The 72,089-nt window shown below is 43.3% G+C and overlaps 1 protein-coding gene and 1 non-coding gene across 6 annotated transcripts; both read left to right on the top strand.

Moving 5' to 3' along the window:
• The first annotated feature begins 18,280 nt into the window (after positions 1-18,280).
• On the top strand, positions 18,281-18,355 carry trnap-ugg. Its single transcript has one exon. It is a non-coding gene; the product is annotated as a tRNA-Pro (tRNA).
• A 4,515-nt stretch (positions 18,356-22,870) lies between these two features.
• On the top strand, positions 22,871-47,706 carry tbx15 (T-box transcription factor 15). Of its 5 annotated transcripts, none has more exons than XM_041844492.2 (8): positions 22,871-23,347; positions 29,850-30,057; positions 33,547-33,648; positions 40,511-40,694; positions 42,233-42,400; positions 42,697-42,761; positions 44,080-44,201; positions 45,645-47,706. In XM_041844492.2, exons 1-8 carry the CDS (start codon positions 23,152-23,154, stop codon positions 46,469-46,471), a joined length of 1,872 nt encoding a protein of 623 aa, XP_041700426.1. In that variant the 5' UTR covers positions 22,871-23,151; the 3' UTR covers positions 46,472-47,706. The 5 variants fall into 5 exon arrangements, with proteins under 5 accessions (XP_041700426.1, XP_041700428.1, XP_041700427.1 ...); XM_041844494.2 differs by having other exon boundaries at positions 44,104-44,201; XM_041844493.2 differs by having other exon boundaries at positions 40,511-40,682.
• Positions 47,707-72,089: the final 24,383 nt, after the last annotated feature.

Consider the following 72,089-nt stretch of genomic DNA (forward strand, 5'->3'; position numbering starts at 1 on the left):
CCTTGGACGACGCTGGACCAATTGTGCGCCGCCCATGGGTCTCCCGGTCGCGGCCGGCTGCGACAGAGCCTGGACTCGAACCAGGATCTCTAGTGGCACAGCTAGCACTGCGATGCAGTGCCTTAGACCACTGCGCCACTCGGGAGTACCTTGTTTAGAGAAAGGGATATCTCCATTTCAAGGTCTCAGCTTAGAGAGAAGAAGCCTTGTGAGGTATTGGTCTGTCACATGCATGACCCAGTATTGGTCGTCTCATGAATGAAGCAAACATTAATTATGAATGATGCAAATACGGGACTGCCCCGTTAGAGCTCACTTCAGACTGGTACTTTATGCATCTAAGTTTGACTGTGACCTCTCCAGCTTGCTGACAATAAAGAGTGATTCATTTAATATTGACTTTGAGTGTCCCTGTGTAAGGATTTCCACGACAATTTGGCGTCAACAAACAGGATGACTGATTCTGCCTGCGGAGCTTTCCAGTGGGGGTCTGCGAGGAAACCGGTGGCGCTTTTTAAAAAGTGTGAGGGAAATTCCCGTCTGACCAAAAGACGACGAGACCCGCCCAGACCAGACCCTTACTGTGAGCTGCCCAGGGGGAGACACATCATCCGTGAACAATTGAGGGACGGCAACTGATAAAACAATTAATACAAAATATTATAAAACAATAAAACTAAACATAAAGATGTAGAAGGAGGGTACCACTAGTTCAAGATGTTATTCTATATGAATGGGAAGTGTGTTTGGGAATAGTACTAAGTGAATGTGGGTGTGATTATGAGTTATGACATATTAAGTTGATTTAAATTTGGATAATAAATTGATTGAAATTATTAATATTAAGATTTAAATTTGGATAATAAGATTGATTTAAATTAGGATAATAAGAGATTGAAATGTAGCTATAACGTACTGAGTGAATGAGAGCTGTCAGGGGACTAGCTCCGGTGTGAATGTGAGCTGAGTTTTCCAGTTCTGTGTGAGAGAGTTTTTCCATCTATAACGTTATCTAGGGGTTCCGTCCACCACCACCCATCGTAGTCTGGGACTACTAATAATAGCACAGGGTGTTGTTTTATATGTATAGGTAGCGGTCTATAGTCATTTCTGAATTGTCTATGTGGTCTGGGACCACTGTCTCTGGGAGGCTAGAACCGTTGAAGATACATATGGTGCATAGATGCACATGGAGTGGTGTGGGTGTGAATACCTAAGTATAGTTATATAGGGAAAATAATGAATACCCCAACCAGTTCTGTGTGAGCTGAGCTTTTCGATCTATAACAATATCTAGGGGTTCTGTCCACCACCGCCCATCGATCAAATCAAATCAAATTGTATTGGCCACATGCGCCGAATACAACAGGTGCAGACATTACAGTGAAATGCTTACTTACAGCCCTTAACCAACAGTGCATTTATTTTTAATAAAAAATAAAAATAAAACAACAACAAAAAAAGTGTTGAGAAAAAAAGAGCAGAAGTAAAATAAAATAACAGTAGGGAGGCTATATATACAGGGGGGTACCGGTGCAGAGTCAATGTGCGGGGGCACCGGCTAGTTGAGGTAGTTGAAGTAATACAGTGGGGGAAAAAAGTTTTTAAAAACCTGCAAAATCGTCAGTGTATCAAATACTTGTTCTCCCCACTGTACATACATACATACACATACATATACAGTGGGGGGAAAAAGTATTTAGTCAGCCACCAATTGTGCAAGTTCTCCCACTTAAAAAGATTAGAGAGGCCTGTAATTTTCATCATAGGTACACGTCAACTATGACAGACAAAATGAGGAAAAAAAATCCAGAAAATCACATTGTAGGATTTTTAATGAATTTATTTGCAAATTATGGTGGAAAATAAGTATTTGGTCAATAACAAAAGTTTCTCAATACTTTGTTATATACCCTTTGTTGGCAATGACACAGGTCAAACGTTTTCTGTAAGTCTTCACAAGGTTTTCACACACTGTTGCTACTATTTTGGCTCATTCCTCCATGCAGATCTCCTCTAGAGCAGTGATGTTTTGGGGCTGTCGCTGGGCAACACGGACTTTCAACTCCCTCCAAAGATTTTCTATGGGGTTGAGATCTGGAGACTGGCTAGGCCACTCCAGGACCTTGAAATGCTTCTTACGAAGCCACTCCTTCATTGCCCGGGCGGTGTGTTTGGGATCATTGTCATGCTGAAAGACCCAGCCACGTTTCATCTTCAATGCCCTTGCTGATGGAAGGAGGTTTTCACTCAAAATCTCACGATACATGGCCCCATTCATTCTTTCCTTTACACGGATCAGTCGTCCTGGTCCCTTTGCAGAAAAACAGCCCCAAAGCATGATGTTTCCACCCCCATGCTTCACAGTAGGTATGGTGTTCTTTGGATGCAACTCCAAACACGACGAGTTGAGTTTTTACCAAAAAGTTATATTTTGGTTTCATCTGACCATATGACATTCTCCCAATCCTCTTCTGGATCATCCAAATGCACTCTAGCAAACTTCAGACGGGCCTGGACATGTACTGGCTTAAGCAGGGGGACACGTCTGGCACTGCAGGATTTGAGTCCCTGGCGGCATAGTGTGTTACTGATGGTAGGCTTTGTTACTTTGGTCCCAGCTCTCTGCAGGTCATTCACTAGGTCCCCCGTGTGGTTCTGGGATTTTTGCTCACCGTTCTTGTGATCATTTTGACCCCACGGGGTGAGATCTTGCGTGGAGCCCCAGATCGAGGGAGATTATCAGTGGTCTTGTATGTCTTCCATTTCCTAATAATTGCTCCTACAGTTGATTTCTTCAAACCAAGCTGCTTACCTATTGCAGATTCAGTCTTCCCAGCCTGGTGCAGGTCTACAATTTTGTTTCTGGTGTCCTTTGACAGCTCTTTGGTCTTGGCCATAGTGGAGTTTGGAGTGTGACTGTTTGAGGTTGTGGACAGGTGTCTTTTATACTGATAACAAGATCAAACAGGTGCCATTAATACAGGTAACGAGTGGAGGACAGAGGAGCCTCTTAAAGAAGAAGTTACAGGTCTGTGAGAGCCAGAAATCTTGCTTGTTTGTAGGTGACCAAATACTTATTTTCCACCCTAATTTGCAAATAAATTCATTAAAAATCCTACAATGTGTCTGTCATAGTTGACGTGTACCTATGATGAAAATTACAGGCCTCTCTCATCTTTTTAAGTGGGAGAACTTGCACAATTGGTGGCTGACTAAATACTTTATTTCCCCACTGTATGTACATGTGGGTAGAGTTAAAGTGACTATGCATAAATAATTAACAGAGTAGCAGCAGCGTAAAAAGTTGGGGTGGGGGGGGCAGTGCAAATAGTCCGGGTAGCCATGATTAGCTGTTCAGGAGTCTTATGGCTTGGGGGTAGAAGCTGTTGAGAAGTCTTTTGGACCTAGACTTGGCACTCCGGTACCGCTTGCCGTGCGGTAGCAGAGAGAACAGTCTATGACTAGGGTGGCTGGAGTCTTTGACAATTTTGAGGGCCTTCCTCTGACACCGCCTGGTATAGAGGTCCTGGATGGCAGGAAGCTTGGCCCCAGTGATGTACTGGGCCGTACGCACTACCCTCTGTAGTGCCTTACGGTCGGAGGCCAAGCAGTTGCCATACCAGGCGGTGATGCAACCAGTCAGGATGCTCTCGATGGTGCAGCTGTAGAATTTTCTGAGGATCTGAGGACCCATGCCGAATCTTTTCAGTCTCCTGAGGGGGAATAGGCTTTGTCGTGCCCTCTTCACGACTGTCTTGGTGTGTTTGGACCATGATAGTTCGTTGGTGATGTGGACACCAAAGAATTTGAAGCTCTCAACCTGTTCCACTACAGCCCCGTCGATGAGAATGGGGGCGTGCTCAGCCCTCTTTTTTTTCCTGTAGTCCACAATCATCTCCTTTGTCTTGGTCACGTTGAGGGAGAGGTTGTTATCCTGGCACCACACGGCCAGGTCTCTGACCTCCTCCCTATAGGCTGTCTCATCGTTGTCGGTGATCAGGCCTACCACTGTTGTGTCGTCGGCAAACGTAATGATGGTGTTGGAGTCGGGCCTGGCCATGTAGTCATGGGTGAACAGGGAGTACAGGAGGGGACTGAGCACGCAGCCCTGAGGGGCCCCCGTGTTGAGGATCAGTGTGGCAGATGTGTTGTTACCTACCCTTACCACCTGGGGGCGGCCCGTCAGGAAGTCCAGGATCCAGTTGCAGAGGGAAGTGTTTAGTCCTAGGATCCTTAGCTTAGTGATGAGCTTTGAGGGCACTGACAGGAGAAGCCATTGAAATATTTGAGTGTAAAAGCCCCCGGACACTGATTTCCTCGATATGAAAGAGATGTGTACCTCTCGGGCTGCTGCGCTGTGATCGTTGCTGCGGTGTGGAGGTGAAAACCTAAAGATTTATAACATTATAAAAGGATTCTATATGGAGATATGAAAGAAGATAGTATTATTCCCGGAATATGCTGTTAAATAGGACACTAGAGTGAATATTTAAACCCCTATATTAATAGAATGCTGGTGTAGAGGAGGAATTTGTTATGTAACACAAATGTATAATGGGTTACTAGAGATAAAGTCACATAATATTGAGTATAATGTGTTACTAGAGATCTGATGAAGTAACAATAGAAAAAATAATAATAATATACAAGTTGCACACCCACACTTAGACGTACGTAAGGGGTGTAAAAAGTATTCTGAGGATACTCAAATGATCCTTTATGGATCATTTGAGAAAGATAAGGTTAAAGCATTGTACGGGACTTGACTTACCCCTAATCAATAAAACTATAAATGCTTTCTTCCACCCTGGTAATACATTTTGAAGTAAACCCCATACCCTGTTAAACAGAACCAATGATTTTCTGTATTCACCTACTCAACCGTTTAACTTGCAAGGTAAAGACTTATTATGGACAGAGCACCATACCATCTACAGGGGACTGATAGACAGTGCCAACCCAGTTAATCCATATTGATCCCTCCAAAGCATTACATGTTAATCTTAAAATAATATACATTTAATAAGTGGAAGCAGAAAGTGAATATCCAACAGAAATGTGTAATAAATATTAAGAGTAACATTGCTAGGGTAGACTAAAATGAAAACAATGCCTTCCAAAATTGAGAAAGTGATCATTTTTGTTTTGTTTTAAACCTTGCAATAGGGGGAAAAGCAGAACATTGTTTGAGAGTGATCCGTGTGTATTAGTAGTAGTGATTGAGAAGGTCTTCCTATTGGGAAGAAGGGAGTCCTAGTTGAAGGAAACAGATATGGAGACTAGTGAAAGTAACAAAGTGAATGGTAATTGGTTTTCAGATAGTACACCAATAATGCAATATCTTAGTAATTTGAAGAAGTAAGACAGAGGGATTGAGCATTTTGGGACTGATATTAAATTAGAGGCCGCTCACTCTTCAAGGCCTGGTCCACTGCTCTCGTGTTTAAGGAATCTTTTGTTTGGGTTAGAGATAAGCTTCCTGTGGAACAACAGATAGCTGCCAGTACTCACTGAACTCAAACAGGCTGTAAGAGAGACAGTGGGGAAATTTTGGACAGAAGTATGAATAATTGAATAAGACAAGTTTTTGACAATTTATTTCTCAATTCTATAGTTTGGGTAGCACCAGTGATTTAAGTAAGAAGGTAATGTCATCTAAAACAATCATTTGTTTCTATTACGTGGAACTGTGTCCAGTAATTTAAGTAAGTAATGTCATCTAAAACAATAATATTTTTTCCATTACATGGAACTGTGTCCAGAATGAAGTAGATCCAAGTAAATGTTTTAAGTACCGAATATTGAGCTGATAAGCCAGCACCAACTTTTTGAAGGTCCTAGCAGAGATGTTAAACAACAGGTTTCATATTTTGACTAGTTTTATGTCCCAGGGACAGTTTGTACAGAATTGTATGTCAATGCAACAGGTCAAAATGACAATGATTACAAGAGAGGGGCTCTGGGATTGTTTACTTTAGAAGGTGCCTATTCAGCTAGACGGGACACTGTATCATCTGATGTGTCTGAAGTATAATTCTGTATACGACTGATGGAATGTCCGCTACCAAGTTTTTTTTCATGTTTATCAATGATTCTGTATCTCTCCCTTTGAAAGGCTCCCTAAGGCAAGTGCCTTAGGAGAGCAGTTAAAGGTACCCGGATCCAGCTGTTAAGGGAGCTCCCATAAGGGAGCTCCCAAATTAACTAAGGCCTGGCCATTTTGTTTGTTTTTACCCTACAATTTTTACTATATACACACCAGCACCCACACACAACCCACCTGTTAATGAATATTTGTTAGTGATTAATATTCTTTTTATTTTGGTTTTAGGATGCTATACACAAATGAAATTTTCTGAAGTTTCTATTGTCAGAGTTTTGGGTGCACACACATAAATTCTCTTGATTTGAAGAAATGTACTGAAAACCCCAATGTAAACCTGATACACAAAATGTTTGAAATGTTTGTAATATCTTTAAAGAATGTCTGAGGTACAGGAAAACAAACACTCACTTAATAGGGCTGACTGACCTCTGACCTCTGTTCTGACTTCCTGGTGAGGCCTTATCACCCTCACTAGAAAGACTGGAGACATTGGGTGAGATTTAAATGGGCTATGTAATAATTTATAATTTATCAACAGTCCCATGTGTGATTCGGACCACGAGAAGGACAGAGAGAGAGAGTGTTGCCCCTGAATGAGGGACACCTGTCTAGTCTATTTCACCATTACCTCATGGGATACAATTATTTCCTTATGGAGTTATCAAGAGTTTTAATTCTAATTTGATTTGTTATTCTAATTTGTTTATTTTTTATTTAACAGGCAGTCTTGTTGTTTTTTTGGACGCATGAATCAAGATGTGAGGCATGTGTCCAAAGGGGGAATTATTACCAGTCCCCTGGGGGCCTTTGGTAAATATGCAAAGATTTTCTTCAACATGCCTGCCAGTAAAAGGAAAAATTGGTTGGTAATGGTTGAAAGTTACTCCAAATGGATTGAAGTTTTCCCCACCTCGAGTGATATGTGTATTGCTGTTGTTTAATTTTCTTTGATTTTGTCTTGCTTCAATAACAAATCTCACGAGATTGGGTCTGCTGGATGGTTGGGATTTCTCACTAAGGATTAGCCCTCTTACTCCATAGATCAGCAATATGATAGGGGAGTAAAGCCAATTTGGAGAAATAAAATGGTTTCAACTGTGTGTTGTTATTCTCTTTGACATTTGTTTTAGAAATCTGTATTAAGAATATTGGTAGTAGTAATAATTTGTCATACAGTGAATAATTTGTCTGGATTTCCTGAATTTCCTGAAGAACAGTGTGAACCTGTCAGCTTCCTGCCTCCTGTTTGTCTCCGGGCCTCTAGAGGTCATCTGTGTTCCCCTCTGCCTTAGTTCTTCCTCGTGTGTGTCAGCTTCCTGCCTCCTGTTTGTCTCCGGGCCTCTAGAGGTCATCTGTGTTCCCCTCTGCCTTAGTTCTTCCTCATGTGTCCTAATTAGCTTGATCCAGGTCACCTGTGCCTTGTTTCCCCTTGTGTATTTTAGCTGTGTGTTTTCCCCTTGTTTCTCACTTGGTTATTGCGTCCTGACTATGTGTCTCCTGCTTTGTCCCACCGTGTCTGTCCTAGTAAGTTGTTCAAAGTTATCTTTAGTTTGTTTTTCTCCCCTCGTGGAGTTGTTTTGTTTTGCCTCCTGTTTTGGAACATTAAATCTACTTGCCTGGAGTATTGCCTGGGTGTTTCATTTGGGTCCTACAACACCTCCTCTGTGGCTAAGGGGTAGTACCCCCAGCTCTCCACATCTGAGACCGGAGTTTCTAGCCCGGCTTGTGACAGAATAACCAAGTCAATCATGGACCCAGAAACACTCAGTTCCCCAGACCTGTTGGCGGTGATCACTCGACATGAGGCTTCTTTCCAGCGCCATGAAGCCGTTCTCAGCCGACAAGAGGAGCTGATGGCTAGTCATTCTCAACTCCTGGCCGAAATGATGAGTTCCCTCCGCCAGCTCTTTGAACGCCTCCCTGGTCCTCTCCCTTCCCCCAGGTCACCCCCAGTGACGACAGGTCGTCTCGGTTGGCGGAGCCCCGACTACCACCTCCCAAGCCCTTTTCTGGGGATCCAAGCTCTTGCCAGGGTTTCCTCACCCAATGCTCCCTCACCTTCGAGCTCCAACCCTCAAGTTTTCCCACAGACCGTTCCAAGATTGCCTACATCATTACCCTTCTTTCAGACAAGGCGCTCGCCTGGGCTTCTGCGGTGTGGCAGTCCCAGGAGGCCTGTTGTGACTCCCACGCTGCATTTGTAGAAGAGTTCAAGCGGGTGTTCGATCATCCTGTCAGTGGGCGGGGAGGCTTCCAAGCGCCTACTGTCTCTCCGTCAGGGGCCCCGAAGCACGGCAGATTTTGCCATTGATTTCCGGGACCATAGCAGCAAGGAGCGGATGGAATGATGAAGCGCTGAGGGTCTGCTTTCAGGGAGGGTTATCTGAGCCCCTTCAAGATGAGTTAGCCACCCGAGAACCAGCTGGTGATCTCGAGTCCCTCATAGCCTTGGCCATCCGCCTGGACAATCGTCTAAGAGAGCGGAGAACGGCTCGCCGTCAGGTGTCTCATTCCCAAGTTCCTCTGAGCAGCTCTGTTTCTCCTGTTTGGACTCCGTCATTCAGAGCTTCCCGGCTCCTGAACTGCTCCAGGATTCCCCGGAGAGCATGCAGTTAGGCCGTTCCAGGCTTTCTCCCAACGAAGGGAACGTCGCATGAGGGAACGTCGGTGCCTCTACTGCGGGGTTGCCGGCCACTTCGCTCCGCTTTCCCGAGCTTTCGGGAAACGCCTGTCCCGCCCCAGCTACAGGAGGGCTGTGATGGGGAGAGTTAGAGCGCCTCCTACTAACGCTGTCCTGGCTATTCCAGCCACTCTGTCCTGGGGGGCTACCAGCATCGGGTCCAGGCTATGATCGATTCCGGTGCCGCAGGTGATTTCCTGGATGTAACCTTGGCTAAGGAACTTAAGATCCCTACCCAACTACTTCCTCAACCCCAGGCAGTTACAGCCTTAGATGGCAGACCTCTGGAACCAGGAAAGGTTACCGAGGCGACTCAGTCCCAGCGACTTACCATCTCTCAACACCAGCAGGAGGAGACCTTCTATCTCATTGACTCTCCCGAGTATCCTATTATCCTGGGTCACCCTTGGCTATGCAGACATAATCCCCAGATCGACTGGCCTACGGGCACCATTCTAAGCTGGGGTCCCGCCTGCCAACTCACCTGCATGCTACAGAGTCCCTCAGCCCCTAGTACCCAGTTTCAAGAGTCTGTTGACGTCTCCCGAGTCCCCAGTGTTTACCATCGGTTCAAGGCAGTGTTCAGCAAGGCCCGGGCTACTTCCTTACCGCCTCATCGCACGTATGACTGTGCCATTGATCTACTCCTGGGTGCTGCCCTCCTAGAGGTCGGATCTTTCCTTGTCCTCCCCGAGCACGCAGCTATGGACACCTACATTAAGGAGTCCTTGGCAGCCGGCCTCATCTATGCCTCTACTTCCCCGGCTGGGGCGGGCCTCTTTTTGTTGAAAAGAAAGACGGGGGTCTTAGGCCTTGTATTGATTACCGGGGACTCAACAAGATCACGGTTCGGAATCGATACCCCCTTCCTCTCATGGCCACTGCTTTTGAGCTGCTTCAAGGGGCTTCCATTTTTACTAAGCTGGATCTCCGCAATGCTTACCATCTCGTGCGGATCCGGCAAGGAGACGAATGGAAGACGGCGTTTCAACACGCCCACGGGGCACTATGAATATCGGGTGATGCCGTTCGGGCTCACCAATGCCCCCGCAGTATTCCAAGCCCTGATTAATGATGTTCTCCGGGATATGCTTAATCTGTTCGTCTTCGGTACCTGGACGATATCCTCATCTTCTCGAGGTCACTGAAGGAGCATGAGGGGCATGTTAGCAGGGTTCTCCAGAGGCTCCTTGACAATCACCTCTACGTTAAGCCTGAGAAGTGTGAATTTCATGTTTCTCAGACTCAGTTTCTCGGGTTTATTGTCACTCCCGGGCACCTAGAGATGGATCCCAAGAAGGTCAAGGCGGTCCACGATTGGCCCACACCTGCCACGGTCAAGGAGGTTCAACGGTTCATTGGCTTTTCTAACTTCTATCGGAAGTTCATTAAGAATTTCAGCTCGGTGGTAGCCCCCTTGACGACGCTTACCAAGGAGGAGGGACCAAGATTCACTGGGGTCCGAAGCAGCAGGGGCCTTCGAGGATCTCAAGCGCCGCTTCACGTCTGCTCCGATTCTGGTGACCCCTGACCCAGAGAGACCTTTCGTGGTGGAGGTGGACGCCTCAGAGGTGGGGGGTGGGAGCCGTCCTGTCACAGAGGGGTGCGGATGGGAGATTACACCCTTGTGCCTTCATGTCTCGCCGCCTGTCTGAGGCCGAGCGCAACTACCACGTGGGGGATCTAGAGTTGCTTGCGGTAAAACTGGCATTGGAAGAGTGGCGCCATTGGCTTGAGGGGGCTCAGCACCCTTTCCAGGTTCTCACAGACCACAAGAACCTGGAATATCTCCAACAGGCTAAGCGGATGAACCCTCGGCAAGCACGATGGTCCCTTTTCTTTAATCGATTCCAGTTCCTCCTGACTTACCGACCTGGCACCAAGAACGTCAAGCCGGATGCTCTGTCTCGAGTCTATTCTCCTGAGTTACAAGAGAAGCCCTTGGCATCGATTATTCCGAGGTCTAGGATCGTCGCACCTCTTCAGTGGGAACTAGAAAGAGGGGTACGAGAAGCTCTTGTCCAGGAGCCCGATCCAGGCGGTGGTCCTGCCGGTCGCCTGTACGTTCCTCTCTCTGTTCGGGGCCGCGTCTTGCAGTGGGGTCATGAGTCGCCCTTGACATGCCATCCAGGCAGTGCTCGCACACTGGAGTTCCTCCGACGGCGGTTTTGGTGGCCGTCCATCAAGAAGGACGTGCAGGTCTATGTTGAGGCCTGCCCTGTGTGCAACCAGGGAAAGTTGACACGCCAGCGACCCCAGGGACTGCTCCATCCCTTACCTGTTCCTCGAAGGCCATGGTCACACCTTTCTCTGGACTTTGTTACGGGACTTCCTCTATCCCAGGGCAACACCGTCATCCTAGTGGTGGTAGACCGGTTCTCTAAGGCTGCCCGGTTTATTCCCCTGCCCAAGCTGCCCTCGGCCAAGGAGACTGCTGAGCTCCTCATGAACCATGTCTTCCGGATATTTGGTATTCCCCTGGACGTGGTCTCTGACCGAGGTCCCCACTCTCGTCCCGGTTTTGGGGGCCTTCTGCAGGCTTGTTGGGGCCACAGCCAGCCTATCGTCGGGGTTCCATCCAGAGTCTAATGGCCAAACGGAACGGATTAATCAGGATCTGGAGACCACCCTGCGGTGTATGGCGGCCAGTAATCCCACGTCTTGGGCCACCTATATCATTTGGGCTGAATATGCCCACAACACCCTCCAGTCCTCAGCCACCGGATTGTCCCCCTTCGAATGCCAGTTCGGTTACAACCCTCCATTGTTTCCAGAGGAGGAGGCGCAAGTTGGTGTTCCCTCGGCCCAGCGCTTTGTCCAACGCTGTAGGCGGACCTGGAAGAAGGCCAGGCGTGCCCTCCTTCGGACCTCCCAGAGATACCAAAGTCAGGCTAATCGCCACCGCCGGACGGCCCCTAGTTTCCGAGCTGGTCAGAGAGTTTGGTTGGCCACTAAGAACCTGCCCCTCCGGGTCGAATCCAGGAAGCTTTCCCAGAGATACATCGGGCCTTTCCGCATTGCTAGAAAGGTTAACCCTGTGTCGTATCGTTTGGTTCTCCCTCGCTCCCTTAGAGTTAACCCCACTTTCCATGTTTCACTCCTTAAACCTGTCTTGTCTTCTCCCTTTGCCCCCCACGCAGACCCCCGCCACCTCCCAGGATCATTGATGGCCAGCCAGCCTACACAGTCCGCCGGATACTGGACTCCCGGAGGGTCCAGAACTCTCTGCAGTATCTGGTGGACTGGGAGGGCTACGGGCCGGAGGAGCGCTCCTGGGTTCCAGCCAGGGACATCCTGGACCCAGGTTTGATCCGAGATTTTCGCACCCTGGGGCCAGGGTGTTCTGGAAGGAACGTCAGGAGTCGTTCCTAGAGGAGGGGGTCCTGTCAGCTTCCTGCCTCCTGTTTGTCTCCGGGCCTCTAGAGGTCATCTGTGTTCCCCTCTGCCTTAGTTCTTCCTCGTGTGTGTCAGCTTCCTGCCTCCTGTTTGTCTCCGGGCCTCTAGAGGTCATCTGTGTTCCCCTCTGCCTTAGTTCTTCCTCATGTGTCCTAATTAGCTTGATCCAGGTCACCTGTGCCTTGTTTCCCCTTGTGTATTTTAGCTGTGTGTTTTCCCCTTGTTTCTCACTTGGTTATTGCGTCCTGACTATGTGTCTCCTGCTTTGTCCCACCGTGTCTGTCCTAGTAAGTTGTTCAAAGTTATCTTTAGTTTGTTTTTCTCCCCTCGTGGAGTTGTTTTGTTTTGCCTCCTGTTTTGGAACATTAAATCTACTTGCCTGGAGTATTGCCTTGGGTGTTTCATTTGGGTCCTACAACACCTCCTCTGTGGCTAAGGGGTAGTACCCCCAGCTCTCCACATCTGAGACCGGAGTTTCTAGCCCGGCTTGTGACAGAACCTCTACCCCCCACCCCCCACCCACTCCCCCCCCCTAACAGGCTGAAGCAATGGCGACAATGGTGTTCAGTATGGTCCTTCACCACTTCTACCGTGAGACCTGAGTCCGAGCCAGCAACCTGTACACAGCATCCAGTCGAAGCTATCAACTACCTTTCCTCTCATGCCTTTCCTCTCATGCCTTTCCTCTCAGGAGTGCGACATGAGTCCACGTGGAGGGAGCATGGAGAGAGATCCCGTCCAAACTTGCTGGTTTACTGGTAGGAAAATGGACAAGACATAATGGACTGTAAAGGACAGTGGCGGCTCAGGTGAGAGACATTATCAAGGTCCATCCACTTTGAACATGTGCCATTGGGAGGACGAACTGAAACACTACCTGAAGAAAAACATGAAGAAATGCCAGAAGGATGAGTGCCGGGAGGGAGGGGGATGGTCAACCGTGCCCGTAATTGATTTAGCTTATCCAAAATTGTTTATTTGGGGTATCAGGTTGATTGTGGAGGTCTGCACACTGTGAAATGTATAGTAATTTAGACATAAAATGCATTGAGATGCCAGATTGGTATTACCACAAGTGATAAGAATAGTTAATGCTAGAAATATAAGATGTGTGATTAAAGTGATAGAACCAACGTGAAGCACTAAGGACTGTCATTCTAAATTTGGGTTGGATAATTTATCAATAGTTAAAATTATGATTTGAAAAGGCGAGCTTCTAGAGACAAAGCTATTCCCCTAAATTTGGAGGAGAGCCACTAGATTGTAGCTTGGGATAACCTTGCACCAATCTCATTCTTATCAAGGTTGGTGTGAAACTGTTATAACCCAATCTCTTCCCTGTGAAAGTCAATATGCATGTGCCCTAGACTAAATTCAGGAGATCTCTAGAGACTAAAATAATAATTGCGTAAATTGACTCTGCAAAACAGAGAGGCTCTTGACTATCTTTTGGCAGGTCAAGGGGGCACTTGTGCAATCATTGGCGATGAATGTTGTCCCAGATCATTCTTCTAATATGCCTGATCTTGCCGAATACATTGCCACTGTTGCTAAGAATAATTCCCCTCAACGCCTGCAACTTGGTTGGAATCCCTGTTTGGAAGTTGTGGATCCCAAGTTGCCAAATTGGCTGCAGCGTGTGTTTTTTTTCTTTGTTTGTCTAAATTGTGTTATTTAACATGCTATTCATGTGTGTGTATTTTTTATCAATTCAGTCCCATTAATAGAAGTATAACCTTTATTATGATAATAGTATTACCATACTAATTAGATTGTATAACCCAGAATGAAGGGTTTGAAAAGTGTCTGGTTTTATGTGTTGATTTCCCTTACCTTAATAGAAATATGGTAGAAGCAAAAATCTAAATGCTTACATTAAAATGTAATGATTATTATCACACACGTGATAAGAGGATGGAATGTGATGGAATATTTTATGTTGGTGCTTTTCTATTTACCAATTTCTGTGTTCTATGTTTGTGCTTTTCTTAAAAACAATTTCTGTGTTCATGCAAGTGACTGATTGAACGAATCCTCACTATTAGTATCTGCAATTTGGCAGTACGCCCAGAACCTTGGTTAGAGAAAGGGATATCTCAGGGCAATACCGACTTTCAGCTCCCTCCAAAGATGTTCTATTGGGTTCAGGTCTAGAGACTGGCTAGGCCACTCCAGGACCTTGAGATGCTTCTTACGGAGCCACTCCTTAGTTGCCCTGGCTGTGTGTTTCGGGTCGTTGTCATGCTGGAAGACCCAGCCACGACCCATCTTCAATGCTCTTACTGAGGGAAGGAGTTTGTTGGCCAAGATCTCGCGATACATGGCCCCATCCATCCTCCCCTCAATACGGTGCAGTCGTCCTGTCCCCTTTGCAGAAAAGCATCCCCAAAGAATTATGTTTCAACCTCCATGCTTCACCGTTGGGATGGTGTTCTTGGGGTTGTACTCATCCTTCTTCTTCCTCCAAACACGGCGAGTGGAGTTTAGACCAAAAAGCTCTATTTTTGTCTCATCAGACCACATGACCTTCTCCCATTCCTCCTCTGGATCATCCAGATGGTCATTGGCAAACTTCAGACGGGCCTGGACATGCACTGGCTTGAGCAGGGGGACCTTGCGTGCGTTGCAGGATTTTAATCCATGACGGCGTAGTGTGTTACTAATGGTTTTCTTTGAGACTGTGGTCCCAGCTCTCTTCAGGTCATTGACCAGGTCCTGCCATGTAGTTCTGGGCTGATCCCTCACCTTCCTCATGATCATTGATGCCCCACAAGGTGAGATCTTGCATGGAGCCCCAGACCGAGGGTGATTGACCGTCATCTTGAACTTCTTCCATTTTCTAATAATTGCGCCAACAGTTGTTGCCTTCTCACCAAGCTGCTTGCCTATTGTCCTGTAGCCCATCCCAGCCGTGTGCAGGTCTACAATTTCATCCCTGATGTCCTTACACAGCTCTCTGGTCTTGGCCATTGTGGAGAGGTTGGAGTCTGTTTGATTGAGTGTGTGGACAGGTGTCTTTTATACAGGTAACGAGTTCAAACAGGTGCAGTTAATACAGGTAATGAGTGGAGAACAGGAGGGCTTCTTAAAGAAAAACTAACAGGTCTGTGAGAGCCGGAATTCTTACTGGTTGGTAGGTGATCAAATACTTATGTCATGCAATAAAATGCAAATGAATTACTTAAAATTCATACAATGTGATTTTCTGGATTTTTGTTTTAGATTCCGTCTCTCACAGTTGAAGTGTACCTATGATAAAAATTACAGACCTCTACATGCTTTGTAAGTAGGAAAACCTGCAAAATCGGCAGTGTATCAAATACTTGTTCTCCCCACTGTACTTTGATAGGAACGCACACATGTCCAAAGTCCAATTTATAAAGAAAACAACCATGAAGGCAATACGGGCGCCAGCCAGAAAATGTGCTTGGGGAAGAAGTTCGTGCAAGGCCTGTTCTGACTAGAGATGCGCAATGTCTTCATACTTGATCTGGGGAAACACTGGGGAAGTGCTTGGGCTCTCATTGAAGACAGAAGTTTGTCTGGCTCAGTAAAGCCTGAAACATAAATTGTCCGCAACACTGAAATGGGCTACATCTTATGTGGATTAATGAGGAGGCGGAACACACCTCAATTCAAACTTGTTAAAAAATAAAACTTGTTAGAAAATAATTTGAAATTGACAAGTTGAAATTAGCCTATAGATAATTAGCAGGCAGTGTGCCTTGGTTTGAGGGCTGCACGGGTAACTGTCCTGTTGCGTAACAATCACATTTTGGAACAGTGAGTGCATTCTGACATCACACGCATAAAAAACCTCACACTGGAGCGACCGTTAGTGATATTTGGAACTCACACGTGAAAAGGTTAACTGCATGGATATTATCATAGTCCATACTCGTTATAGTTGCAAATACCATGCAGTTGCACCAGGAGAATTTAAACCAAACAGATATTTTTTTTCAGGTCTTCTGCTTCCCTACATTTATTGATGAATACATTTCCCATCATGAAAATGTATTCCCATTTTCCAATCAAATACCTTCATCGATACCACAAAATAAACAGACAAATACCGATTTTTACTCCAATCTGGCAACCCTCATAAAATCTGACATAGCACCACTATCCCAAAGTATTAAGCGAAAACAAGCATAGAAAACAGCATTGGCATTAATAAAAAATAAAAAGAACATACAGTTATTCTAGTGTCAAAATTGACTACAAAGTGTAAATAGGATAGTGTAAATACTATTATATTATAAGTATTTTCGGCGACAACCTGGTTGATTAACAATATTGGGTTGTTAACAGGTTTGTTTTTTCATATAAATAAATGTGGGACACAAAGAAAAAGCAGTGTAGAACACCATTGCCCAAAATGCATTGCTCCAATAACTTTTAAAAGATTGTTCTGAAGTTTGCAACCCAAAAAAACATTTTCCTATGAATAAAGCCACACATAAATGTGTGTATTTCCTACGAATTAAGTCGCACAAAAATGTGTGTATTTTCACACCAATTAAGCCACACAAAAGCGCACAAAATCCGCTGAAATACTTTTTGTACATATTTGCACGAATTGAGTGTGAGATTGTGTTGCAACACGGAATCCACAAAATAGATTTTCACCACGCATCAATCAATGCATGATTTTTGCGCAAATATCAGGATTTGGCCCCTTTAATTCAGAACTTTGCATTCAGTTTATGGAAAGACCTGGGCCGCTTTCCCAAAAGCATCTTAAAGAGCTACTGAACACGCTGATTGGCACTTGTGTTTTTCTGTTGCTCATTAGAAAAACGAGATTTCAGTCTTGGAGGTGTTTTCTGCCGATTCTGCGTTTGGTTAATGATGTTTGTCCGCCATGAGAAACTGTAGACATTGATTAAAATAACCAGAATGAATCTAAGAACTAAAGAAATCTGTAATTTTGACGTTTTTGCCAAGGATGTTTTAGTTGCGCAATTGTACACCTAACTAAGGTGTTTGGTGCAGTATTTCTGAAGTAAAGAAATGCGCAATGTGTTGTCTTATGTAAACAAAGTCCGAGCTGCTGGGCAGGTCTGTCTCACTGTCTATGCTATTGGATAGAGCGCATCACCGCTGCTGTTCACCCCATGTTAGTGGGTAAATGGACATCACAAATCAAAACTCAACCTTCATTTACCCGTTGTGATGCACGGATGTTCCAAACTTCGTTTTAAACGAGACTGACTTTATGACAAATTATCCTATTTACATTTTGTAGTCAATTTTGACACTAGAATAACTGTTTCTGACTCGAATCGATGCCACAGGCCGGTTTCATACATGCATACGTTGCTTTTTAAAGGCAGTCGCTCTTCAAGGCTAAGTTCATCGTTAGAACCTTCATAGGATCATCTTAAATCTCTGAGCTCTTTCCCAAAACAATCGTTATTAATGTTGCACTTGAAAACGTTTGTAATCTAACGCCTGCCTCAGAGCAGTCGTAGAACAGCTAGGCCTAAGTGCGTCCTTATATGTTTTTTTTCCACTGCTGCATCAATTTATACACAAACATATTTTCTAAACATAGAATCACATGGTTTTCAGTCTCTGTGTTACTGCGGATAACTTCAGAACAAAGTTGACTACAAATACAAAGTTGCCAATGTCTTTGCAATTGATACAAACAAGCAATGTGTAAAAATATGTTTCAAATGAACCGAGATGACTGCATTAAAATATAAACAGTAGGCTATGCATATTTGAAACATATTGAAATACATGTAATGTTCAATCAATTGAGTTCTATATTTATCTCAATATATTTCATGATGTGCATCCTAACATTTACGCAATGATGTGCCAAATCTGCGATTTGGGGAATTTTTATTGGGTAAGCATTAAAATAAGCCGCCTCAATATTTAGTGGTAATAGGAGCCGCCCACTGGGCACAGACGTCAGTTCAATGTCTGGTCTGGATTTACATTTGGTTGAGTTGTCAACTAACGTGAAATCAACAAAACATTTCACCATGTCATTGGATTTAGGTTAAAAGTTTGGCGGCAAAAAGACGAAATGCCCATACTTGCAGGGAGATCCTTGAAGATTGATGTCATGGCATACTGACCCCGTGTAGCTCAGTTGGTAGAGCATTGCGCTTGGAACGCCAGGGTTGTGGGTTCGATTCCCACTGGGGCCAGTATAAAAAATTTATGCACTCAATAACTGTAAGTCGCTATGGATAAGAGCGTCTGCTAAATGACTAAAATGTTAAATGAAATTGGACTTCTATCCAGAGGACATCGGAAAATGCCCTCAAAACCGGCCACTAGGGGCAAAAGTGAGCGCTGTTACCATCAAGTAGACTAGGCTTGGGTTTTGCTAGGGTGGTGGATGGGTGTGAACCCATGACTCGGGATCACTGGTTTTAAATTTTTTGTTTTAACCCTATCCCAAACTCTTACCTTCTCCATTCGGAATGAGTGCGTGAACTTAACCATTAACTTCAAAATTTGACATTCGGAGCAACTTCGAAATTTGACGTTTAGAGAATGTGGATGAATGTATAATTCTGCACTGACTGTGAGAGTTTGTTGCTGGATGAGGTTTTGCAAATCCAATCAGTTTTCTATGTTGTTTCAACGTAATCATATTTATTTTTTTTGGTTGAAATGACATGATTCAACCAGTTTTTGCCCAGTGGGTGATCCGTCGCCAGTATTGTGAAATAATTATAATGTTAAGGTAAGATTTGAATGGAGAAAGCTGATCTGAGAGCAGAGCTCGCTTACTTTCAATACTCAGTATAGACACATGCTCCAACGACGCACTTAGCGACCGTTCACTCTGTGTGGTGTTTTAGGAAACTCTCCTAAACCTAAATTCCATCGCTATCGGGAAACCGGGCCCTGGGCCTCGTTTCCCAGTTGTGATGTAATTTAACCTGATGATCGTACCAGATAGATCATTATTTATGAGCCAACTTTTTAAGTGTTTCCCAAACAAGCACATAGAGAGAACGTTCGCTAAGTGCGTCGTTAGACTGTCCGTACTGATAGGATCGAAAGAAAATCAGCGCTGCTCTCAGATCAGCTTTCGCCATTGAAATCTTACCTTAACATTATAATGATTCCACAATACTGACGACGTATCAGCTCCTATAGAGAAATGACCACCTATGGCTGCAAATGGGCTATTGAGGCGGCTTATTATGCTTAAATTTGATTTACCCAATAATAATGCACTAAATCACAGATTGGGCACATCATTGCGTACATGTCACACATGAAACACATTGAGGGAAAAATGACAGACCGTAGCCTAGTAGGAAATTAGAACTCAATTGATTGAACATGAAATGTATTTGAATATGATTGAAATTAAGAGCCATGTTACTAACGAGGGCTCGGGGAAACACCTCGGCTACTAAAGATACATCGTAACAAGGTTCTAATGATGATCTTAATGCTACTAAGGCTCTGGGAAACGAGGCCCTGAGCTGTCAGTTGATGTAAAGAGGACCGGGTCGCCTATAGCCTAAACTGTCAGTTCATTTGTAAGTGTTATAACAGCCGATGTGTTGTCATTTTGGATGGTTTAGCCTACTGCGCCCCGACCTGTTTCCTCTGTTGCATGGTTTATTTCCCCGGGGTCACGGGGTCAAACGACTTATTGCACTAATTGAATGTGAACGGTGGGTGTTGAAGTCTTTAACCCCTTCATAATCAACAAAATGATATCCGGCTAGATAGTGGAAACTAAGAAGTAACCTATATCTTATTCCACAGATGAGCTAATAAGGCTGTTATGAAAAACCCTCATGATGATAATCTGAAATGGACAACCCTAATTGGGTAAATTAGTGACGAGATGTTACATTTTCCAGTAATATAAATTGGGATCTAAATGCTTTTGAGAATCGTCAACAGTGCTCGAGTATTTTAATATTATATCCTCAATTCTTCCCTGAGGCTATGAGGGAGTGCTTGACTTGGCAGGAGCTCACCAGAGCTGAGTACCGGCACCTCACATGTTCTACTGCTTGAGCTCCTATTCCTCTTATATAATAGTAGCTCAAAAGTATTGTGGAGCTCCTGCACCTAAATGTAAACAATACCGGCTACCAAAATGAGTACAGGCACCTATTTTAGTCCAAGTCAAGCACTGCTCTGAGGGATTCACACTCTTTGTCCTGGAATATTGGATATTATGTGCACATTTTGCCTTGCGCCATTTTAGGGCTACGTGGCCACGGCAGGGGGCACTCAAAAAATCCAGGCATGCTTAATACATTTTAAGTGTTAGCGTTTGCACATTGCATAATGTTGTTCATAACCCTATATCAAAGTTTGTTTGATGCATCACTACAATATTGTTACATGGTTACCATATTCATCACAATTGATGCTCGGTTATATCCGCCATCGGTTCGTTATACTCCATAACAAACCCATTCCTTGCAAATATTAGCTTTTATTACATTTACATTACATTACATTTTACATTTTTTATTCACCCAACCTCAACCTCCTTCCCGTTTTACGTTTTAATAATGGTTGACAAGTATTTTAATTTAACATGTAGCCCAATAGGACTGTAACCTATGTGATAGGTTCATCTTTGGACGAGAAAGTGCCACAACAATTGACTGTTTTTGTGTTTTTTTTTCTTCACATTTGTATTTAAATATTTTCAACATTTATGGATTATGAATTTCAAGTTCTACATTGATAGGCCTTCAGCGATCACATCTTGAATTAAAGTAATCTTCGTTTACTTCTCCTATATTTTCTAAAGAATTTCTGGATTAATGAACATGTTTCAACCTTGTTGTCCTTAATGATAATTTAGACCGCTATTTAATTATTATTTACTCTGAATTAATAGCCTATATTCATGCATCATTAACGAGTAATTCTCAGCTGGTGATTGATCGGCAGTTTATTTATCCAGGACCCAGGGAGTCCAGTTAGTTTCGTTGCTGCACCAGGTTTGCATTTAGACTGTAGGATAATTTCATCATCAAATGATAGACTAATATGCAACCAAAAGTTTGTAATTTTGTAGGTCTATGAAATTATAGTTTTACCATAACTCCAAGACTATTGTTTACATTTTGATATTAATTTTAGAATAATTATTTTATTATTAATTTAATTTGTTATACAGCGCTTTTAATTAGAGTATCCTCAAATCTTTAGGCAGAAACATACAACAATACGTAGCCTACATTAATTATAATAATAAAATAAATGTCATGCTTGTTTGAAATGAATGGTTTACCAAGCGACTTTTTATTTTCTATACGTGGTGTGTCTTCGCCCATGGAAACCTCGTTTGATTCGAGTCAAGGGGTCTCAAACTAAAAACTTTCCTAATAAAAAAAGTGATCTACAAGTAAGTTTATTCATGGTATGTCTTGTGCACTGTTGTTTTATCTCTGATACTAAATGTTTGCACAAATGCTTTATAGCGGGCCCACATAACTAGATAACACTGCTTAGTTCAACATTAACCCACCATATATAGGACATATTTCATACGTGTTTGTACCGTCTCTTTTTTTCTAGTGGCACACTCACGTTTTCTGAAAAATCCTGTAATGTATTGATTAGGCTATAGTCAAATAGTAAATATGATTAGGTCTACCATAAAAACCTTGTAATAACTCAATAATTACAATTCTATTCCGTTTGTCAAATCTTCTCCACTTTGAAAGATATGATAAGAAAACATTGCCAACCCCTTTTTTAAATGTTTGAGTGTGTAAACGTTATGCATTAGATAGGCTATTTAGATGGCTTTGCTAAACAGTTTTCTATATTTGGCCTCCCAATTGCGCCCTGACTCTACCAGCAACATGCGGGAAAAGAATAGATGAAAATAAAACGAATCTTAAGCCTTGTTATCAGTGTCTTCTAGTACACCGTATACAGCTATAGATACAACGTTTCAATAAGTTGGTAAAGATCAATATTCTCTTCTATATTTTCCCCTCAAACAAATAATCATGCTTCTGACCAGGCCACCTGTCATGGTCCTCGAGCTCACTCTGATTTTCAGCTGTTCATGAAGCTCTAATATAACTTAATTAAATATGCTAATTTTGTAATCAAATAAAGCCCTACTCGTGCAGTAGGTTATGATACGTGATAAGAAGACAGTGAGAGGTCCTATATTGGACCCTTATCAAAATGAGGAAGCCAACCTTTATATACCGACGCATTAGAAAATGTGATTAGTTGGAAAAAATAACTTGTTCCCGGCACTTTACGCATAACGTCTTGGCACATCCAGTAGCTGTGTATGGAGGCTTTCAGTGACAGTTTATCATTGCACAACTATACATAGATAAATATGTAATTTTAATCAATTTTAGTAACATATTTGTAGGTCATGTTTAATTATTGGAATGGGAATATTAGCTATTTCACTCTCGGGAACAATTTTTATTATATTTATCAAATAAATGTAGTCCTATTTTTTCCATAAACCCCTGACGATGTCAATTTAGTGCTGGATGGTCAGTTACGAGGGTCCAGTTTCGGATTCCACTTCCAGGAGTTGTTATTTCTCTCATCTGCAATTGGTTGACACATTTTGGCTCTCTCTCTTTCCAGGCCTCTCATTGGACGCGCGGGATTTGACAGTGAGCGAGAGGGTTGCACTTAACGCTTCGGAAAAAAACGTTCTCCAGAAGTGAGTATCAATCAGAGAGGGGGTAGAAGGACAGAAAGAGAAAAAGGAAGTGGCAGGAAAGCTGGACGGAGAGACAAAAGCGATAGATAGCATTACTTTCGAGCAATCAAATGCGACGTAGGGATGGCATATCATATCGTTAGAGGTTTGAAACACCATTTATAGACATAGTTTTTGGATTACTTTCGTTATTGGTGACTTTTTGCACCGTTGTAAACATTGACGTTCGCATTTTCCTTGCGCTCACTGAGTGGACTGAGTTTTTGTTTTCCCTCTTGTGGATTTGCCTTGGGAGAAATGAGTGACAGGAGGCGATCTGCCGCTGCTCTGAGCTCAAGAGCGCACGCCTTTTCGGTGGAAGCCCTGATTGGGTCAAACAAGAAGAGAAAGCTCCGCGGCTGGGAGGAAAAGGAGCTGGAGTTGTCTATGGAGAGCCTCGCCACCAACGGACAATTAGGAGACGGCGACGACCCTTGTCTAGATATCGACCCTGGTCAGTGCGTAACCACCATTACTTCATATTTTGGGGTTGTTGAATATTGTTATGCTTACATCACAAAACTACGGATTATATCTCATGGAATAGAGGAATACAGAAAATGCAACTATTTCATCACCATCTATAGTCCCGTGTAGCTCAGTTGGTAGAGCATGGCGCTTGCAACGCCAGGGTTGTGGGTTCGATTCCCACGGGGGACCAGTATGAAAAAAAAGATGTATGCATTCACTAACTGTAAGTCCCTCTGGATAAGAGCGTTTGCTAAATGACTATAATGTAATATCAAAGATAACGAGTCCTTTGACTTTTTCCTCAGATAACTAATGTGGAATAATATAGTAGCCTACTTCTGTAGGCTAATAGTGTACATAAATAATATATGTTTGTAGTTTAACATAACTATATACCGTTGGCCTAATAGTGGTGTATTAACATTGTGTAAATTATCAAAGAAGTTAACCCCAAAATATTGATTTTGTACAATAACCATTGCTTTAACAAATTAATTGGCCTGTCAGTAGACCATGAAGCACGCAGAAAAATGTAGTAGCCTCTCGCGGAAGGTCACGGTTCATTTTCTTATTGCACAACTATATTCATTCATATCATAAATGGTTACCTTAAAAGTTGTATTACCATTGTTTTACAAATTACTACATATTGGTAAAAAATACAGGTCGCATGTGAGGCCAGTGTCCCCTCTCCACTAGGCCTAGCTGCGTAAAATCTATTTCACTTGTGCCTCCCCACTGGGCAAAGACGTAAATTCAACGTCTATTACACGTTGGTTCAATGTCATTTCATTGAAATGACGTGGAAACAACGTTGATTCAACCAGTGTGTGCCCAGTGGGTCTCTATTGATACAATACAATTGGCCATATCGGTGACCCCAGTGGAGACATGGTCAATTGTAATTAATATTTACATATTAAGATGGTCTTCAATTGAGAGAGATATTTGGCAGAGATGAGGTAGGCCTACATTGGCAGCAAAGTTGCACGATTTAGTGTAGTTTCTGGGATTCAATGCAAATCATTCATTTTTGCAGCGTGCCACATACAAGATATCATAGAAATAGGCCATCAAAGGCCAAATCTGGGTTTCTTATATATATATATCAAAATTGTGAGTCCAAGTATAATATAAAACAATGCGTGTGTGCGTGTGTGAAGAGAGTGTGTGTGTTGTTTGCACTTGGTTAGCCTGTGTGCCCTGTATTTTCTATTCTAATTTCGTGCAGCATATGTAGACCTAGTCTAACGCCATCATTTTTCCTATTTGGGAAACAATAGGCCAATAAAACGTACGTTTAAATTATTTGTATTATAAAGTTTTATTGGTTTATTTTTCCAATAATATAAACTATTTCGCTATATGAAGTTAAGGACACGCAACCCCCGTCTGTGTTTGGCCTATAGGCCTACTCAAAATGTGTTCAGTGGATTACTTTAAGTCGAAGGAAAACACCAACACAGCTTTCAGTCAATTATTGAGTCTTAATATGATTTTGTTATGTTTAAAATAAAATAAAATGCAGTGTATTCGCTATAGGAAAAACGTCGATTGGGTAGAGACTCGGGCCTCAATCTCCAAGTGGCACTCACCTATATGAGCAATGGTGCGTCTAAAGAATAGCTTTTATAAAGAATAAAGCAGAATTGGGACATCAATGTATATTTCATTCAAATTGATAATATGAATTGTGTATGCCACAATCCCAAAATCGAAATGCTCAGGCTAATTTGAATGGCCTGCTATGATTCACGCAGGCTTTCTATTATTGTCAAAACATTTCATATCCATAAATCGGAAATATCCAACTATTTTTACATCTTTCTATCGCTTTTAATTTGTTGGACATGTTGTAACAAGCCAAAGAAAGTAGCCTAGACTATCAGGATTTTCAATAAGTCGAAGTTATTGCATTCCTAGCAAGTCACATTATATTCAAGATAGGATAGGCCTATCTCTCATTTTATATGCTAGAATTTTCTAATTTATTTACAAAGACGGCAAAATATGTATGCAAACCTAAAACTAACGCTTCTGGGATTTATATGTCACAAATGTCTCGTCTTTTCTACGTTTTGAGGGATTTGGAGCAGGTTTGAATTGAAGAACATTGCATTGAACTTATCGAAGAGAGACTGATGTCAAAAGCAGACATCAATGACTCAATCTTGAGGCTTCGAGCTTGAATAACCTTACTTTATTAACTAAATCACGATGGAGATATTCCACACCCTGGCCTATTCCAACCATCTCAGGCCTCAAATATGAATTCTAGGCCTAATATGAATGGATATATCTCCTCTCAGGTCCTTATAGACTACATTGAATTTCAACAGACACGTAAGCCAACAATCCCCATTACAATTGGATTCACAATAGGCCTTGTAGCCTATAGACCATACGCGAAGTCCCTCCTGCTTTTTATCAAATATATAGGCCTGAATTAATGATCTAAAAGGGTCTAAAACTAGCCCTGCTATTTGGCATTATAGGCTATGTGCCTAAATATATATGTATCTTATTTGGTTAATTTAGCGTCACGTGCATGGCTTTATGATCTACATATTTATTTATAATTTTACAATTCATTGTAGAGGCCGGGTCAAGCTGCATGGTTGAGAAGCCTTCAGCAAAATGACGGACCCTCGAGCACAGAGGCTGCTGTCTGAAACGCGCCAGCCGCCAAGTGTTGTGCATTTGGTGGATGCCTCACAAATGAGGAGAACCGAACTAAATTAGTTCACAGCTGAGATGCAGGGTATCAGTACTACCATTGACAATTTGACAGCGAGTCAATCAGTCAAGCACAGGTTATATACCCTCCACGGTTTCACATGAGCTGTTTCAGTTAGGGTCGTCGTTAATTGAAAAGTCACGTTGTCTCCACGGGCTCCAAGTCGTTATGAGCCAGATTCCTGGCAGCATTGCGAGCAGTGTGGGAGAGTATCCAGCCTTGACTAGCCTCCAGTTGACGCGTAGACCAGCCATCATTGAAAACAGCTCGTCCCTGTGGTCAGTTTGTGCGGTTTAGGCTTTTTACTTAATGATTTTGCCTCCATGTGAAGCTTTCAAACCGACATGGCCATATAACATTCTTATTGAAAGACAAGTCTTGGGAGAATAGATCAAAATTGTGAGAACACCACACAATAGCTTAAACTGAATTAATCACAATGTGTTTCCCAGAGAACCAACATGTATGACAAACATTACCTTAGTTTCAGATAAGCACATGTAGGCCTATCTGCAGAATTTCCCCTCCAAAGCAAGGACTATTATCAATATTAAATTGCCTGCCTGAAATGTAAATATCAGCACTGTCAGGTGTGTGTTTGTGTGCGTGCGAGAGAGAACATAAAAACCTGGAATAATAAGACAGAGTACTTTTCATTGTGGATTTACAAATAAATATATATAACATATTGCAGATTGCCTTTAATCTCACTCTTAATGATAGCCTATTACTAAATGGCTTGTATAGCATGTCTGTCTCACACAGGGAATCTGTCATTATATTATGGATAATCATTTAGACTTTTATTTTTATTTTTATAGTCTATGGGGGGACACTGGATTTTAAGAGACAGGCATAGGCTACTGTCACTGAACTGCTGAATCTTTATTTTAAAACATATATTTGTGATTTTGTGATTATTCTGTCCATACTTCATTTAGCTCTGTGGTTAAATATTTTAACCTATTCTATATAATAATATATTATATAATGTATGATATATAAATTGTCACTTGGTACTAATTATCTCTGAACCATTTTCTACGTTAGAGACCCAACTTTAAAAATTCTGCCTCTGAGAAGAAAAGCCCAAATGTAAGAAAACAGATGTGTGCACTATTAAAACGGTTAAATCTTCATTTTATTGCCTCTCCCTAACATGGGTCTGAATTAAATGCATGTAGAAACAGGTGGTTCTGCTTGTGGATTGGGTTACTCTTCGATTTCATGGTTGGTAGATTGCTACTTACCCAGCCTGTTACAACTGTATTAAATGCATCTTCTATTCATAAACCTGTTTCCATAGGAAGGGCTTTACCTTGTAAGGCAAGTGTGTAATGATCACCAATGAACAGATCAGTCATACTATGTGAATAGTCCATTGTTCCAATTCAATAGTCACACACAGTTGTTAGTTTAAAAAAAGTATGATTTTATTCTTAACATGGTTTTTCAAACTAGATCATTACATAGTGAATGAGTTTGTGTGTCAGAATAAGAAGCTAAAATCCATAATATTCTTTGCATCTTTTAAAGTGTTATAATTCACATTCAAACTATCTGGATTTCTTGTTGTGACAAAAGCTGATTTCTCTGTGCCTAACCACAAGTTAGTTTAAAGGGTTTTTGAAAAAGTGAGTGCTCTTCTCCATAGTTTAGTAGAGATTGGTGCAGTCTTTATTGGACAACTGTCTATGATTGTAGTTGGTCAGCATTAATCATGCACTTGAGGTTAGCACCAGATTTTTGACTCTGCTTCCACCTTTCTCTCTATTAGCTGCAGTGAGGTGCTACTTCCTTAAATATATGTATTTGTCCCTCCCTTCCTCTCACTCCATCTCTCTCATTGTCTCCACATTTCTCTTTCGATATGTCTCTTTTTACCCAGCAATATCCTGTGTAATGTGGAACAGATGTGTGTTGTTTCTCACACTTGTGTTGCTCTTCTCTACTGACTGGTTATAGTGGGTGAGACAGAGTAGGCTGTCAGTGAGGAGGGGGACAATGGGATAGCTGTGGTGGACAGGGACTGGTCTGGTGACATATGAGGGACAGCGTGGTGACTCAGTGAGTGCTGGAGGATCCACGCGGCGCAGCTTGATGACAGCAAAGGCCTGAGACGACAGCAGCAGCCAGGCAGTCATGATTGCAAATATCTGGTTTGGCCTCTCCCACTGTGTGGCTGACGGCTGTGGGGCTGTATGGGCCAAATCAACAGTCACTCTGTCTGCCATGTTCTCCGGCTCACACAGGGTGTGAGAGAGAGGATCATCACCGCCAATACGCTGAAAGGATCTCTCAAGAGGATGACAAAAAGTCTCTCCTCTAAATATCTCACTCCCCTTTTCTGCACCCCTCTCTCTCTCTCTCTCTCTCTCTCTCTCTCTCTCTCTCTCTCTCTCTCTCTCTCTCTCTCTCTCTCTCTCTCTCTCTCTCTCTCTCTCTCTCTCTCTCTCTCGCATCCCTGTCTCTGTGGTGTAGCTGTCCTGCCTGCCGTGCCTTCATGTCTCCACTCCATGCTCTTGTCTCTTGTTTTGGGGCTGGTGATCACTTGGTGGTTAGTCCTGGGCCACACTCCAGTCTTTAGCAGTCCTGCATCTGCATAACCCTGCTTACTTGGTGTGTCCTGCCAAAGCAACCTACTCATGTCAGGGACCTCAATAAATAATATAATATTACATATTGGCACATACTAACAGAGGAGACAAGTACATTAATAAGAAATATAATTCATAACTTTACAGTAGGCTGTATAGAACTCAAAACTTTTCAATTTATGAGCTCATAAATGGTGAATTGTATTTTTCACTAAATAGTGTTCTCCAAATCGAACATTAAATGCTGCAGCCTATAGTAATGTAAGCCTACACTCTTAGAAAAAAATAAGTGCTATCTATAACCTAAAAGGGTTCTTCGGATGGCCTCGTTGAAGAACCCTTTTGGTTCCAGGTAGAAACCTTTTGGGTTCCATGTAGTACCCTTTCCACTGAGGATTCCACATGAAACCCAAAACGGTTATACCTGGAACCAAAAAAGGGTCTCCTATGGGGACAGCCAAAGAGCCCGTTTGGAACCCTTTTGGATTCCAAGGCTTTATTTGGAAACTAAGATCTGGAACAGCTAATCTGGGAAATTTTGTCTGTTCATGTTGTTTATGTAGGCTACACTTCTTTTGCCATTTTCGTTGTTCTTATTGTGTTGCCTCTATTAGAGATTTCATGGTAAAAAATATAATAACTTTGTTATAACTTTGTTGTGGGTCCTTTTCATATGTCGTAGTAATATCTGACATCAGACTATAGACAAAGTAATATAAATTAAAGTTTGTAGTTCCTGTGTATGTTTATTTGAATAATACGTCTTACATTCATATGGGCAAGAGGCTGTTAGGCATACTTTATATTTTTATGCTCTCATTAACTGTGGCGTGGCATTCATTTGGGTTAATTTTTTAGCTTTTTAATTTTGTTTGTGGGCATGTTTTTTTTCATGTTAAAATACCCATTTCGTTTGACGCACGCGTTACCCTTGTGGATACTTTATGACATTTCGAACGCAAATTGAATAGTTTTAGTCAGATTTCAATTTTCTTCAGTTTTGGTGCTTTGTCTGATTTCATGCTGCAGGTGATTTGGCCTCAACGGGCAATACCAGAGACCGTAAAAAAGAGGTCAATACTCAAGGCCAATTTTCCTAAGGCCCCCGCTTTACCTTGGCTACATTTTCATAATCTTGTTAATCTCCATAGATTCGGAGGCAAGCCCCGGATCAGACGGCGAGGGTTTGGCGGAGAGGACGTCGTGCTCCTTCGGCTCCCCCACGGAGCTGGCCCCGGCGGCCTGCGAGCCGTCTCCAGCTGCCTCAATGGAGGAGATTCAGGTGGAGCTGCAGTGTGCAGACCTCTGGAAGCGCTTCCATGAAATTGGCACAGAGATGATCATCACTAAAGCAGGGAGGTAAAGCAGCTACTGCATATTTATGATTTAAAGGACTCATCTGATATTATATTTCCTTCTAGGAATAGGCTGCGCTGCACATATATTCTGTGTGGGCCTACTATAGGATAGACTAGGCATATGGCCTAGCCTACTATAGGTTTTTACGACTAGGTGCATTGCCTCCGATGACGCAAAATTGTTTATGAAGTTCTGTGCAAACCCAGAAATTAATTATAATTGCTACATTTTCCAAGTTATTAAAAACCTATTTCTTCCTCACAGCGTGTGGACTATAGCATCAGGAGACCAGTGTGCATAGTCTATATGTCCACACACACACACACACACACACACACACACACACACACACACACACACACACACACACACACACACACACACACACACACACACACACACACACACACACACACACACACACACACACACACACACACACACACACACACACACACACACACAGTCTTGTACACACACACGCACACCGAGCCTAGATTTGCACAAAAGATGCCCGTGCGCTATGGGAATTACCCCTGTAGCACGCTATGTTTTTGAGGGGTGCTAATGTGTTGCACATGGGGGAAAGGGCTCCGGACGTGCGAGGGCCGCTCCAGTCACAGGCCAGACATGAAGTGTGAGGGTATTCCATGGCTGATGTCAGAGAATAGCCGGCGAAGAAAGGAACTGTTTCTAATTAATCTCTTTGAAACATGTTTTCGGTTTTCTTGCTCTTTTGGGTAGCAATTACAACCCAAACCGAGCATATAACTAAACCTACACTGTTCTCAGGAAGACCTTTCCCCCACGCGCTCTCGCCGGGAGCGCCATTGTATTTCCCGTCCATTTGGAATTTTACGATCAAGCAATATGAGAAGGGAACTTATTGCTTGATTTATTTGTTTGCCATCAAGGAAACTTATGAAGTCCACTTATTCACAAAGTAAGCCCAACAGTAAAGTGGTCTAGGGTATGACTTTTTCCTCCATAAAACAAATGAAAACATTAGGAAAGCATGTTCCTCTGTAGGTCTATAGTTTATAATACATTATAAACCTATTTACATATTTGTTTATTTCAAAATTAGGGTATTTACAGCTAGAAGGTGAAGCGGTTCATCTAACCTAGGCCTAACTGACTTAAGTTTCAAAGGCCACTTGATTTTACAGAAACTGTAATCCATGGTTCAGTTTTCTTTAAACAGCCACCTCAAACTTCAGCTAACCTTAGCCACCACAAGCTAACAATCAATGGAAGTGATGGGGGGATGTGAGCATGTCATTTTCTTTTTAAATGTCCAAATCACCTGAAATCAATTCAAATCAACTCCATATTTGGTTTGATGTTACTTAAAGGTGATTTGGCAATAGAAAAACATACTCACATGCCTTCATCACTTCCATTGATTGTTAACTTGTGGTGGCTAAAGTTAGCTGAAGTTTGTAGTGGTTTAAAGAGAACTGAACCATGGATTACGGTTTCTCCTGGCCATAGACTACTTTCAGGGTGAGGAAACATCTAACATCAAGTTGTAAAATAGTGAACTACTCCTTTAAGGCCATTTCAACACCCTGTTTTGAGTTCAGAGACTTCAACACAAAAACAATTTCAAATAATTTTAATGGATCAGAAATATTTGTTATCTTTTAGGTTACAATTTAATGTAAATTAAAGAGAAATAGAGGCCCAGTAAAAACATCAGCATCAAGCATTTAGATTTCTCCCCATCTAGTCTAGGCTATTTACAGGCTAATATAGACCTACTACTTTTAACAACAGAAGATAGTACAATATTAATTTTAACAACAAAAATATTATGATATGAATCACATTTAACAAACATAGGCCTATGATAATTCCTCTGACTATGTAACATGCATTGTAAGAGAGCGAGGGCAGAGCGGAAGGTCCTATGGCCTAACATGGGGATGCGCATATTTCTCTTCTCATTTGAAAATGCTTTCCATTTAGTTAAACTAGATATCCACTGATTCTTTTTGTCGATCTTAATTTATTTGAAGCTGACCAATTAGTCTACATGTTTTTATGGAGAAATGGCAAGGACCACGTTGTTTGCGTGTTGAATTGTCTTTTGGCAGGCCAATATCAAGTTACATAATATTCTGAAGTTGTGCTGTGAAGTTGTTAAGTTGTATTTTCAAATCAAATCAAATCAAATTTTATTGGCCACATGCGCCGAATACAACAGGTGTAGACATTACAGTGAAATGCTTACTTACAGCCCTTAACCAACAATGCATTAATTTTTTCATAACAAGTAAAATAAAACAACAACAAAAAAGTGTTGAGAAAAAAAGAGCAGAAGTAAAATAAAATAACAGTAGGGAGGCTATATATACAGGGGGGTACCGGTGCAGAGTCAATGTGTAGGGGCACCGGCTAGTTGAGGTAGTTGAGGTAATATGTACATGTGGGTAGAGTTAACGTGACTATGCATAAATAATTAACAGAGCAGCAGCAGCGTAAAAAGATGGGGTGGGGGTGGGGGGGGCAGTGCAAATAGTCCAGGTAGCCATGATTAGCTGTTCAGTTCGGTTTGCTCTTCTGTTAATAATGTACACTAACTTTACAGTTAAACCATAAATCAGATTTACCTAAACAATATATGATCAACGTTGTTTTCATGATATTCATTAATCAGATTTACATTGTTAATCACCCCATAAATAGAATCAGTCCCTGTTTAAATGCAGTAGGCCTAGAGTTTACACAACTAGCTGCATCTATTTCATGGCTCTGCTAATAATAAGCCTATAAATTCATACGAGGAAGGAAGTAAGAAAACAGCCCTCTTTTCTCATTATGAGGGCAAAGATGTATGACGTTGAAATAAAAATAAAATGCAGCTTTTGAAGTGTAAAACGAGGAATTAACTTGAAAATGTCTCTGTGTATGCAGTCCTACTTTTAATATGGCGTCTGTTTGCATTTTAAACTTATTTTCCTGGTTTGGTTTGCGTCGAATTACTAAAAAAACTTCTCATGATTGGGTGCACATTTTCAAGGAAGAGTGAGTTTGTTGCCAGCTCGTGCATTAAGACAGTTTCAATCTTCTTTGATGATAAAATGACCTATTTTCTTTCATCTGAATAATATTTATTTAATGAAGACATGCAATGTTGATAGACATTTTAATGAATTATCATAAAATTGTGCATCTAGGCGCTGTTATGATGGGATGAAGGGTGAAAATGACCTCATATGACTGGCGAGACATTGGTCAAACTTCAAACCTTGTCCCTCTCTTGGATGTTGTGAATTTTCCCAGTGATTTGCCCAGTGGTGCACTAGAATGTATTTCGAGTGACATGAGTGGAATTTTACTTAATGTCTGCATGGTGCAGGGTTTCTTTTTCCTTTTTTAATGCTGATACTCATAATCCAATGTTAAACTTTGCAAGCTAGTTTTCTAATATCACTCTCTCTCTCTCTCTCTCTCTCTCTCTCTCTCTCTGTCCTCCTCTCTAAGGCGGATGTTCCCTGCGATGAGAGTAAAGATTGTGGGTCTGGACCCCCATCAGCAGTATTACATAGCCATGGACATTATTCCTGTGGACAATAAGAGATACAGGTATGCTCCTATCTTCTTAAGGTATGCTCACACTTCTTAGCCCATCCTAACATTTCCTAACATCCCCCTTCAGATGGATGTGTACAATGATGAATGCAAGGGTGACGTACAGTGCCTTGCAAAAGTATTCATCCCCCTTGGCGGTTTTCCTATTTTGTTGAATTACAACCTGTAATTTAAATGGATTTTTATTTGGATTTCATGTAATGGACATACACAAAATAGTCCAAATTGGTGAAGTGAAATGAAAAAAATTACTTGTTTCAAAAAATTCAAAACAATAAATAATGGAAAAGTGGTGCGTGCATATGTATTCACCCCCTTTGCTATGAAGCCCCTAAATAAGATCTGGTCCAACCAATTACTGTAAGAAGTCATATAATTAGTTAAATAAAGTCCACCTGTGTGCAATCTAAATGTCACATGACCTGTCACATGATCTCAGTATATATATAAAAAATATCCAAAACTTTGAACATCCCACGGAGCACCATTAAATCCATTATAAAAAAATGGAAAGAATATGGCACCACAACAAACCTGCCAAGAGAGGGCCGCCCACCAAAACTCACCGGCCAGGCAAGGGCATTAATCAGAGAGGCAACAAAGAGACCAAAGATAACCCTGAAGGAGCTGCAAAGCTCCACAGCGGAGATTGGAGTATCTGTCCAATGGACCACTTTAATTTATACACTCCACAGAGCTGGGCTTTACGGAAGAGTGACCAGAAAAAGCCATTGCTTAAAGAAAAAAATAAGCAAACACGTTTGGTGTTCACCAAAAGGCATGTGGGAGACTCCCCAAACATATGGAAGAAGGTACTCTGGTCAGATGAGACTAAAATTGAGCTTTTTGGCCATCAAGGAAAACGCTATTTTTGGCGCAAACCCAACACCTCTCATCACCCCGAGAACACCATCCCCACAGTGAAGCATGGTGGTGGCAGCATCATGTTGTGGGGATGTTTTTCATCGGCAGGGACTGGGAAACTGGTCAGAATTGAAGGAATGACGGATGGCGCTAAATACAGGGAAATTCTTGAGGGAAACCTGTTTCAGTCTTCCAGAGATTTGAGACTGGGACGGAGGTTCACCTTCCAGCAGGACAATGACCCTAAACATACTGCTAAAGCAACACTTGAGTGATTTAAGGGGAAACATTTAAATGTATTGGAATGGCCTAATCAAAGCCCAGACCTCAATCCAATTGAGAATCTGTGGTATGAATTAAAGATTGCTCTACACCAGCGGAACCCATCCAACTTGAAGGAGCTGGAGCAGTTTTTCCTTGAAGAATGGGCAAAAATCCCAGTGGCTAGATATGCCAAGCTTATAGAGACATACCCCAAGAGACTTGCAGCAGTAATTGCTGCAAAAGGTGGCTCTACAAAGTATTAACTTTGGGGGGGGTGAATAGTTATGCACGCTCAAGTTTTCTGTTTTTTTGTCTTATTTCTTGTTTGTTTCACAATAAGAAATATTTTGCATCTTCAAAGTGGTAGGCATGTTGTGTAAATCAAATGATACAACCCCCCCAAAAAATCCATTTTAATTCCAGGTTGTAAAGCAACAAAATTTGAAAAATGCCAAGGGGGGTGAATACTTTCGCAAGCCACTGTACACATACAGTGCCTTCAGAATGTATTCATACACCTTGACTTATTCCACATTTAGATGTTTTACATCCTGAATTCAAAATGGATCAAATAAAAAAGAAAAGTTGCACCCATCTACACACAATACCCTATAATGACAATGTGAAAACATGTTTTTTAGAAATTGTAACTCATTTATTGAAAATGAAATACAGAAATATCTCATTTACATAAGTATTCACACGCCTGAGTCAATACTTTGTAGAAGCACCTTTGGCAGCGATTACAGCTGTGCGTCTTTCTGGGTAAATCTCTAAGAGCTTTCCACACCTGGATTTTGCAACATTTTCCCATTATTCTTTTCAAAATTCTTCAAGCTCTGTCAAATTAGTTGTTGATCATTTCTAGACAAGTATTTTCAGGTTGTGCCATAGATTTTCAAATAGATTTACAGTACAAGTCAAAAGTTTGGACACACCTACTCATTCCTGGGTTTTTCTTTATTTGTACTGTTTTCTACATTGTAGAATAATAGTGAAGACATCAAAACTATTAAATAACAAATATGGAATCATGTAGTAACCAAAAAAGTGTTAAACAAATCAAAATATATTTTAGATTTTAGATTCTTAAAAGTAGCCACCCTTTGCCTTGATTACAGCTTTGCACACTCTTGGCATTCTCTCAACCAGCTTCATGAGGAATGCTTTTCCAACAGTCTTGAAGGAGTTCCCACATATGCTGAGCACTTGTTGGCTGCTTTTCCTTCCCTCTGCGGTCCAACTCATCCCAAACCATCTCAATTGGGTTGAGGTTGGGTGATTGTGGAGGCCGACCTCATGCGGAGATCATCCGTTCACCTACTCTGCGTCTCACAAAGACACGGCGGTTGGAACCAAAAATCTCAAATTTGGACTCATCAGACCAAAGGACAGATTTCCACCGGTCTAATGTCCATTGCTCATGTTTCTTGGCCCAAGCAAGTCTCTTCTTCTTATTAGTGTCCTTTAGTAGTGGTTTCTTTGCAGCAATTCGACCATGAAGGCCTGATTCACGCTGTCTCCTCTGAACAGTTGATGTTGAGATGTGTCTGTTACTTGAACTCTGTGAAGGATTTATTTGGGATGCAATCTGAGATGCATTTAATGCTAATGAACTTATCCTCTGCAGAAGAGAGAACTCTGAGTCTTCCTTTCCTGTGGCGGTCCTCATGAGAGCCAGTTTCATCATAGCGCTTAATGGTTTTTGCGACTGCACTTGAAGAAACTTTCAAAGTTCTTGACATTTTCCGGATTGACTGACCTTCATGTCTTAAAGTAATGATGGACTGTCATTTCTCTTTGCTTATTTGAGCTGTTCTTGCCATGATATGGACTTGGTCTTTTACCAAATAGGGCTGTCTTGTCACCCCTACCTTGTCACAACCCCTGATTGGCTCAAACGCATTAGGAAGGAAAGAAATTCCAAAAATTAACTTTTTACAATGCACACCTGTTAATTGAAATGCATTCCAGGTGACTACCTCATGAAGCTGGTTGAGAGTGTGCAAAGCTGTCATCAAGGCAAATTATGGCCACTTTGAAGAATCTCCTATATAAAATAGATTTATTGGTTATTACATGATTACATATGTGCTATTTCATAGTTTTGATGTCTTCACTATTATTCTACAATATAGAAAATAGTAAAAATAAAGAAAAACCCTGGAATGAGTAGGTGTGTTCAAATTTTCTAACTGGTACTGTAAGTCAAAACTGTAACTTGGCCACTCAGGAACGTTCACTGTCTTCTTGGTAAGCAATTCCAGTGTAGATTTGTTTTAGGGAATTGTCCTGCTGAAAGGTGAATTCATCTCCCAGTGTCTGGTGGAAAGTAGACTGAACCAGGTTTTCCTTTAGGACTTTTCCTGTGCTTAGCTCAATTCCGTTTCTTTTTAATTCTGAAAAAATTCCCCAGTCCTTAATGATTACAAGCATTCCCATAACATGATACTTTGTATTCAGGACAAAAAGTTAATTGCTTTGCCACATTTTCTGCAGTTTTACTTTAGTGCCTTGTTGCATGCAAACAGGATGCATGTTTTGGAATATTTATATTCTGTACAGGCTTCCTTCTTTTCACTCTGTCAATTAGGTTAGTTAGTATTGTGGAGTAACTACAATGTTGTTGATCCATCCTCAGTTTTCTCCTATCACAGCCATTAAACTCTGTAACTGTTTTAAAGTCACCTGTGGCCTCATGGTGAAATCGCTGAGCGGTTTCCTTCCTCTCCGGCAACTGAGTTTGGAAGGACGCCTGTATCTTTGTAGTGACTGAGTGTATTGATATACCATCCAAAGTGTAATTAATAACTTCACCATGCTCAAAGGGATATTCAATGTCTGCTTTATTTTATTTTACCCATATACCAACAGGTGCCCTTCTTTGCGAGGCATTGGAAAACCATTGGACATTTTTACTCCTGATCATATTTAGACTTGCCATAACAAAGGGGTTGAATACGTATTGACTCAAGACATTTCAGCTTTTCATTGTTATTTAATTTATAAACATTTCCCAAAAGATTATTCCACTTTGACATGATTGGGTATTGTGTGTAGGCCAGTGACAAAACATCTATGTTTAATCAATTTTAAATTCAGGCTGTAACACAACAAAATGTGGAAAATGTAAAGGGGTGTGAATACTTTCTGAAGGCATTGTACATTATATACAACACATGTTATTTGGAACATGACACTCTCTGTGTCTGAGATTGATGTTATAATTCAGTCAAACCAAAATAGTCTCTACCCCCAACTTGGACGATATAGCCTACTATTGATCAACTGTTGTTGTGTATTTTATGATGGAGAGTAGTTGACCAAGAACAAAAACAAAACATGCACAGATCTTTGCACATTTCACATGGTGATAAGAAATGCAGATATGCACATAAATCTGAATGGAACTTAAAACAATGGCTTTTACTGTATGTCCATCTTGGGGATAGATGGATATCTCCAGTCAAAGTATTTGAATGAATTTCTGGCATAGAGCACAATGTCTGGTGTTCGAGAGAAGGACACCAGAGGAGAATGAAAAGTATTTATCATGATGTGTTTATGGTTCGAGTGAGACCATAATGTTGATAGCTTTATTCAGTGTGTAAATGGCAAAACATATTTTTACTGTAAACCACTTTGACCATGGTGGAATACTAGTTTTATGTACGTAAGTTATTGAAAAAAGGCTTTACTATCTCAGCTACCTCAGAACGCAGTTTAATGTGTCATACATTGGTAACGTGTCAGAGCAACAGACAAAACGGCAGTGTCATAGTTGCATTAATGTTATAGCAGCGCTACAGATGGGTTTCCATGCCTTTGTTTTCTTTTATCTCAAATTGAACACAGAGTACATCTTCAGTTTATATATCAATAACATGCATTAATGTTATTATTGTTACAGACATCTTTACTATGTTTACCGTTTCATTTGAGAAACAGAACTTGGCTGTCTTGAATGGAACACTGAGGAACCACTTTAACAATGCATTTTCAGTAGTTAAACATTATGTATTATTTTCCCAAGTTGTTTATTTACATTTTTCATCGAAGCACAGTAGAACCCTGGCTCTCTCACTGACTGAAGCATTTGCCTAAGAGGGAACGGTCTAGAGAATCCAAATATCATGGAAGATTTTTAGAAGCCAAAAGATCTTGTAAATTTAAATAGGATTTTCATTTTGGCTCGGGACTTTACCACAGGGCTTTGTAAACTGAGCTCTGAGCTGTCACTGGAATGTATCATAGTTCTCATAGAGTTGGGGTCTGGAAATACAGTCTTTACTTGCTTTACTTAGGCTCTCTGCCTCTCTTTAGGAATGTCTCGTTTATTCTGGACTCGTTAAATCTCTATATATTAAGTCTCTTTTATGTGGACAGTTGGGAAGTTTTAAGTTTGAATCAAAAACAACAGCAATGTCTACCTCTTAAAATGGACTGTCCACTATATGTGAGCACATACACACACACGCGCACACACACACACACACACACACACACACACACACACACACACACACACACACACACACACACACACACACACACACACACACACACACACACACACACACACACACACACACACACACACACACACACACACACACACAAGAAAACACGTTTACATATGAGGACTTGACTTGATGATGCAAACTCGGACACACACCAGTCAACCTTGTAGGGTAATGTAACAGTGATACTTACTCTGTCAGTAAGGTAACCCAATATACAGCCTGGGTTTGGCAAGTGTGTGTGAGTCTTTTAATGTATGTGTCAGTCTGAATTTCTGTGTGTCCATAAAAGTATAGATCTGTTTCATGCGTTGCATGCATACATATGTTGCGTCGGTGGTCTGTCTGTGTGTGTGTGTCTGTGTGTGTGTGTGTATAGGAAGTATGGTGTTGGATGAGGAGGCTTGCCCCCCCATCTGTCCAAAGGGTGTCACATAAAGTCTGATCTTTATTGATTGTGCTGGAGCCAGATGGCAGATTTATGGAAGATGAAAGGGGACTAATCAAATTTCCAGTCCTGTTTGGGGCTAAGGTTTCTCTCTTCCTTAACACTTTCTCTGCTACACAGAGCTTAACCCTAAACAGCACTCCAAACAGGAAATTACACAAACGCCTGGCATTCTGTGTGTGTGTTTGGTCTGGGGTCGGGTCTGTGTGTGTGTGTGTGTGTGTGTGTGTGGAGAGAGAGAGAGAGAGAGAGAGAGACGAGAGGGTTGTGTTGCTAGTCAATAACAAAGTGGCCAAATGACAGTTTTGTCCATGTTTTACCACTGAATGATGACTTTGGCAGAGGCGTTGCAAGTAAGCACTTTCAACTGTCCGCATGGCCAGAACTAAAGGCAAACAGCTGTGGCTGGGGCTACAGTGGACTGGAATCCCCCTCGTGCTTCAGTCAGTCAGTCAGTCAGTCAGTGAGGGGAATGCACTATGCTGGGCGGGGCAGCCATATTGTACCGTAACTCACAATACAACATCAAATGTTATGACTAAGCTTAATTGGTAATATGTCATTAAAAGCATATGTAGTGTGTGTGGGGATATTTGATGTCTCTATTGTGAACACGCTCTGCATCTGAAACACATGACACATGATGTCCAAGACTTCAATGCTTCCCAATAACATGCAAAACCTGTGGAAAAAAACAGAGAAAGAAATGTGAAATAAGGTTTGGTGCTGATACGTCTGTCACTGTGTGTGTGTCCTCCAGATATGTGTACCACAGCTCCAAGTGGATGGTGGCGGGGAACGCGGACTCCCCTGTGCCCCCGCGGGTCTACATCCACCCAGACTCTCTGGCCTCTGGAGACACCTGGATGAGGCAGGTGGTCAGCTTCGACAAACTCAAACTCACCAACAACGAGCTGGACGACCAGGGCCATGTGAGTGAGCCGGTGAGCCGGCTTAACTTGACATACCATACTCTTGCCTCCCTCCTACACCTGTACACTTTAACACTTTAACACTTCTACACTAATATAAAGATATATTAGTAATTGTACTGTTTCAGTATTTCTCAAAGTGCTTTACATTATAATAGGGGAATTTACTTCACCCCACCCATGTATAGATAAGACTATTCTTAGAGAAGAAGAGAGACTGTTTTTGCTACTTCGGCCTTTATCGACTGATACTGAAACAGTCGATCGGTCGTGATGTAGTTATGGCACATGATGGATCTCCTCATGACATGAACTCAGTGCTGTTACAGGCCAGATTGCTTTGATTACCAGGTTGTTGAAACATTCAGAAGAGCCAGTGCAAATCCATTTCTCCATTGAGGTCCTGATTTAGGGATGCCAGGTAATGTCATCACTCAAGACGGCCCCAACCTCCCCATGACGGAGGGATACATAATTTAGAATCTGCTCTCAAAATGGCTGCCTGTGGGGCGCTGTTGGGCTGGCACACCCTGGTCCTCATATGAGCCTGTTTTCCACCCGGCCAGCGGATTCTATCGCAGGTCCGTTCTTGTGACAAATGTAATAACAGATGCAGCAGTGGGCGCGTATTTTGAGGGGAGTCAGGCAAGGCCCCTTTTTCCTCTCCCACAGACTCATTATAAGGCCTTTGTTCCCCTGGAGGCCTCGAGGCGAGAGGAAATTAACTTTGTAACTTCCTGTGTGGGAAACCTCACCGCAGATAGGCGGGTATCTGTCCCATCTCTCTTCTCTTCTTCCTCTGACTACTACCAAACCTCTCCATCAACAGTGGTGGCTATTGGTTATTAATCATCTGTTTCATGTCTCGTTGTGCTGCTGATTGGCTTTTACTTGTGATTCATAAATTAGATATACATATGTCACTGAATTCACTGCATTGTTACAGTAGGCCTATTGCCTTAATGCCATTACTACATGTATTGTTTTGACAAGAGATCCGTCAGATAAGACCCTTGGCTGCTCTGTGTTGTTGTGAGCTCAGTGTGTGTACGTGTGACGGGGGCGGGGCTGACCTGACTCAGGCACAGGCAGGACTCAGAATCCCGGCCCTAACTGCGGGGTCCCGTGGGCCGAGCAGGGGGGCAAGGTGAAGATGATGGGGTGGGGGGGCCTTGCTAGAATATGACATTTACTGTCACTGTTATTCGGTACTGTTTCCCCAATCTCTGTTTGAAATGACCCCCTTAGTTGTCTGTGGCTCCAGGGAGGCTTTCTCACTCGGCTGTAATCAAGAGCAGACAGAGAGCCGGAGGAAAGGCTGAGCCGCCTGCTGTCTGGTGTTAAATACTTACCTTACCACCCTCTCTCATTAGAAGTGTGGACTCATGTTCCTCTTAATTATATAGCCCTGATATGAATTCAGACTTGTGTAGACACACACACACACACACACACACACACACACACACACACACACACACACACACACACACACACACACACACACACAGAGAGAGAATATAACCATTACGATCTCTCTGTGGTTTCAGATCATCCTCCACTCCATGCATAAGTACCAGCCTCGTGTCCATGTAATCAGGAAGGACTTCAGCAGTGACCTGTCCCCCACCAAGCCTATTCCCAGCGGAGAGGGAGTGAAGACCTTCAGCTTCCCTGAGACTGTCTTCACCACCGTCACCGCCTACCAGAACCAACAGGTCTGAGACCAGACACCTTTCTCAATCGGTCTATCTGCACCAGGCTTAGGGTCAATACATTTTCAATTCTGGAAGTGAACATAAATTCAGTATGAATGAAAAATGACCAATTATTATTATTATTAACTCAAATTCAGATTTTCATGAAATTCTTTATTCATTCATACATTCCTTCAGTCCCTCTTCGATAAAAAAATTATATAAAAAATATATTGACCCGTTTCTTCCCTCTCCAACATGTGCATTAGTCATCGGTATGTCATGTGTTTTGATTGTAATGTTTTTCTTTCATGCAGATAACAAGACTAAAGATCGACCGCAACCCATTTGCTAAAGGATTTCGGGATTCAGGCAGAAACAGGTATATATTTCTCCAGTAACACGAGGTCCATGTAATACAACATGATTCAGCGTTTGCCATGCTGTGCGGCGCAAATCATTATTTTTCTCCAACGTGGCCTTTAATATGGAAATAATCCCCTGGAGATACCTCCTAATCCCATATGCTGCTCCATATAAAATCAGTCACTCTCTCCCCTGCCAAGAAAACCCCATTACATCTGAGATAGAACCACATGTTTTGGGTAGGGCTCTCTCTCTTTCCCTCCTTTTCTCTGTCTGTCTGTGTGTCTCTCTGCCTCTCTCTCTGTGTGTCTCTCTCTCTCTGTGTCTCTCTTTCTCTCTCTGTCTGTCTGTCTGTCTGTGTGTCTGAATTATCATATATAGCGGGGGAAACACTGAACCAGACCCTCAGCACATGAAAGCTCCAATCCCATCTGGAGCGCATTATTGGCACAGATATTTGAGACATATTTTTTCATTTTTCAAACAATAGAGTGCCGGATTTATGAACTAGCATTAGAATTTCATTGCTGAAAAGTACAGATTAAAAGATTATGCAGGAATAAGATATTTATAGACAGAAAATGTATTTATCCTTACACATATCCTAACTCTGCTCATGGTAGTAATTTACCTCATCACTGTTAAACTGTGCAGAGTAATGCCACATTATAGCGATCTGAAATCAATCAAAACAGTGACATATTACACAAGCTAAATTAACTACTGAGTTGGTTCTCCTCTTTTAATTTATATGTTAATACAGATCTGTCTCAGGCATTAAATTAGGATTATGTCGTCAATTGGATTTTGCCTGGTGACACATAACTTTATGAGGTAAAACAGGGCATAGCTTATTTGTTGGGTTTTGGTCTTGAGTGCTATGAATGAGCGCACTGATGGCCAGGGCCTGTGTGATTAGCGTAGTGCGCTAACGAGCTGGAATGGCCCGGGAGTTACTGGCCCTAAAATAACATGGTCGGGACAGGCCCTCGCTGGGATAGGGCCCAGCGGGGCACACAGGAGTAAATCACGCAGGAAGGAGAACCGTGTTCAAGATGAAATGTCACCCAGATTTATGATCACAGTAAAAACCTGCTCCTTTTAATGGCTTCAGTTTCCTCCGTCTGACTCCACTTCTCCTTCTCTCCCTCTCTCTTTCCAACCTCTCTCACTTATACTCCCTCCTTTCTCTATGTCCCTCTCTCGCTCTTTTGACTATCTGTTTTCCCGTCACAACTCTTCCTTCCTCTTTCTCTTGCCCGCCCTTGTTATGTTTTATGTACGCAACCCATCCCTCACACTGACCCTCTTTTTTTTTTCTTCCACTGTTTCAGTCTCTCGTTCTCTCTCTCACACAGGACTGGTCTGGAGGCGATCATGGAGACATATGCGTTCTGGAGACCACCTGTGAGGACACTCACGTTTGAGGACTTCACCAACATGCAGAAACAGCAAGGTGTGTAAAACTGTATCTAAACTATGTCCTAATCTCCCATCTACACTCTCTCACTGTCACTGCATACCTTTCCCTTTCCCTTACCTCACAACACATCAATTATCTATGTCCTTCATCAGTCTGGTCATCACTGGTCATCACTTTTGGCATGTCTGTCTGACTTGGAATGTGCTGAACTTTTCACATTCTGCAGGACCTTGAAAATAAAATAATTAAATGAACCCTGTGGCTTTTGGACTGCTTTGTGACGTGAGCGGTATCAGTGAAAGCCGCATGCGTCTCTCCCCAGCGAGTACAGCTCAGCACAGTGTCTTAGTCATGGCTCGTATCACAGGCCCCGATGCTTAAAGCAAGCCGATTTCCTCAGCACTCCTTTCTCCGAGGTCATGATGACGTTACGCCACTCAGTATTTTGTCTGTGCTGACATCTGTTTGTTATCACAAACTCCTCCAAACCGATTAGACGTTAATTAAAGTCCTCGCGCCGCTGATGAACTTTGGGCGCTCCGTAAGGACTGAGCACCCCCACCCCGCCAGCGGCACCAGACGCCCTTTCAGCGGGGTAATCAACAGTTCCCCTCAGCAACGCTGAAGCTGCTCTAACCCCGACCAGAAAGGAAAACATGACATCACTGTGATATCCTCCTCTCCTGACCAACAGAAACTTGCAGAACTGAGCTGAGCTGAACAGAACAGCACAGCAGTATTATCGAAGGCATATGGTGCAGTCAGAATCAGAACTCTGGCCAAGAGAGAATCCTGATCTAGTTAGTTATGCAGTGTTTCTTCTTTTCTTTAGCTGGTTTCAAACTGAATTTTAACAAAATGAATGCGGGCCAAATTCTCATTAATAAAGAAATATATGATTCCAAAAGCTTGACTTATTGCATGTTAACCTGTGCCAAGATTAGTTTTTTATTTTTACGTTCATACATGTCTAAATTATGAATGCATGATTCTGTGAGAAAAGGGGCAAGCTCGGAGCTCTGTTGACCAGACATGTACTGTACCAAACTGAAGCCACATTTATGCTCAGAAACAAGTACTGTTATTTATGAGAGGGTTTAAGATCCCATAAATAGTACTATTTCAAAGAAGTAATGCGGTCATGCAATTAGTCCTTAAAATCAGATGTTGAGCAAGTCGAGGTGGTGAAGTCAGCTGCAACTCACAAGTAAGTATAATATCGAATTCTTTAATACATGTGAATTAAGTTGCTTATGCGCCAGCCTTAAACATCACTCACTTATTTGACCGGTTAGGATCAAACGGCAGCAGTCGCTGGAAGGAGACATTTTGGCGGCGAAAGGTCCAATGGCTGAAATGAGAGATACTCTCAGAGTGTGACTGTTGGCCAGTGTTTGTGTTGTTGTTTCACTCCGTAGCGCTGGCTCTGTCTCACTGTCTTTGCGTTGTGTGTGTGTGTCTCTGTGTGTTTTTCAGGAGGAAGCACGGGTACCTCTCCCACCACCTCCAGCACAGGAACCCCCTCCCCTTCTGGCGCAGCTCACCTCCTGTCCCCCTCCTGCTCACCGCCCACCTTCCACCTGGCCCCCAACACCTTCAACGTGGGCTGCAGGGAGAGCCAGCTCTGCAGCATGGGCTTGTCTGAGTACCCGGCCTGCGCCCGCAGCAACATGGCGGCCCTGCAGGGCTACGGGGGCCTGGCCGACAGCTCCTATGGACGCCTCCAGGCAGCAGGGGGCACTGTGGCCTCCACCCAGCAGTCTGAATCCTTCCTGCCCCAGAGGACTTCCTCCCTGATTGCTGCGGGAATGCAGGGGGGCGGCCATGGCTCTCTGTCCGGAGGCAGCAGTGGAAGCGCTGGCGGGAAGATGGATGCCTATGGAGGTCAGCTGAACTCGTTCCCATCCTCCCAGCTGCAGTATGTGATGCAGGCAGGCGCTAGCTCCGCCTCTGGCTCCTCCTCTTCTGGCTCCTCCCCCTCATCCGCCCACATGTTCAGCGGGGGCCACCACCATGTGCAACAGGGGTCCTACAACGCCTTCTCACTCCACAACCCCTACAACCTGTATGGATACAACTTCCCCACCTCCCCTCGTCTGGCCGCCAGCCCCGAGAAGCCCCAGGGCGGCCTCCTGTGTTCCTCTTCCCCTGCCGGGGCGTTTGCCGAGCGCCAGTACCTGTCCAACGGTGGCATAGACAGCGTGCACATGATCGGAAATCCCTCTGCTGGCCAGCAGGGGGCTAGCTCCTGTGATGGCCGTCAGTATGGCTCCTCCTCTCAGATGTCCATGCACATAGTGTAAAAACTAGGATCTCACTTCTGACCCAATTTTCACTGTATTTCAACAAGTTATGTTTCTTCTACGATAAATCTGTTATCTAAGATGTGCTATTGATGTTAAGTCATTTTACATTTAGTGTTTGTAATACTGAGGTAGCCCGCAAAGTGAACCTTTCAAAAAATGACTTTTCATCTCATGATGTTTGTTGTTTTGATTTCCCCCCCAACAGGCTTTAAACAAGGGAGTGAAACTGTTATTTAATTACCACAATAGTGTTAAAAGGTGAAGTGAAACCTTATACCTGACTCTCTCAGTGACTGTTCAGAACACTAACCCCACTATTAGGGACACACAGAGGGATCCGTGAAGGAGAGGAGCCCATATACTCTTACTGTGCAGGGATTCTCAGGAGTGAACCCATTCATTTGTTATGGTGCAATAGTAATGACAGCCTATACAGTAACTCAGCCTTGTTGCTATGGACTCTATCCAGCCCCGGACAGGATGTGACAGGGGCTTCGTGTGATCCAGAAACTTCACCTCCACTTCCACATCTCTAGTTTTATCAGGACAGTTATGCAACATTATTCTATAGCGTTGTGGCAACATTGGGAGAGAACTGAGAGGGTTGTGGATATTAACAGTGCCTGATAAAATATGAAGGTTTTCCCCTCTGGCCACTCAGAGGAGATGAAGGGAGGATGATGGTCGAGGCACAGAGGGTGAATATAATATCATACAGCACATACTGGAGGGATGAAGTCAAAGACCTAAAGGTCAGGGTGACGGAGGAACTATGTGTGTCTGACGGGGCCTAGTTGTTGGCCCTGCACCTCTCAGTGGACATGCTGGAAGAGAGGCTCTGTTCAAGGGGGCACTGACCATACAGTGAAATCACCACAATCTTATCAACTCCTTTCTTCTCGGACTGGAATGGCTTCACAATTTTGAGTGGATTACCTTTTAAAAAGCATATATAAGATGGTGAATGCAAGTAAAAACCATAAGCTTTAAAGTTGTTGTGTGAAATGTTATAAATATACAATAGGAAAACAGAGTAATGAAAGTATGTTTTGGTGTGTTGTAGATAAGCGTATTTAAGTGCCAAGCAATAATACAATTATATGGGCCAATCTATCATGAAAACAAATGTGTTGAAAAAAGGGAAATATCACAAATATTCTTTAGAAAGGCCTTTTAAAAAACTGTAAATACAGGTGCCAAGCACATTAAAGTTCAATAAACATTTAAAATAATTTACATGGTTTTGATTCATTTACAGCCGTCACTCTATAAGATGCGCTTACCATCAAAGAGTGGACCACTAACAAAAACACAAAGAATAGAGCAAATGCATCCCCTGACATTTTCTTATGCAAATATCCCTTGCTAGCAATTACAATGATATTTTACCAAATGGTATCATGTTATTCGAAATCCATGGGGTTTATTTCATTAGTTTAAATAATAGGAAATCTTACTGACTGTGGCTTTATCATCAGAAATCTGCAATACTATAACTATAAAAGTATGGAACAGTAAAGATGTAGAAAGATGTACCAGCATATCATGTATTTTAGAAAAAGTTTCCAAGAATGGTCTTCTTTATTATCACAAGCTTAAGGTCCTGTAAACACATCTGCTCTCGTTGGTTTGAACCAATGACTCAACACATCTATCAAACTGAAATAGGAAAAAACCCAGCCCAGTCCTGCTGGTTCTGTCTACCAGAGAGGAAAGGAATCTAGCCCAGTCCTACTGGTTCTGTCTACCAGAGAGGAAAGGAATCAAGCCCAGTCCTGCTGGTTCTGTCTACCAGAGAGGAAAGGAATCAAGCCCAGTCCTGCTGGTTCTGTCTACCAGAGAGGAAATGAATCAAACCCAGTCCTGCTGGTTCTGTCTACCAGAGAGGAAAGGAATCAAGCCCAGTCCTGCTGGTTCTGTCTACCAGAGAGGAAAGGAATCAAGCCCAGTCCTGCTGGTTCTGTCTACCAGAGAGGAAAGGAATCAAGCCCAGTCCTGCTGGTTCTGTCTACCAGAGAGGAAAGGAATCAAGCCCAGTCCTGCTGGTTCTGTCTACCAGAGAGGAAAGGAATCAAGCCCAGTCCTGCTGGTTCTGTCTACCAGAGAGGAAAGGAATCAAGCCCAGTCCTGCTGGTTCTGTCTACCAGAGAGGAAAGGAATCAAGCCCAGTCCTGCTGGTTCTGTCTACCAGAGAGGAAAGGAATCTAGCCCAGTCCTGCTGGTTCTGTCTACCAGAGAGGAAAGGAATCTAGCCCAGTCCTGCTGGTTCTGTCTACCAGAGAGGAAATGAACCAAGCCCATGTGCATAATGTAACACACAGCCCTATTGTTGTGGATGGCTGGACATAAATATGCCACATTTCAGAGGAATGCAGCTCGTAATCATTTGAACATTGGAGAGAGAGAGAGAGAGAGAGAGAGAGAGAGAGAGAGAGAGAGAGAGAGAGAGAGAGAGAGAGAGAGAGAGAGAGAGAGAGAGAGAGAGAGAGAGAGAGAGAGAGAGAGAGAGAGAGAGAGAGGAGAGAGAGAGAGAGAGAGAGAGAGAGAGAGAGAGAGAGAGAGAGAGAGAGAGAGAGAGAGAGAGAGAGAGAGAGAGAGAGAGAGAGAGAGAGAGAGGGAATCCATACAGTATTTATGGTGATTCTATTCTTGCTCTGCGGTGCCCCTCATTACAGATCCATTCAGACCCCAGTGATTTAGCAGGCCAATCAGCATCCATTACATGGATGTCCTCCGAGGAGAAAGTTCCTGCCCAATCACTTCATATCATGCGTACGGTTCCAACCATGAAATATCATATCTGAACCGTGATCAGAGAATGAAGTGGGTCTGGGACCGTAGAGACAGGGCTCAGTATTGGAAACACCTGTTTTCCAACCATGACTACAGCAATGAGTGGATGCACCGGAGAGGAGAGCAGCAATGATTTCATAATTTGGCATAACTCCATATATCTGGACATTATTTCCAATAATTATTCACATTATTTGTCTGATATCCCCCTACATCGTTTCAGCAGCATTTAAAATCAACTTCCCCTCACCACAAACTTACCTCAGCTTTACAGAGAAAAGGCACGTACATGGAAGGAAGAACACAGAGTAGAAATCTACAAAGCATATGATACAATACACAGCAGAGTCTGCTATAGCACAGTACTACCGAATCAAAACATTGCCTTCCAATGCCAGATTCAGAACGGCTTGAATAACAACCTCCTCACATCCTTTCATCTTGGCTTCTTTCATTAGCAGTAAAATATGCAAACAATCCGATTGATTGGTTAATAGATGTATATGCCTGCCATATAGTAAAATATGAAACTGGAACAATTTAAGATTCCAAACAAACTTCTGACAGGCTGGATATTTTATGAGACACTGACAAAGTTGAGAGGGTTCCAGTGCCTATTGCTGGGCTTTGAGGCCATTTTGAGTGACAGCATGCTGACTGGAAGGTATCCATCTCATAATCCCCTCTGCGGTCATTGCTCTTTCTCTTGGAGCAGATTTCAGACGTTTTACAGACTCCCAAATGTGATTTCTGTCCCCAGGGAACCTTACTGGGCAAGATTCTGACTGAAGACCATTATTGGAACTGTGCAGAAAAAGGGATACAAAACGTAACTTTGATTGGGGACTTGGGGGCTGTTTTCTTTTGATAGGCTGGACTGCTGGTTGTGTGTATCACCATATAAGATACGATTTTTGGTAAACTATTGCCCTCTTGTGTTTATACTCCTATTTGCCGTGGATTCCTAAGCGTTGGCCGATCATACTAACTGTCAGGAGGTTCACTATCTCAATGTAGTACTTTACAACTGACAAGTGCATTACAACACTAAATCACCTGTGTTTCACAACCAAGATTTCAATACCTTTGAATACCTTGCATACCTTTTTTATTTTACATCTTGAAGGTATTTTGAGAGTAACACAGGATGCATATCTGAGCCCTGAGTTTTCAACTAAAGCAACACGTTGATTTATTGCCAACTGCACACGTTTTTATTGCAGACACATTAAACGTTTTGAAACACTTTTGAAATACTTTTTATTTCATTTTTTACATAGGAAAATACATTTACAGCCAGCGATCCAATTTGACTTAAGAACTATGCAATGCGAAAAACCGTATTCCTTTAGTCATCATGTTCCTGATTTTCTGGATAGACACCTCTCTAGGTATGAGAAAATAATTCCTCTCTGTTTCTACTTTTTAGTCCACATGCAGGGAGGAGAGGAGGAGAGAACGTGTTCTGAATCCAACTGGTTGGTGATTCATGGTTTCCCTTTGCTCTGTGTGAGAAAAACAGCATTGAGCAGCTCATATGTCAATATGAGGTTTCAAACACACACACACACACACACGCACACACATACACACACACACACATACACACACACACACACATTCTCTGAAATGTGGACACATAGGTCAACAGGAAATACTTTAAATGTTTTTTTCCCCTTCTGGAGGGAACAGAGATGTTTGCGATACCATCACCCCAAAGGCAGGTGTTTCTGATCAACCTGAGGGCCCAGATGGAAGCGGCCCGGCCGGGGGTCTCCTGTGGCGGGTGGCCTGCCGAGTACAGAGACGCCCCACCGGGTCACCTCCATGGCTAAATGAGTGAGGTCCGGTCCGGAGCGGCTGCCTCCTCAGAGAGCCTGCGGATAGTGTGACTGACCTGGACGGCTGACCCGGATACTGAACACCGACAAGGGCCAGACTGAGCTGTGTGGGAATAGGAATAGCCAGGGTTTGAGAAGAGACATTAACGTAGAAGGTAGAAATGTTGAGGGATTTAGGGTTGTGGGTTTCAAATTGCCTTCAGTGCTGAGCAAAACCTGGGCTTGAGAAAAAGGCCTGGTTTTGGGGTGGTTTGGAGGGTGGTGGTGGTCGAATAGCACACATATGTGGGTTGGTTGGTGTGGTGGGGGGTAGGGTAGGGTGTGCTTGGAAGGGAGGGGGGGCAGATACAGCGAAACAGGTGTCCCAGTGCCTCCACCAGGAGAAAATAAAATTAGGGACGGCTCAGACATGAGCAGCTCAGACAGGATCTGAATACGATGATTGGTGGGAATAAAAACCAGAGAGAGAGAGAGAGAGATGGGGGGAGGGTTCAGGTCTTCAACAAGAGGTAGTAGGGATGTGAATATGGCAGAATATAGACAGCGTTACTGCACAGTAGTAAATAACAGTGTTATCTAGGACATTGAGAGATCTCAGCAGATATTCAACCAGTGATCATGGGCTAAACAATACTAATGGTTCTGGATGTATAAACAGCATTATATGGGTAAAGCAATGCTCTGTGTCATAAATAAAAGGCCTATTAAAAAACATGCTTTTAAGTGGCGCATTTCCCAATTATTTGGCACGGAATGTGTCTCTTGTCCTTGAAGGGCCTTCAGAGTAGGCATTCTGAGTCGCCATTCGCTGTGCTCGTTATTTTCACAGGAAGTTTGTTTAACGGTCGATAGATGGACTCTGCGAACAACCATCATTCAAGCGATTTGAAAATGCCCAGCTAATCCCCCCAGCTAAATATTCTGGAAAATACTCTGCCAACACACATGCGTACTATAAATCACCTTTATAATGCTTGTCACATAAAATGTTACTACGACTGTGGGCTTAAGAGCGTGTCCGTTGTGTTAAGGCCAACATGACTGGCTTGGGCTGATTTTGGGACTGCCGTGCGGCACCCCCACTATCAATCTATCTATGGAGGCTGCATATGCCCTGGTTCGTGTCTGAATGCAGGTTTGTGTGTGGCAGCTGCATTCCTTTATGGCTCTCACCTGGATCTATTGGACAGAGATGAGACGAGGAGGGTTAGGAATACATTTCATGGAGACCGTTTCCAAACAGTCACTAGGCCTATGTCTAAGCACAGGTCTGACTGATTACTTGGATATAACAGTATTCTATTCTGGTCACGATAGCGCTATTAAACAACACAGGCATAATCCACGGTAACAGGGCCGCTGAAAGCTGTCTCGCCACCCGTTATCATCATGCCTGTTCAAGGGCTTGGCCCGGGTCACATTGCGACGTGTGACGTGCGCCGGGCAAGGAAAGCAGGACGCTGGGTTAGCTCTCTCCTTCCCCAGATGGAATTTGGCATTGCTACACACACTCAGTAAGTGGCTGAAACCTAGGTCTTTCTGAGAACCATGCTGTGACCATGCAGACCAACTGCTTTCCCTCAGCCAAAGCCCCTTTAAAGTCCCTGACATGCAGACAGTTGGAAAGGTTGTCTGTGCATGTGTGTGGTGACTGTCAGTGCTTACCCACTTGGCACAAACTGGTTGAATCAGTGTTGTTTTAATGTAATTTATCAATGTATTGTGATGTGGAATCTAGGTGGAAAATACATTACATTTGTAAAAAGTCATCAACTGTTGTTTTGACGGTGAAATTTCAACCACAGTATTATGTCATCATAGTAACCATATTTCAACATACTGTAGACAAACCTTCTATAAAATATGTTGAATTTGTAACTTTAAAACAACGCCATATCTTCAACGCGATATCCACTATCAGAAAAAGGACAGTAGGCTGGGCAGTACCTCCTACTGGATAATTTCTGTATCTACAGCTACTCATTAGTCTCTCATCCAGGGTTTTAACCAAGCCCAGCCCTGTTTAACTATAATATTTGTCAGTGACGATTACCAATGTGCTATTGTGAGAATGGTCGTTGAGAGATCTCCATTGAACTAAATAGATTCACCGTTGCTATCGAAGTCATTCCAAGGGGTAGGTTTAACAGAGCAAATTAAATGTGACCATACTTTATCACTCATAAATCATCAATGATGCTATTTAGGCCTATGTAGCGTTTGCAAAGTTATCAACAGCTATTGTTTCAATTCAACCCAGAATTCAACAAAAAATTGACAATACAATAGGCCTAGGGTTAAAAAAATTATAGGACTAAATCAAATCAAACTTTATTTAAAGTGCATTAAAGTTTGATTTGATTTAGTCCTATTCTATAACTTAGTTGAGATGGAGATGTGAATCCAACATATAAATTATTAATTTGTAGACCAAGTGTAATTAAAGCCAGACTAAGTCAGTGGAACTATCCAAGCAGAACATAAATCTCCTTCAAATGTTGATATTTGGTTGCGTTGACAACCAAACACAATTCAGTATCACTTTTGAAATACAATAAATAGCCTATGAAATTGTTGACAAATTAACAAATGACACGTTGGATTCACGTCTCTAACTCAACCAAAACTAAAAGTTAAAGAATGGAGTTAAGCCAGTGGCTCAGATGGAACTATCCAAGCAGTAGATATTGTAAATCTCCTTTAAATGTTGATATTTGGTTGCGTTGTAAACCAAACACAATTCAATATTACTTTTGAAATACAGTAAATAGCCAAAAGTTAAAGCTATCTTACAAACTAAAGTAACATTCAACCTTTAAACGAGTAACACATCCATGGCCACATTTTGAGGTGACTGTAGCCTAACTATACATTTATGTTTATGTAATCATATAAAGCTTGCATGTTCAAGATAGCATGCATAGGTCTTCGCAGGTCTGTGGAGATCTTCACAATTGCTGTAATAATCTGTGCAGAATCTTGAACTGCATTGATCACATGCACCACATACTTTTAATGTAATCTCAACTGCAATCCAGCTCATTTGGTTCTACCATTAGATGAAGAACAGTGATGACACATTAATCTGACATTGTTTTTCCATTGGAATTTGGTTGTGCTTTAAGATAGTTGAAAGCATAGTGATAACTCATTGGAAATTCAACTAACTTTTGGCGGGTGAATATAGGTTGTAATCTCATTGATCAACGTCTCAACCAAATATTACCCAATTACAGTATCCACGTTGAAATGACGTGGTGTGCCCAGTGGGTAGTTACCGATACGGATACACACAACAGTCTGAGGCCAAGCTTGTGCAATGGTGTGTATGTGTCTGTGTGTGTTGTGTGTGTGTGTGTGTGGATATGCCATAGGCAGTGACAGTATGACAGAGGATAGGGAGACTGGCCTCTGACCTAGCCTGGTCCTCTGTGGGCACAGTCAGCCAGCCAAGCGGATGCTCAGGATCTTACTGCAGCTTTTATTTCACGGCCAGCAGGCTTTTAAAGGAAACAATAAAGGTTACAACGGGCTTAGGCTCTTCACAAGCAACACTTGTCTTCTCAGTATAGATGGCAAGTGCTGAGAGGGATGGAGAGATGGAGTGGCAGGGAGGCAGGTGGGAGAGGTGTGGCAGGTGGGGCTTCAGCATAACAACACAACCGCAGGGCAAAGAGGAAGGGAATATTTTTAGAGAAAGGATCAAATGAATATGGGTGAAGGATAATGTTTGCTCTTTGAACTCTCTGGTGTCTTTGTCACATTGCTCTCTTCCTAAGTGATTTATGTTTCATGCATTCCTGTCAAAGCAATGCCTTTAGAAGAAAATGTGAAGACCTGACTTTGTAGGTGAAGACTTGGGAGAAGGAAAAAACAGATTTAACATAGAAACAACACAAAGTTCCAGTTCAGATGTCCCACAACAACTGTACCCTGCACACTTGTTTTTTCCACATCCCTGCCAATGCCCCATCCCCCTCTCTCCTCAGGCCGAGCGGTTTTCTTAGAAATCCCAAACACCTGCTTCACAAAGGAATGCCAAGTTAAATTTACAACAGCAACAAAGGAGAGACCCACTGGAAAGAGCCTTAATTGAACAGGGTTCTCTGCTCTGTGACTCTCACAACAAATCAATTAAGTAAACCGTATTTAACTTGATGAGAGGAATTTGAATGCAGTCAGAGGCTTTAAGCCTCTTACGTTGATTTATTGTTAACAGATAAATAAATAGGACTCAATGTTGAAGACATCATTCACCCCAGGTCAATGTTGGGGTCAATATAGTTTTAAATTCACTCAATTTAGGAAGTGAATTGAAATCAAATGAATGCGTTTAAAAATCCCAAAAGAAAATACATCTTCAATTCATTTCCTGAATTGGCTAAATTGAAAACTGAATTGACCCCAACCCCTACCTCAGTTATTTTGGTGCCGACTGAGGCCTAAATGGTCTCAGCAGTGCCTCTTGTCTCCTAGAGGCTACTTCCCCCAGATTGAGACCTCATACTCAGCCCAACCCACCGCAGCCCAAATCAGCCCAGCCCAGCTGGGTCAGCAGGCTGCTGGGGCTCTCTCTCTCTCTCTCTCTCCAGGCCAGAGCAGCTATGCCTGCCGTGCCTCCAGCCTAATCCACTTAAAGCCAATTACAAGGCTATTACTGTGATCGCCCTCCCGAAAATGACAATGGAGCCGGTTGGGGAGAACGAGAACAATAACAGCCACTCGGGCCCTGATATCTCGATCACTAGGAGTGACGACTGACACAATTAGTGTTTAGGCGAGAGGCGAGAGGTGTCGACTGACAGGTCCCGGGGCTGAAGAGGCAGTTCAGTGCTTTAGAGGGAGTTTTGGGGGCGTTTTGAGTTCAAGGGACCCAGGGCCAGACCCCCCCAACCCCCCCATACACACACAATGCCTCTCATGTTTGAATTAGTGTTAACTTTCAGATTGGAAGCTAAACTACTCATTAGGATCTTAATTTGATAACTACAGTGGCTTGCGAAAGTATTCACCCCCCTTGGCATTTTTCCTATTTTGTTGCCAACAACTTGGAATTAAAATTGATTTTTTGGGGGTTTGTATCATTAGATTTACACAACATGCCTACAACTTTGAAGATACAAAATATTTTTTCTTGTGAAACAAACAAGAAATAAGACAAAAAAACAGAAAGCTTGAGCGTGCATAACTATTCACCCCCACCAAAGTCAATACTTTGTAGAGCCACCTATTGCAGCAATTACAGCTGCAAGTCTCTTGGGGTATGTCTCTATAAGCTTGGCACATCTAGCCACTGGGATTTTTGCCCATTCTTCAAGGCAAAACTGCTCCAGCTCCTTCAAGTTGGATGGGTTCCGCTGGTGTACAGCAATCTTTAAGTCATACCACAGATTCTCAATTGGATTGAGGTCTGGGCTTTGATTAGGCCGTTCCAAGACATTAAAATGTTTCCCCTTAAACCAGTCGAGTGTTACTTTAACAGTATACTTAGGGTCATTGTCCTGCTGGAAGGTGAACCTCCGTCCCAGTCTCAAATCTCTGGAAGACTGAAACAGGTTTCCCTCAAGAATTTCCCTGTATTTAGCGCCATCCATCCTTCCTTCAATTCTGACCAGTTTCCCAGTCCCTGCCGATGAAAAATATCCCCACAGCATGATGCTGCCACCACCATGCTTCACTGTGGGGATGGTGTTCTCGGGGTGATGAGAGGTGTTGAGTTTGCGCCAGACACAGCGTTTTCCTTGATGGCCAAAAAATCAAATCAAATCAAATCAAATTGTATTGGTCACATGCGCCGAATACAACAGGTGCAGACATTACAGTGAAATGCTTACTTACAGCCCTTAACCAACAGTGCATTTATTTAAAACAAAAAAAAGTAAAAAATAAAACAACAACAAAAAAAGTGTTGAGAAAAAAAAGAGCAGAAGTAAAATAAAGTGACAGTAGGGAGGCTATATATACAGGGGGGTACCGTTGCAGAGTCAATGTGCGGGGGCACCGGCTAGTTGAGGTAGTTGAGGTAATATGTACATGTGGGTAGAGTTAAAGTGACTATGCATAAATAATTAACAGAGTAGCAGCAGCGTAAAAAGGATGGGTGCAAATAGTTTGCAGTGCAAATAGTCCGGGTAGCCATGATTAGCTGTTCAGGAGTCTTATGGCTTGGGGGTAGAAGCTGTTGAGAAGTATTTTGGACCTAGACTTGGCACTCGGTACCGCTTGCCGTGCGGTAGCAGAGAGAACAGTCTATGACTAGGGTGGCTGGAGTCTTTGACAATTTTGAGGGCCTTCCTCTGACACCGCCTGGTATAGAGGTCCTGGATGGCAGGAAGCTTTGCCCCAGTGATGTACTGGGCCGTACGCACTACCCTCTGTAGTGCCTTGCGGTCGGAGGCCAAGCAGTTGCCATACCAGGCGGTGATGCAACCAGTCAGGATGCTCTCGATGGTGCAGCTGTAGAATTTTTGAGGATCTGAGGACCCATGCCAAATCTTTTCAGTCTCCTGAGGGGGAATAGGCTTTGTCGTGCCCTCTTCACGACTGTCTTGGTGTGTTTGGACCATGATAGTTCGTTGGTGATGTGGACACCAAGGAACTTGAAGCTCTCAACCTGTTCCACTACAGCCTCGTCGATGAGAATGGGGGCGTGCTCAGTCCTCTTTTTTTCCTGTAGTCCACAATCATCTCCTTTGTCTTGGTCACGTTGAGGGAGAGGTTGTTGTCCTGGCACCACACGGCCAGATCTCTGACCTCCTCCCTATAGGCTGTCTCATCGTTGTCGGTGATCAGGCCTACCACTGTTATGTCGTCGGCAAACTTAATGATGGTGTTGGAGTCGTGCCTGGCCATGCAGTCATGGGTGAACAGAGAGTACAGGAGGGGACTGAGCACGCACCCCTGAGGGGCCCCCGTGTTGAGGATCAGTGTGGCAGATGTGTTGTTACCTACCCTTACCACCTGGGGGCGGCCCGTCAGGAAGTCCAGGATCCAGTTGCAGAGGGAGGTGTTTAGTCCCAGGATCCTTAGCTTAGTGATGAGCTTAGAGGGCACTATGGTGTTGAATGCTGAGCTGTAGTCAATGAATAGCATTCTCACGTAGGTGTTCCTCTTGTCCAGGTGGGAAAGGGCAGTGTGGAGTGCAATAGAGATTGCATCATCTGTGGATCTGTTGGGGCGGTATGCAAATTGGAGTGGGTCTAGGGTTTCTGGGATAATGCTGTTGATGTGAGCCATGACCAGCCTTTCAAAGCACTTCATTTTACATTTACATTTTAGTCATTTAGCAGACGCTCTTAACCAGAGCGACTTACAGGAGCAATTAGGGTCAAGTGCCTTGCTCAAGGGCACATTAACGTCATTTAGCAGACGCTCTTAGCCAGAGCGACTCACAAATTGGTACGTTCACCCTATAGCCAGTGGGATAACCACTTTACAATTTGGGGGGGTTAGAAGGATTACTTTATCCTATCCCAGGTATTCCTTAAAGAGGTGGGGTTTCAAATGTCTCCGGAAGGTGGTGAGTGACTCCGCTGTCCTGGCGTCGTGAGGGAGCTTGTTCCACCATTGGGGTGCCAGAGCAGCGAACAGTTTTGACTGGGCTGAGGGGGGGCTATGCTTCCGCAGAGGAAGGGGAGCCAGCAGGCCAGAGGTGGATGAACGCAATGCCCTCGTTTGGGTGTAGGGACTGATCAGAGCCTGAAGGTACAGAGGTGCCGTTCCCCTCACTGCTCCATAGGCAAGCACCATGGTCTTGTAGCGGATGCGAGCTTCAACTGGAAGCCAGTGGAGTGTGCGGAGGAGGGGGGTGACGTGAGAGAACTTGGGAAGGTTGAACACCAGACGGGCTGCGGCATTCTGGATGAGTTGTAGGGGTTTAATGGCACAGGCAGGGAGGCCAGCCAACAGCGAGTTGCAGTAGTCCAGACGGGAGATGACAAGTGCCTGGATTAGGACCTGTGCCGCTTCTTGTGTAAGGCAGGGTCGTACTCTCCGAATGTTGTAGAGCATGAACCTGCAGGAGCGGGTCACCGCCTTGATGTTGGCGGAGAACGACAGGGTGTTGTCCAGGGTCACGCCTAGGCTCTTCGCACTCTGGGAGGAGGACACAGCGGAGTTGTCAACCGTGATGGCGAGATCATGGAACGGGCAGTCCTTCCCCGGGAGGAAGAGCAGCTCCGTCTTGCCAGGGTTCAGCTTGAGGTGGTGATCCGTCATCCATACTGATATGTCTGCCAGACATGCAGAGATGCGATTCGCCACCTGGTTATCAGAAGGGGGGAAAGGAGAAGATTAGTTGTGTATCGTCAGCGTAGCAATGATATGAAAGGCCATGTGAGGATATGACAGAGCCAAGTGACTTGGTGTATAGGGAGAAAAGGAGAGGGCCTAGAACTGAGCCCTGGGGGACACCAGTGGTGAGAGCGCGTGGTGCGGAGACAGCTTCTCGCCACGCCACTTGGTAGGAGCGACCGGTCAGGTAGGACGCAATCCAGGAGTGAGCCGCGCCGGAGATGCCCAGCTCGGAGAGGGTGGAGAGGAGGATCTGATGGTTCACAGTATCAAAGGCAGCAGACAGGTCTAGAAGGACAAGAGCAGAGGAGAGAGAGTTAGCTTTAGCAGTGCGGAGAGTCTCCGTGACACAGAGAAGAGCAGTCTCAGTTGAATGACCAGTCCTGAAACCTGATTGGTTTGGATCAAGAAGGTCATTCTGAGAGAGATAGCAAGAGAGTTGGCTAAAGACGGCACGCTCAATAGTTTTGGAAAGAAAAGAAAGAAGGGATACTGGTCTGTAGTTGTTGACATCAGTGGGGTCGAGTGTTGGTTTTTTGAGAAGGGGAGCAACTCTCGCTCTCTTGAAGACGGAAGGGACATGACCAGCGGTCAAGGATGAGTTGATCAGCGAGGTGAGGTAGGGGAGAAGGTCACCGGAGATGGTCTGGAGAAGAGAGGAGGGGATGGGGTCAAGCGGGCAGGTTGTTGGGCGGCCTGCAGTCACAAGTCGCAGGATTTTATCTGGAGAGAGAGGGGAGAAAGAAGTCAGAGCATAGGGTAGGGCAGTGTGAGCAGGACCAACAGTGTCATTAGACTTAACAAACGAGGATCGGATGTCGTCAACCTTCTTTTCAAAGTGGTTGACGAAGTCATCCACAGACGTCAGTGCTACGGGTTCATGGCTACAGACGTCAGTGCTACGGGTCGGTAGTCATTTAGGCATGTTATCTTAGAGTCCTTGGGCACGGGGACTATGGTGGTCTGCTTGAAACATGTTGGTATTACAGACTCAGTCAGGGACATGTTGAAAATGTCAGTGAAGACACTTGCCAGTTGGTCAGCACATGCTCGGAGTACACATCCTGGTAATCCGTCTGGCCCTGCGGCCTTGTGAATGTTGACCTGCTTAAAAGTCTTACTCACATCGGCTACGGAGAGCGTGATCACATAGTCATCCGGAACAGCTGGTGCTCTCATGCATGCTTCAGTGTTGCTTGCCTCAAGCGAGCATAGAAGTGGTTTAGCTCGTCTGGTAGGCTTGTGTCACTGGGCAGCTCGCGGCTGTGCTTCCCTTTGTAGTCTGTAATAGTTTTCAAGCCCTGCCACATCCGACGAGCGTCAGAGCCAGTGTAGTACGATTCAATCTTAGTCCTGTATTGACTCTTTGCCTGTTTGATGGTTCGTCGGAGGTCATAGCGGGATTTCTTATAAGCGTCCGGGTTAGAGTCCCGTTCCTTGAAAGCGGCAGCTCTACCCTTTAGCTCAGTGCGGATGTCTCCTGTAATCCATGGCTTCTGGTTGGGGTATGTACGTACGGTCACTGTGGGGACGACATCATCGATGCACTTATTGATGAAGCCAGTGACTGATGTGGTGTACTCCTCAATGCTGTCTGAAGAATCCCGGAACATGTTCCAGTCTGTGCTAGCAAAACAGTCCTGTAGCTTAGCATCTGCGTCATCTGACCACTTTTTTATTAACCGAGTCACTGGTGCTTCATGCTTTAGTTTTTGCTTATAAGCAGGAATCAGGAGGATAGAGTTATGGTCAGATTTGCCAAATGGAGGGCGAGGGAGAGCTTTGTATGCGTCTCTGTGTGTGGAGTAAAGGTGGTCTAGAGTTTTTTTTCCTCTGGTTGCACATTTAACATGCTGGTAGAAATGAGGTAGAACGGATTTAAGTTTCCCTGCATTAAAGTCCCCGTCCACTAGGAGCGCTGCATCTGGATGAGCGTTTTCCTGTTGATTAATGGCCTTGTACAACTCATTCAGTGCAATCTTAATGCCAGCATTGGTTTGTGGTGGTAAATAGACAGCTATGAAAAATATAGATGAAAACTCTCTTGGTAAATAGTGTGGTCTACAGCTTATCATAAGATACTCTACCTCAGGCGAGCAAAACCTCGAGACTTCCTTAGTATTTGATTTTGTGCACCAGCTGTTGTTTACAAATATACACAGACCGCCACCCCTTGTCTTACCGGAGTCAGCCGTTCTGTCCTGCCGATATAGCGTATAGCCTGCTAGCTGAATGTTATCATTGTCGTCGTTCAGCCACGACTCGGTGAAACATAAGATATTACAGTTTTTAATGTCCCGTTGGTAGGATAACCGTAATCTTAAGTCATCCAATTTATTTTCAAATGATTGAACGTTGGCTAATAGGATTGATGGAAGAGGCAGTTTACTCGCTCGCCGTCGGATCCTTACAAGGCACCCGATCTACGTCCACGATATCTCCGTCTCTTCCTCACACGAATGACGGGGATTTGGGCCTTGTCGGGTGTCTGTATGATATCCTTCGCGGCCGCCTCGTTGAAGAAAAAATCTTCGTCCAATACGAGGTGAGTAATCGCTGTCCTGATATCCAGAAGCTCTTTTGGGTTATAAGAGACGACGGCAGAAACATTATGTACAAAATAAATTACAAATAACGCGGAAAAACACACATAATAGTACAATTGGTTAGAGGGCTGTAAAACGGCAGCCATCTTCTCCGGCGCTCAATTTTAGTCTTATCTGACCAGAGTCCCTTCTTCCATATGTTTGGGGAGTCTCCCACATGCCTTTTGGCGAACACCAAACGTGTTTGCTTATTTTTTTCTTTAAGCAATGGCTTTTTTCTGGCCACTCCGTGGAGTGTACGGCTTAAAGTGATCCTATGGACAGATACTCCAATCACCGCTGTGAAGCTTTGCAGCTCCTTCAGGGTTATCTTTGGTCTCTTTGTTGCCTCTCTGATTAATGCCCTCCTTGCCTGGTCCGTGAGTTTTGGTGGGCGGCCCTCTCTTGGCAGGTTTGTTGTGGTGCCATATTCTTTCAATTTTTTAATAATGGATTTAATGGTGCTCTGTGGGATGTTCAAAGTTTCTGATATTTTTTTATAACCCAACCCTGATCTGTACTTCTCCACAACTTTGTCCCTGATCTGTTTGGAGAGCTCCTTGGTCTTCATGGTGCCGCTTGCTTGGTGGTGCCCCTTGCTTAGTGGTGTTGCAGACTCTGGGGCCTTTCAGAACAGGTGTATATATACTGAGATCATGTGACACTTAGATTGCACACAGGTGTACTTTATTTAACTAATTATGTGACTTTTTAAGGTAATTTGTTGCACCAGATCTTATTTAGGGGCTTCATAGCAAAGGGAGTGAATACATATGCACGCACCACTTTTCCGTTATTAATTTTTTAGAATTTTTTGAAACAAGTTCTTTTTTTCATTTCACTTTTAATTTTGTGTATGTCCATTACATGAAATCCAAATAAAAATCAATTTAAATTACAGGTTGTAATGCAATAAAATAGGAAAAACACCAAGGGGGATGAATACTTTTGCAAGGCACTGTATTTTACTGCTGAGAATTTTCCTGCATTGCAGGAAATGCAGATGAGCTTCGTGATTTATATAAATTCAATGAAAACCAGCACACACAGACAGTAATATTAAGATTATTGCTCTTTCATGTTACCTACTTTTGTCCAGCTAATAGCCTAACCACCGATCAAGCAACATAATGGACTAAACGTTCAAATCCTGTTGCTGTAGGATTCTTTTGCTACGACAATACTGGTCAAATTAAGATCCTACACCTGTTGCAACAGGAAATGTGAATTATTATTTGGATTATAATTAATTGTCACGCCCTGGCTCTGGGGACACTGTTATGTTGAGCCAGGGTGTGTAGATCTATGTATTCTATTTCTATGTTGGCCTGAGTGACTCCCAATCAGAGGCAACGAGTGTCAGCTGTGAATGGTTGTCTCTGATTGGGAGCCATATTTAAACTGTCTGTTTTTCCCTTTGTGTTTGTGGGTTCTTGTTTCTAGTCTGTTGTGTTAGACCGTGAACTGTCACGTTATCGTTTTGTTGTTTTTTGATCGTGTCTCTAATAAAGAGTATGTTTGCCTGCAACGCTGCGCCTTGGTCCTCATCTCTGTTAGACGATCGTGACATTAATATACATTTTTGTAGGGGTTGATACATTTTTTGAAATGGAAAATCAAGTCTGACATTTCAAAGTGGAAATTACAAACTTCAGAAGCATTTTTAAACTTCAAATACACATATCCTGCATTGCAGGAATGTTCTGCAACAGGATGATCAAATTAAAATCCTACATCTGTACCTTATTCTATGTAAAGCATATTTCAGGTGCATCTGCCTGTTCATATAGACTTAGCTAGTAATGTACAGTGGGGAAAAAAAGTATTTAGTCAGCCACCAATTGTGCAAGTTCTCCCACTTAAAAAGATGAGAGAGGTCTGTCATTTTCATCATAGGTGCATGTCAACAATGACAGACAAATTGAGAATTTTTTTCTCCAGAAAATCACATTGTAGGATTTTTAATGAATTTATTTGCAAATTATGGTGGAAAATAAGTATTTGGTCAATAACAAAAGTTTCTCAATACTTTGTTATATACCCTTTGTTGGCAATGACACAGGTCAAACGTTTTCTGTAAGTCTTCACAAGGTTTTCACACACTGTTGCTGGTATTTTGGCCCATTCCTCCATGCAGATCTCCTCTAGATTAGTGATGTTTTGGGGCTGTCGCTGGGCAACACAGACTTTCAACTCCCTCCAAAGATTTTCTATGGGGTTGAGATCTGGAGACTGGCTTGGCCACTCCAGGACCTTGAAATGCTTCTTACGAAGCCACTCCTTCGTTGCCCGGGCGGTGTGTTTGGGATCATTGTCATGCTGAAAGACCCAGCCACATTTCATCTTCAATGCCCTTGCTGATGGAAGGAGGTTTTCACTCAAAATCTCACGATACATGGCCCCATTCATTCTTTCCTTTACACGGATCAGTCGTCCTGGTCCCTTTGCAGAAAAACAGCCCCAAAGCATGATGTTTCCGCCCCCATGCTTCACAGTAGGTATGGTGTTCTTTGGATGCAACTCAGCATTCTTTGTCCTCCAAACACGACGAGTTGAGTTTTTACCAAAAAGTTCTATTTTGGTTTCATCTGACCATATGACATTCTCCCAATCCTCTTCTGGATCATCCAAATGCACTCTAGCAAACTTCAGACGGGCCTGGACATGTACTGGCTTAAGCAGGGGGACACGTCTTGCACTGCAGGATTTGAGTCCCTGGCGGCGTAGTGTGTTACTGATGGTAGGCTTTGTTACTTTGGTCCCAGCTCTCTGCAGGTCATTCACTAGGTCCCCCCGTGTGGTTCTGGGATTTTTGCTCACCGTTCTTGTGATCATTTTGACCCCACGGGGTGAGATCTTGCGTGGAGCCCCAGATCGAGCGAGATTATCAGTGGTCTTGTATGTCTTCCATTTCCTAATAATTGCTCCCACAGTTGATTTCTTCAAACCAAGCTGCTTACCTATTGCAGATTCAGTCTTCCCAGCCTGGTGCATGTCTACAATTTTGTTTCTGGTGTCCTTTGACAGCTCTTTGGTCTTGGCCATAGTGGAGTTTGGAGTGTGACTGTTTGAGGTTGTGGACAGGTGTCTTTTATACTGATAACAAGTTCAAACAGGTGCCATTAATACAGGTAACGAGTGGAGGACAGAGGAGCCTCTTAAAGAAGAAGTTACAGGTCTGTGAGAGCCAGAAATCTTGCTTGTTTGTAGGTGACCAAATACTTATTTTCCACCATAATTTGCAAATAAATTCATTAAAAATCCTACAATGTGATTTTCTGGATTTTTTTCCTCAATTTGTCTGTCATAGTTGACGTGTACCTATGATGAAAATTACAGGCCTCTCTCATCTTTTTAAGTGGGAGAACTTGCACAATTGGTGGCTGACTAACTACTTTTTTTCCCACTGTAATTACAGTGTGACTGTTTGATATGCCAAGCAGTGGTTGGATATTTTCCCTTACCAGTCATTTTACATTTTTAGTCATTTAGCAGATGCTCTTATCCAGAGCGACTTACAGTTAGCGAGTGCATACATTTTTCATACTGGCCCCCCGTGGGAATCAAACCCACAACCCTGGTGTTGCAAGTGCCATGCTCTACCAACTGAGCTACAGAATAACAGTCCACTCAGAATAAGAATACATTTCCTGTATTATTATGCATGATTATTCTATGTGGTCAGAGCTTATTCTCTCCTCTTGGCTGAGTCTACCAGCTCCAGTCAAGTCTTTATGAAGTTTTCCTGATTCACTTTTTCTAGTAGGCCATAATATAATATAATATATCCATAAGCGGGGAAGCAGCCACACACACTAAGTTCAGCCAGTCTTAAATCAGCTCACTGCCATGACTGGTAAAGCCCTTTTCCTCCCCAAATGCGGTCAAGTGCTGTTTAATAAAGCCAGACTGGAACTGGAGCCCTGCCTTCAGCCCTCAGCCCTCAACCCTCAGCCCTCAGCCCTCAGCCCTCAGCCCTCAGCCCTCAGCCCTCAGCCTCCAGACTAACCCAAAAAGCACCAACAGGGGTAAAATGGAAACCCTTTTTCTTTATCCTTGTGAAATTGTAGGACTTTGTCAAGCAACTAGTTACTAACATAAAACACCATTTACTATGCTTTCTATGTTAATATGGAGAAATGAAAAATAGTCTCTCTGAAAATATAAAAATAAAAGTTTGTGATAAAAGCACCACAGTTGGCACAGAGGTAGATGTGTGTACTATGAAAAGCTATATAGTGCATTCGGAAAGTATTCAGACTCCTTGACTTTTTCCACATTTTGTTGCATTACAGCCTTATTCTAAAATTGATTAAATAGTTTTTTCCCTCATCAATCTACACACAATACCCCATAATGACAAAGCAGAAACCGTTTTTTTGAAATTTCTGCAAATGATGCTACAAGCTTGGCACACCTGTATTTGGGGAGTTTCTCCCATTGTTCTCTGCAGATCCTCTCAAGCTCTGTCAGGTTGGATGGGGAGCGTCGCTGCACAGGTCTCTCCAGAGATGTTCCATCAGGTTCAAGTCCGGGCTCTGGCTGGGCCACTCAAGGACGTTCAGAGACATGTCCCGAAGCCACTCCTGCGTTGTCTTGGCTGTGTGCTTAGGGTCGTTGTCCTGTTAGAAGGTGAACCTTCGCCCCAGTCTGAGGTCCTGAGCACTCTGGAGCAGGTTTTCATCAAGGATCTCTCTGTACTTTGCTCCGTTCATCTTTCCCTCGATCCAGACTAGTCTCCCAGTCCCTGCCCACGAAAAACATCCCCACAGCATGATACTGCCACCACCTTGCTTCACCGTAGGGATGGTATTAGCCAGGTGATGAGTGGTGCCTGGTTTCCTCCAGACGTGACGCTTTGCATTCAGGCCAAAGAGTTCAATCTTGGTTTCATTTTTCATTTTGGTGCCTTTTGGCAAAGTCCAAGTGGGCTGTCATGTGCCTTTTACTGAGGAGTGGCTTCCGTCTGGCCACTACCATAAAGGCCTGATTGATGGAGTGCTGCAGAGATGGTTGTCCTTCTGGAAGGTTCTCCCATCTCTACAGAGGAACTCTGGAGCTCTGTCAGAGTGACCATCGGGTTCTTGGTCACCTCCCTGACCAAGGCCCTTCTCCTCCGATTGCTCAGTTTGGCCGGGTGGCCAGCACAAGGAAGTGTCTTGGTGGTTACAAACGTCTTCCATTTAAGAATGATGGATGCCACTGTGTTCTTGGGGACCTTTAGTGCTGCAGAAATGTTTTGGTACCCTTCCCCAGATCTGTGCCTCGACACAATCTTGTTTCTGATCTCTACGGACAATTCCTTCGACCTCATGGCTTGGTTTTTGCTCTGACATGCACTGTCAACTGTGCGACCTTATATAGGCAGGTGTGTGCCTTTCCAAATCATGTCCAATCAATTGAATTTACCACAGGTGGACTCCAATCAAGTTGTAGAAACATCTCAAGGATGATCAATGGAAACAGGATGCACCTGAGCTCAATTTCGAGTCTCATAGCAAAGGGTCTGAATACTTATGTAAATAAGGTATTTCTGTTTTTTATTTGTAATACATTTGCAAGAATTTCTAAAAGCCTGTTTTCGCTTTGTCATTATGGGGTATTGTATGTATATTGATGAGGAAAATAAATTATTTAATCAATTTTAGAATAAGGCTGTAACGTAACAGAATGTGGAAAAAGTCAAGAGGTCTGAATACTTTCCGAATGCTCTGTAGATATGGACCCAGCTACTATAACAAAAAAATTACAAAAACATTTAAATACATATTTAGATTCCAGTGAACGTCTTTATACCATGTGAGAGTCTCATCTTTCAGATGCAATTAGAACTGAGTTGATAGCTCATAGCGTTCCAAAGTTAAAAGTCTGATGGCAACGGTGCCCATATCGCCTATAACGCCACACAGATGCCATATCTTAATTTGATCATCCTGTTGCTGCACAGCAGGAAATGCAAACTTGGAGTGTATTCAAGGTTTAAAAAGGCTTCTAAAGTTTGTAATTTCCACCTAAAAATGTCAGCCTATATTTGCCTAGCAAAATATTTATCAACCTCTACAAAATATGTCCATTAATTATAATCCACATAATAATTCATTTCCTGTTGCTGCAGGATTATTTTCCACTATACTGGCTCAAATTAAGATCCTACATTTTAGGTCGTACCGGTACGTCAGATTAGCTCAATTGCCAATTTCTCAGCCTGTGAGTATCACAGAAACACAATGAATAACATAAACATTTTTCATGACAAGTTGCTATGGATGAAATTGATACAAAATAATTGTTAAAAACATGAAAAACATACAAAAAACGTATATTTTTAAATATCAAATTTGTAAAATATATGCTTATTTTGTTGAATTTAAACCATTTACTTGTGTTACAAAAGGTTAATAAAAGAAAAAGTGTCACTGTTTAACAGAAAGTATCTTTTCCAATTTGGGGTAAAGAATTAGGGTGCTTTTATGGGACGAAATATGTTGGTGCTTTTAGGGTTAAGAGATCAGGAAGCTGCTTTATGTTCATTCAAGAAAACACATTCATGCAAGTGCGGAGGAGAGAATGAAAGCGTGTGTGTGTGTGTGTGTGTTTGTGCATTATACATACATATGGTGCACACCAGTGGAGGCTGGTGGGATGAGCTATAGGAGGAAGGGCACAATGTAAAATCTGGAATGGAATCAATGGAACGGAGTCAAACGTGGTTTCCATCCATATGTTTGATCTGTTTGATACCATTCCATTAATTCCATTCAAGCCATTACAATGAGCCCATCCTCCTATAGTGCCTCCCACCAGCCTCCACTGGTGCACACACAACAGCAAGCATTCACAACATCACATGTAGCACATTTCTTTAATTATGCAGGAGGTTGGTCTGCTACATTCTTCCTCATATTTATGACGTGTCGGACATTGCTCTATCCAAACAGTCCAACAGGGGGAAGCTCCCAGTTTGTTAGCTACACATTTATTCAGAGTCATAATTGCTTGTAATGTTAATGTTCAACTATATTGGACGGGGGGCACAATTATTGAGGAATTTCAACCACTTGTAGGTGGGTGGAAAACAAAAGTAGGCCTATTATCTAAATTAACTGGTAGGAAGTTAAACCTCCACTAATATATTTTGGGACGTTCCACTTTTTTTTTTTTTTACAGTTCACAAGTTACCTGGTGTTGACTTAGAAAGTACATGATAAAATGTTGAATATACAATAATAATTAAATAATGACTACTCTTTAGTCTCTTTGGAATCCTAGACCAAGCGTCACTATTTACCGTTTGCTACAGTACAGTGGCTTGCGAAAGTATTCACCCCCCTTGGCATTTTTCCTATTTTGTTGCCTTACAACCTGGAATTAAAATGGATTTTTTGGGGGGTTTGTATTACTTGATTTACACAACATGCCTACCACTTTAAAGATGCAAAATAATTTTTCTTGTGAAACAAACAAGAAATAAGACAAAAAAACAGAAAACATGAGCGTGCATAACTATTCACCCCCACCAAAGTCAATACTTTGTAGAGCCACCTTTTGCAGCAATTACAGCTGCAAGTCTCTTGGGGTATGTCTCTATAAGCTTGGCACATCTAGCCACTGGGATTTTTGCCCATTCTTCAAGGCAAAACTGCTCCAGCTCCTTCAAGTTGGATGGGTTCCGCTGGTGTACAGCAATCTTTAAGTCATACCACAGATTCTCAATTGGATTGAGGTCTGGGCTTTGACTAGGCCATTCCAAGACATTTAAATGTTTCCCCTTAAACCAGTCGAGTGTTGCTTTAACAGTATACTTAGGGTCATTGTCCTGCTGGAAGGTGAACCTCCGTCCCAGTCTCAAATCTCTGGAAGACTGAAACAGGTTTCCCTCAAGAATTTCCCTGTATTTGGCACCATCCATCATTCCTTCAATTCTGACCAGTTTCCCAGTCCCTGCCGATGAAAAACATCCCCACAACATGATGCTGCCACCACCATGCTTCACTGTGGGGATGGTGTTCTCGGGGTGATGAGAGGTGTTGGGTTTGCGCCAGACATAGCGTTTTCCTTGATGGCCAAAAAGCTCAATTTTAGTCTCATCTGACCAGAGTCCCTTCTTCCATATGTTTGGGGAGTCTCCCACATGCATTTTGGCGAACACCAAACGTATTTGCTTATTTTTTTCTTTAAGCAATGGCTTTTTTCTGGCCACTCCGTGGAGTGTACGGCTTAAAGTGGTCCTATGGACAGATACTCCAATCTCCGCTCTGGAGCTTTGCAGCTCCTTCAGGGTTATCTTTGGTCTCTTTGTTGCCTCTCTGATTAATGCCCTCCTTGCCTAGTCCGTGAGTTTTGGTGGGCGGCCCTCTCTTGGCAGGTTTGTTGTGGTTGTAACGATCCCGGCAGTCTGAGTCGGGTCCTGTCTGTGGACTAGTTTTTCTGCTCGTGATCTCCAGTTTCCCGAGGGTTCTGGAACGCTCCCTGCCTGGTTGCCGGGCAACGTTGCTAGGCGGGAGCTCTCTTGATTTCCGCACCTGCATCCCATCAGCAATCTGCACACCTGGTCCTGATCATCACCCTTCTTAGGCTCTGGCCTAACATCCATTCCCTGCCGGATCGTTAGCCATGAACATCACTCGTCGGAACCTTCATCCAACCTCTGCCTGGTGGTCGGGCGGCTGCCGAGCCATGATTGGAACAACCACTGCACCCCCAACAACTAATCAACGCCGCCCGCTCTGTTCCCTGGATTATTCAGCATCACTCTTGAATTTGTAAATAAACACTCACCTTCGTTTCAACTTACCTTGTCCTGGTCTGCTTCTGGGTTCTGGCTTTGTAACTCGTGACAGAACGATCCGGCCAGTAATGAACCCAGCGGACCTGGACTCTGTTCGCCATGCCATTACCCATCAGGAGAAGATGTTGGGCCATCATAGCACGGTACTACAGGAGATCGCGTTGTCAGTTCGGAACCTTTCTACCGGTCTGACGGAGGTCCAGAACCAACGCAAGTTTCCGGTGGAGGATCCACTACCGGTTTCACCCATCTCGCCTGCCGCTTCTGGAGCTGTGTCCTTCCGTGAGCCCAAGGTTCCGACGCCGGATAAATATGAGGGGGGAGCTGGGAAGATGCCGTTCCTTCCTTATGCAGTGTGGATTAGTGTTCGATCTACAGCCCTACTCTTATGCCACAGACAAGGCTAGGATAGCCTTTGTGATTGAGTTGCTGCGTGGTCGAGCGCTGAGTGGGCCTCAGCCGTTTGGGAACGACAGGATCCCTGCATGGCTTCATACCAGGGGTTCACGGCCGAGATGAGGAAGCTCTTCGACCATTCCGTCCGAGGGAGGGACGCAGCTAGGCGCCTGTTTTCGCTTCGCCAAGGAACTCGCAGCGTGGCCGACTTCGTGATCGAGTTCAAGACGTTGGCTGTGGAGAGTGGGTGGAATGAGGAGTCTCTGCAAGCGGCCTTTTACCAGGGTCTGTCGGAGCAGCTCAAGGATGAGTTGATCTCCTATCCGGAGCCTAGTGACCTGGACAGCTTGGTAGCCTTGTCTATTCGGGTGGATAATCGAGTCCGAGAGCGAAGGAGGGAGAAGCAATGGGTTCCGTCCAACCGATCAGCTTCTCAGGTTCCAGTCGGGTCGGGATTGGATCAGAATACGTCGATCATCGTCCACCACACAGGATTAGTGGAGAGGTCCTGTCTCCCGATTCTGAACCCATGCAAGTGGGGCGGCACGGGTTAACCAAGGAGGAGCGCCAACACAGACGTAGGACTAACTGTTGCCTCTACTGTGGTGGTTCGGGACATTACCTCGCCACTGGTTCCCGGCGGTCGTCAAACTGCGCGGCTCGCTAAAGTTGGGAGGACTTTTAGCGAGCCAGTTTCGACCTCTCAATACCTCTGTCAGACCCCGTTTCCCGGCTACCCTTATGAACAGGAATCAGAGCTTAGCGATTAACGCTTTTATCGATTCAGGTGCCGATGGAAGCTTTCTTGATGCCGAGTTGGTGGAACAGCTGGGGCTTTCCAAGGAGCAATTGCCGGAAGCCATTGAAGCTACCACTCTGGACGGCAGTAGTCTGGCACGTATCACGATGAGGACTGAACC

The sequence above is a fragment of the Coregonus clupeaformis genome, unplaced genomic scaffold, assembly GCF_020615455.1.
Source record: "Coregonus clupeaformis isolate EN_2021a unplaced genomic scaffold, ASM2061545v1 scaf0236, whole genome shotgun sequence".
Classification (NCBI taxonomy): domain Eukaryota; kingdom Metazoa; phylum Chordata; class Actinopteri; order Salmoniformes; family Salmonidae; genus Coregonus; species Coregonus clupeaformis.

Coding starts and splice junctions, on each gene's coding strand:
- tbx15 (XM_041844492.2), top strand. CDS start 23,152: ATGAGTGACAGGAGGCGATCTGCCGCTGCTCTGAGCTCAAGAGCGCAC. Junction 42,401..42,696: donor CCGCCTACCAGAACCAACAG/GTCTGAGACCAG, acceptor TCTTTCATGCAG/ATAACAAGACTAAAGATCGA. Junction 42,762..44,079: donor CGGGATTCAGGCAGAAACAG/GTATATATTTCT, acceptor CCACTGTTTCAG/TCTCTCGTTCTCTCTCTCAC.